Source organism: Pinus tabuliformis, chromosome 4_2 (genome assembly GCF_031772625.1).
Source record: "Pinus tabuliformis cultivar Carrire ecotype Pingquan chromosome 4_2, CPIR1, whole genome shotgun sequence".
In the NCBI taxonomy this organism is placed as follows: domain Eukaryota; kingdom Viridiplantae; phylum Streptophyta; class Pinopsida; order Pinales; family Pinaceae; genus Pinus; species Pinus tabuliformis.
In genome coordinates this window covers 41541737-41613825 of record NC_142304.1, presented here as the reverse complement: position 1 = coordinate 41613825, position 72089 = coordinate 41541737, and positions in this window count along the sequence as shown.

Below are 72089 nucleotides of genomic sequence, written 5' to 3'. Positions count from 1 at the left end.
CTCTAGCATTTCTGCAACCATACGTTCAATTTCACTTTTTTGGACATATGGATATCTGTACGGCCTGATGTTTGGAGGAACACTTCCTGGAATCAGATGAATAGCATGATCATGATCACGCATAGGTGGGAGACCTTTGGGAGTCTCAAATACCTTGGAATGATTGTCCAGGACTTTTTGGAGATCTGGAGAAATAGATGATTCCAATGTGGAAACATCTAGCGAACATAATTGTGCAATTACACCTCTTTGCTCCTTTTTTAGAAGCTTTGTCATGCCATTAGAGCTGATTATCTTTCCTGGTTTCCCTGCAATACCCCTTAATTCAACTTCCTTTCCTTCCACAGAAAATTTCATGAAAAGTTCTTGAAAATTAAAAGCTATTGTACCCAAGGATTGTAGCCATTGGACTCCTAGTACAACATCAGCACCTCCCATTGGAATGGAAAGCATTGGGCTAGTCAATACATATTCTCCCATGGATAGCTTGATATTATGGCACTTTCCAGAACAATTTATTGTTCCTCCATTTGCAATCATCACTTGACACTCTGGTGCTGGATATAGGAAGCAATTCAATTCTTTTGCTACCCTACAATGAATAAAATTGTGGGTGCTTCCTGAATCAATCAACACTATTACCTTTTTCTTCTTGATTTGTCCTTCTATCTTGATGGTTTGAGGAGTGGTAATTCCCGCCAATGCATTACAAGATATGGTCGGATTTATTTGTTCTTCATCTAGGCTTTGTTCCTGGAATATATCTCTTCTTTTGACCTTTCTTGCTCCTTTTCTTCTTCCTCTTCACAATCTATGTAGAATAATTTCTTCTCAGCACACTTATGACCTTTTGTGTATTTGCTATCACAATTGTAACAAAGCCCTTTTGCTCTTTTTTCTTCCAATTGTTGTGGTGTCAACCTTGTAGGTTGTGGAAGACTATGGGCAACAACACTTCCGTCTTTATAGTTGTGAATGGTATGCTTCCTAGTTGCCATAATTTTGCTTTCCATTTTTCTTGCTAACCTGAATGCCTTCTCTAATGAATCAGGTTCCCAAAGGCGCACATCATGTTGGATATTATCCTTTAAAGACCCTATGAACACATCAATCCTATGCTCCTCTGGAATATCTTTTACCCTTATGTTCAATTTTTGGAACTCCTCAATGTGCTCCATTATTGAACCCTTTTGTTTGAGACTTATCAATTGGCTAAAAAAAGTGTTGCTTTTTGTATCCTCATAATGTGCTATCAATTCTTCCGTAAAAATTGCCCAAGTGATAAATTGTTTACGAGAACAAAGCCATTGATACCATACAAACTGATTTGGTTCCAAATATAAAGTTTCCATACGTACCTTTTGTGTGTTTTGCACATTATTGAGATCGAAGAATTGCTCCATCTGTAATATCCATGTGGTGGGATCCTTGCCATCAAACTTCCTCATATCGATTTTTGGAATGTGGTGATTCTTCGATCCAACATTAGCGTCTATTGAATCATGATTAACATTTCTTTTGTTCTCATCATGAGTTTCCTTTACTACCTTTTCACCATTAGTAAGTATTTCTTGTAGAAAATTAGTCAAATCTGTCTTCAAATCTGCCATGTCTGTCTTCAAATTTGTGTTCAAATCTATCTTCAAATTGTCCATCTTAGCTTCCATGCCATTCATCTTAGCTTCCACGCCATTTATCTTAGCATCTGTTAACTTTTGTGAGCGTGACATTTGTTGCACTTGTTCTTGTAATTTTGATATATCATGTAGCATTTCTTCCTCTTCTTCATGAGTCATGCTAGAGCTTTCAGGTTCCTTACTAGGTGTTTGCATTTTCTTTCCTCGGGGCATCAGTTACCGATAATAATGCTCTACTATTCCCTTTGAATTCCTTCAAAATAAATTTTCAAACCAAGCTTAAGCAAAAATTAAAAAAAATCTACACACCTTTTTTCACTTTGTAGCAGCTCGATATTGCCTCTGATGTATCTCTGTACTTTCCAATCATCTAGTTCTGAACTTGTGACCTGTAGTAGCTCTCTGTGTCCTCTTTCCAATGCCACAAGTCTGACCCAAATTGGATTCTCCAAGGAAGAGTTATGCGAAATCTCCCACAGTGACTTGATTATAGACTAGTTCAGTAGAGCTAACTTGTACGACGTGCCGCGAGTCACTGTTTCGACCTTTGGATCTAAAAACACCCACAAGAAACTACAGTCCGTCCTCTTTCTGTACCTTTTTACGAAATTTCAATCCGATCCTCAGAGAGAAAGTTATGACGATTTTCCCCAGGTCACTTGTTTTGAATGTAATTCAGGAGTCTGCAAAAAGACCAACTTCCTCAGATCATATCTCCGAAAATATCACGCGAAAAGCTCTGAAATTCGGACCCAAGGTTCAGCGTCAATTCTTCTCAAATGGGTTTTTTTTGCGACTTCTGAAACGTCACAGAAAAAAGTTATAGCGCAAATTCCACGATGACCTGTTTGGAGCAGCGAAACCCTAGAATCGAAAGCTCTGATACCAAATGTTATGAAACCAGCTCAAGAAAAGATAGAAAAGATAGATCAACGCCTTAGAATTCAGCCTCTTCGAGGGGGCAAACCTCCTTTACATTACATAAATGAACAATTCTTGGATGATACAAATGACAAAACCTCCTTTCTATATATAGGAGTCTAAGGAGTCACAATATAATCCAGCCGACCTAACAATAATAATATAAAGCCACAAAAATAACAATAGAGGGATTCTATGGGGCACAGAAATAATAATATGGGGGTAATAGGGGCACAACAATATAAATAAGGGGTATAACTACAATAGTAATGGGGTAATCACTAGTATTATAGGGACCCAACAGTCACACACTTATTAGAGAGGCCATAGGCAGGATTTTCCCCACAAACTGTGATAGGGGCCTTTCCTTCTTCACCAACAAAGCAGGTACACAAAGACAAAGATAAGATGGCAGAGATAGAGATTCATTATGAGGAGGAGGACCTCCATGAGACAGAGCAGGATTTTGACTTGGTTGACCTAGGTAAGAACGATGACAATGAGGACACTAGCATTGTCATCAAGGAAAAAAATGCACTCATCAGGGAGTTCCAGATCAACTTAGAGAGGTCAAAATATATTATTTCATATTATGAGCAAGAAAATAAGCAGCTTCAAGCCAAACATGATGTCATGGAGATTCAACTCATCAAGGAAAAAATGGAAGCAATGAAAGCCAAGGCATTACTGGATGATACCTATGACAGGTATGGTGAACCTGAAGAAGAGCAAGAACCAAAATCAGACCTAGGGCTAGAGGGCTGAAAAGAGCTCTAGAACTAGAGAAACAAAAGGAGGCTGAGCTTGCAAATGAGCTCACATGGAATGAGAAGTTTGCCATCTTGATTAATGAGAATCGAGAGCATTGGATTGATAACATCAATAAACATTTAGAGAAGCTAATAGACAAGGCTAATTAGCAAAATGACATTCATAGGAAGATGGAAAAACACTATGCCAACAGAGAAAGAAATGCAAGGGAAAAGCTCAAGGCTACAAAGGAAAATATTGAAGCCCTAACTCACCAAGAAGAGAGGAAGAAGATTGATATACTTGCAGAGGCTTCACTCCAAGCCTAGCCACACCAAAATCATCTACTTGACCAATTTTGAATTCTCGTGGCTCATTTTTGCAAATTTTGTCTTTTATGTGCTTTTTTAGGAAATTTTATATCAACAGCATGGTCAAACGCGCAATGCCCTAGGCTTTACACACTTTTTTAGGGAAATTTTTGAGAAAATGGAGACCACCACTGGATGCATAATGACAAATACATCTAAGAAAACCATGTTTCCAACCTTAGTTTGCAAAACTAGCAGGTGAAAAGGGAAAAAAAAAAAGCAAAAAATCATGTTCCTGCCTCATTTTTGGCCTAGGCATTTGACACAAACTAGTGTTGGGAGAATCAACTTTTGGAGGCCCAAATCAGGCCCATTTTGGAAAATAAAGGCATATTTGGAAACTAGAGAGGACACACTTTCCAATGAGCTATCCTGGTCTCAATTTGGACACCAGGAACGCAGTCAAAAGTAGCATTCAAGATGGAGGGTGCACATGAAATTATGAGGGCGCACATGACACTATGAGGGCGCACTTGATAGAAAGATGGTGCATTTGACCATTTGCCTGATTTTTCACTGTTTTTCTCCGGATTTGATTCTCATACTTGTAAATCAATTTTTTACTGATGTAATTGATGTTGTAAATGTAATTATGGTCTTTTACTATTACCTAGGGGTAAATACATTAGGTAAATAGACTTCATCAAGTCAAGTGAATCAGTTTCAATGTAATTAGGAAGGAGTCACTTAGAGCTCCCTAAACTCTAGGTATCAGTTCATAATTTTGTGGATCTCTTCCTCAACTCAGGGGTTCGACCCCTGAGGATGAGAGAATGTTGTTTTGATGTCTATATCTTCCCTTTCTTCACTCTTTTCAGAGGTTGGACTCAGTTGGATATTGTACTAGTGATCAGAGACACTATTGTATCAGATTTTGGCCAATTTCAATAGATGAGTTGCAACTATTTCTTTGGGATACATGTGATATGGATGTTTAGCATTGTTTCTTCTCTATTATCATTTGTATGAATGTTTTGTAAGTTCATATACCATCTCATGTCTGTTATATGGTAATTTTCAAGCTGATAGGAAAAACTCATGTTTGCTCATGCTTTGTTTTGGGAAAGTTATCATAATTTGTTCATTTTTCGTCAGTTTAGGAAGAATACATCTCCTATGCTCTTCCTAACTCCTCATCAGTCTTAAAGCATCTCACTAAATCACCTTTTAAGTATTAATCCTCCTTCCTACCTTGCCCCTTTGAATGTTTGCAATCATATCTGATTTTCCCTGACCTAGCCTCTTTGACATAATATCCTCATCCAACAATAACCCCATAAAATCAAATCAAAATAACCTCTGCACTTTATACCTAGTCTAAAACCCTAATCCATCCAACCCTCTTGCCTATGATTCTTTGGAGAGAGCCCTCTCTGGCCTGGTAGGCCTAGCTATCAAGTCAAAAGATTGGTCTATGGTTACCTCAAATTGACTCTTCCTCAGCCTTGGAGATCCAGAGGAGTGATAACAAGTACCAAGTCGAATTTTCCTCTAGAGAGAGATTTTCATTAGTGTTCTTGTGGAGAGAACTCGCATTTCTGCAGCTCCATTGTATTTTCTTGGAGGGATGTAATTGCATTGATGAAAATAATGAATATTGGTGTCATTTTTAGCTTCTAAATCTTGTTCTCTTCCATAGGTCTCTAAGTTTCCTTGGGTTTGGCCATCCCTGGAGCCTCAAAGCCCTTTTTTATAATTTTCTTTCCTTATTTTCACTTCTTATTCACATGTAGCTCTTGTTTTTATTTCTTTCTATTTCTGCATTTAGTATTAATGGTTTCTTATTGTAAGATTGAGTTAAATGGTTAATATAAGTTTTTTTGCAAGGTCACAAGCATCCTTTCATCCTTGGAAAAGCTTTCTTATTCCCAAATATAGATTTCTGTAACTCCTTTGTGGCAAGAACAATACATTTATGCTATTTGTTAGAGCATGCCAACGAGCTTAAATCGAGTTGTTTCCACTTGCATTAGATCACAAAAGCATTCTAGTTCATAACAAAAATCACCCCATTGAATTTGCACTTGATTAGGTTAGGCATTTTATAGATTTACTAGCTCACTAGTTCTCGAATTTCTAGATTTTCGACTAGTAAATTTCTGTTTTTTTAGCATGGGTTAACATAGGTCATTTTGAGTGATTCCTCTTGGAACGGGGACCTAAGACATCATAGTCAATAAAAAAAATTTGTCCCATCCAATTTGGATTTGATTTGCTTGGTCATTCGATGAATTATAATTTCGTATAGTAAATCAGTAACACCTTGTAGTAAAATAGGGGATCCTGTAGGAGAACTAGGGGATCCTGTAGGAGAACTAGTACATCTTGTAGGAAAACCTGTAGCGGTCTGTTTTGAGTTTGAATTGAGAAAAATCATCATTGAAACTGGGATTAGGCCTCTACTTGACCTCCATGCAATCAAGACCATTTTAACCCTCTTCTTCCATATCTTTCTCCCCTGCCAAAGAACAAGGAAAGATTAACATTTTCATTCATAAATAAAAAAGATAAAAAATGAGTTCTTTTATATTTACACATGCACACAACAATTAGTAATTTCTATATCAGATTTCATGCTTAGATTTGTTAAAACATCACATTTGAAAAATAGGGTTAAAATAGGGTTCTTTTGCAAGCAAAGTGTGTTAATAAGTAGATAGATGACTTCATGTTACTTTACAAGCATTTTTAAATTCCGTTTTTCATTCCTACAAATAGGCAACATTTCTTTTCTCTCAAGACAACAAAGGAAGAACACATTGTATGTTGCACATAAAGTGTCGATACCTCTTAAGTTTGTACAGACCCCGTGTTGATAATTAAATTCAGTAGCCTTGGGAGTTGCAACATTCTTGTTGCAATATTGAGGCTCATCACTTTTTGGCGTCGTTGATGGGGAGGTGTCAAAGTATGCATTGTTTTCTTCCCTAGTTGATTCATTTCTTTTTACTTATTTCAAAAAAAAAAAAATTCATTAGGCATATTTCATTTCAAAATAGAAAAGTGCATTGCATTAGTGTTTTCATTCAACCATAAAAACAAAAAAAAATCCCCAACACCAACCCACCCCCCTATTTGATCACGTGGTGTAGTAAGAGCCAGATCACCATTCACTTTTGCAGGTAGAAGAAAATGGAAAAGAATGTAGAAGAAATGGATGGAGATGATGACAATGAGGAAGATTCTCTCAGATTTCCCATTCAAGATACTGATGGTAGTGTGCACATGAAGAACATCTCTCCATATTTTCTTCCAAAATACCATGGTCTAAGGTTAGAGGATCTAGAAACCTTTCTCTTTGAATTTGAAATTGTTTGTAGATCTTATGGTTACTTATTAAAAACTCAAAAACTGAGATTGTTTCTGGCAACATTGAAGGATAGAGCTCTTAAATGGTTCATGATTTTAGGGACTAATTCAATAAGATCATAGAATGATATGCAAAAGATATTTCTAGAAAAATATAAAGATCATGATCTTAAGGAAGAAATATTTAGAATGAATCAAAGAGAAGATGAGAGACTTGAGGATCTAATAGAGAGGTTCATGTATAATGTTAAGAGGGCAAAACTACATCATTAAGGATCCGACACACTAAAAACCCTCTTACTTAGAACAATTGGAGATGAGTGGATTGATCTCCTTGATCTCATGAGTAAAGGTGATGTATACCAACTGTCATTTGAAGAAATTTGTGAAACATGCAAAAACATATCAAGAGGAAGGGAAAGAGTAAGTCAATCAACATCAAGATTGGTAAGTCAATCTAAATTTGGAAATTTGCTTGATAACTTTAAAACCGAAATTCTTAGCAATCTAAGTGAACAAGTAGAAATATTAAGAATACAAAATGAGCAAAAAAGAAGATGTTGATATTCGTGTTGTCCATGTAGAATCACATGATGTTAAATTCTACTCCTCATTACCAAGGTTGAAGGAATTTTAACAATAGGAAAATGGAGAAAGTCAATTGCCAATGCAGCTATGTTATGTAGCTCCAAGAGGACCATGGCAGCCTATTCAACCTAGTATGATGCAAGAACCTAATTCAAAATTTCTAGCTTATGCACATCCATCTGAAAGTAATTGGAACACACCCTCTCCTTGGCAACCTTGGCAATCTCAACCCCAAACTAATCTTGAAAACAAGGTTGGCAAGGAACTTATGGGAGTCATCCACAATATCCTCAATTTCCTCAATATCCTCCATACCCAACTCCATGTTATCCCTACCATTCACCTCCACCACATCCACAACCCAAACCACATCCATCACAAATATACACTCCCACTCAACTACCTGTACCACCATTTCCAAACCCACACAATGAAGTAGCTCAGCCCACTTACAGTGCTGAGGCACAAAACTTCCAAACATCTCCTCTTGACATCAATGGTATTCACCATAGCTCAGGAAGAGTATTGCAAAAAAGAGATTATCTTGATATCATTGAAGGACCACATCCAAAAGAAGAAGATTCAAATGAGAATACCACATAATCATGGGCTGCACTTGATGAAGAGAAGACATCAAAATCAGAGATTGAGAAAGCTCCCTCATGGTTACCATCAAATCCTCCATCTATTCATGAAAAAAATCGGCAAAAAAAGCAAGATTTGAAGGTCATGGAAGAAGAAGACATCCAAGATGATCCAAATAAGAAAGTGGACCAGGGGCATCACAACTATATTGAAATATGGTTCCAGATAGTCACTAAGTTGCAACAATACTCTCTTCTTAAATCGTGCTTGATATCATCAAAGTCAAAGCATTTGATCACTCAAATCCAGCTACATGTCAAAGCACACATTTCAAGCCTACATAGTATTTTGTCTGTCATCTTGATGTGCACATGGCTTCATTGGAAGTATTCTTATATTTGAAAGTGATTTTGTTTTTCAAGTAGGGTAGGGTAGAAAAAAAAATGAAAAATAAGAGAAAAAAACAAAAATCTCAGGTGAAAACCTCCTTTGAGGCACCTCACATTGACTCATTGATTGAAAACCTCCATAAGGCGGTCAATGGGTTGGGAAAAAAGAAAAAAAAAAGAAAAAAAAAAAGATCCTAGTTGACAATATCCTTTGAGGCGCCTAGGCAGACCTACTAGTTGAAAACCTCATTGAGGCGGCTAGTAGGCCTAGAGAGAGAAAAAAAAAAACGAAAATAAAAAATAAAAAATCATTGCTCCATGTATCTCTTTGATGAATGTAGGTGCTCTCCAACATCTACAAGGAACAAAAACAAGTTGGCACCAAAGAAAATAAAAACAAAAGGTCAAACTTAGTCAAACGAGGTCAAATTTTGACTTTCTTCTCCTTTGCTCAAATGTTCCAACAAGACCAAGGCCATGCCAATCCATCACCCTCATCTATTTGCACCATCCACTCATCATTTCCAAGCTTCTACCACTCATTTTCCTTGCTATCCCAAAATACTATAGGAAGGCTATGTTTTACTCCAGGAAACAAAAATACATAGAGCAGAAATTTGTTTTTGCCATAACTTGAAAACCATGCATCCATTTGCAAATATGCTTCAGGGGGAGATGTATATGGATGATGGTAACATGCTCAAGTAATTTCAGCAAATTCTAGTGCACATTTTTCGAGAAATCAGCATCCATCACCTACATCCATTTTTGCATTTTCTTGATATCCGTGCATCAATTTAAAAATCTGTTTGATGGGGAGATGCATATGGATGATGGTAACATACCCAAGCAATTTTAGCAAATTGCAGTGCACATTTTCCAAGAAATCGACCTCCATCACCTTCAAAAATGTTTTGTTTTTCTCGATATCCATGCATCCATTGACCAAATTGTTTTTATGGGGAGGTGCATAATGATGATGGGAACATGCTCAGAAAGTTTCAGGTCAATCCATTCTACCATTTGGGAGATATGGACAAAACAAGTATGCTACAAGAGGATGTCCTGAATTACTACAGGAGTTTCCTGTAGTACTACAAGAAGTTCTGAAAATCTACAAGAAGTCCAAGAAGAAGCTACAAGAGAAAATATGATGGAGAAATGGGTCAAAAGGTCAAGTATTCTTTAGGGAAGGTCGATATAGGTCCACTAACACCTGCACAACGACATCAACTCAACAACAACATGCATGTCTCTCCAACAACCATCACGTAGTTACATGTATGTAATATTTTTGACCTCTTCTCTTGAGCATATTATAGTTAGAAATTTGTTGTCAATGCATAAGAGATGAGGTTTTATAAGCTAAAGATGAGTCAACAGTCTCAACTGCCTTCAAATAGTTAATTGCAGCTCACTCCTTCACTCATGCAATGGTGAAAAGTCAAATTATGAAGGGTAATGATTTCAAGGAATGAGGACAACAGTTAAAAGAAGGAAGTTTTGCAAAGGCCAAGTCACCACAACACTCCAAATCCTCCATCCACTTCATATTCATTATCTATCCATCATTCATCATCCCATTTCATAATTTCAAGAACAAATACTATCTCACCCTCAAAATTTCTTAAAATAGCAAACATAGCATCCTCTCCATTTTCACAAACCTACATCATTTCTTATCAATCCCATACATTTAGAAGACTCTGGAGGAAGAATGCTGCTACAAGAAGCAAGAAAGAAAAAATTGTGCTAAAACCCAAAATGACAGTGCCTAAGGGAGACCTAATCAAAACAGAGAACTCCAAGGCCATTAGGCAACCATCTAGGCCACAAGAGATAATAAGAAGGCAACAAAAGGAAATGAGGCATCTACCATCAAAACAGTACTCAAATTGCAATGAAGAAAAGAGACTTTCCAAGAGGTCTCTAATCTCTTTCTATCTTTTTTCCAAGGCCTAAAAGATGTTATAGACATGAGAGAAAGGCATGAGAGTCAAGTTGAGGGCTTGTCCTAGGCTCAGACTATCAATTATGCTCAAAAAGGGTTTCCTGTAGGTCTCTTGTAGTTTTGACATGAATCACTACAGGATGTCCTAGTTCTCATCTAAAGGAATTTTGAAGGTTTTATAGGTGTCCAAATGGTGGAACAAGGTAGTAAAAGGTTGATAAGGATGTGGAAGACCTACTAAATGGAAAAATATTCAAGGATCCATCTTGAATAAGGGGAAGAAGGCAAGTTGATGGTCTCAATAAACAATGATTTTTCTATGTGCAAATAGAATTTTGGGCTTGTCCCTGTAGAACTTACAACCAAGATTCTTAAGAGAAAGGACTGAGGAATGCACAAGAGGGAGGCCACTAGGGCCATGAATGAGGCACAATGAGGTCACTAAGTTGCTCAGAGGATGATCAACACTTTCAGCAAGGGGTATGATGGGCCTCTAAATTAGACATAAATTAAGGCCCATGCCTCTAAATTAAATAGAAATTAAGGCCTATGACCATCCTTCAACACATTAAACCTCTATTTTTGTATTAGATAATGCATTTTTAACTTTAACATATTAATTAGGACGATTTATGAATAATTGCTTATTTGTGCCAAATATTATTTATTTTTGTGGAATATTATGAGAATATTGGGTAGATTATGAAGATTTGGAGGAGATAATTTAGGGACTTGCTCCCTACTACAGGAGGATCACTATTAAATAATAATTCAACAAATTATTATGGAATTATGGCACAGTTTGTGGAACTCCAATGATTGAGAAAATCTAGGAATGTGTTTCTTGCTATTTAATGTAAATTCCTAGTATTGGGAACCAGATCCACTAATCAAGGGATTTTGGTGGGGAAAGCTTCCTCCATTCACAGGGAATGATTCCTAATCATTTTTTATAAGTAACAAGTTGAATTTTCCTCTAGAGAGAGATTTTCATTAGTGTTCTTGTGGAGAGAACTCGTATTTTTGCAGCTCCATTGTATTTTCTTGCAGGGATGTAATTGTATTGATGAAAATAATGAAGATTGGTGTCATGTTCAGATTTTAAGTCTTGTTCTCCTCCATAGGTCTCTGAGCTTCCTTGGGCTTGGACATCCCAGGAGCCTCAGAGCCCTTTTGTATCATTTTATTTCCTTCTTTTCACTTCTTAACCACATGCATCTTTTATTTTTATTTCTACATTTAGTATTAATGATTTCTTGTTGTAGGATTGGGTTAAATGGTTAATGTAAGTTCTTTTGTAGGATCACAAGCATCCTTTCATCCTTGGAAAAGCTTTGGAAGGTCATAGTAATCATTGAGCTACTTGGATTAGCTTTCTTATTCCCAAATCTAGATTTTTATAACTCCTTTGTGGCAAAGAACAATAAATTTCTGCTATTTTTTAGAGAATACTAACGAGCTTCAATTGAGTTGGTTCCACTTGAATTAGATCAAAAAAACATTATAGTTCATAAAAAAAACTACCCCATTGCATTTTCACTTGATTAGGTTAGACATTTTATAGATTTACTAGCTCACTGGTTCTCGAATTTCTAGATTTTCGACTAGTAATTTTCTGTTATTTTTTTAGCATGGGATAACATAGGTCATTTTGAGTGATTCCACTTGGAATGGGGACCTAAGACATCCTAGTCAATAAAATTTTTTATCCCATCCAATTTGGATTTGATTCTCTTGGTCATTCGATGAATTATAATTTCATATAGTAAATCAGTAACATCTTGTAGTAAAACAAGGGATCCTGTAGGAGAACTAGTACATCTTGTAGGAAAACCTGTAGTGGTTTGTTTTGAGTCAAAATTGAGAAAAATCATCATTGAAGATGGGATTAGGCCTCTAATTGACCTCCATGCCATCAAGACCATTTTAACCCTCTTCATCCATATCTTTCTCCCCTGCCAAAGAACAAGGAAAGATTAACATCTGCATTCATAAAGAAAAAAGATTAAAAAATGAGTTCTTTTATATTTACACATGCACACAGCAGTTAGTACTCTCTAGATCAGATTTCATGCTTATATTTGTTAAAGCATCACATGTGACAAATAGGTTAAAATAGGGTTCTTTTGCAAGAAAAGTGTGTTAATAAGTAGATAGAAGATTTCATGTTACTTTACAAGAATTTTTAAATTCAGTCTTTCATTCCTGCAAATAGGCAACATTTTTTTTCTCTCATGACAACAAACGAAGGACACATTGTATGTTGCACATATAGTGTCGATACCTCTTAAGTTTGTATGAACCCTGGGTTGATAATTAAAGTCGGTAGCCTTGGGAGTTGCAACATTCTTGTTGAAAAACTGAGGCTCGTCAACAACAACCTGTCAATTGCAATTGAATTTCATACCTTCATTTAATCATCAAAATATTCATGACCATAACACATATTCACATATGTCAAATAAAATTAGGGTTAAGATAACCTCCTGTATCCATGAAAAACATGCATTCATTTGAACCATCAATTTTCCAATTTGGCTCAAAGGAATTCTTCACCCAAATTCTTTTCCTTTTTACCACTTTACCTTTCTTCTATCATTAACACTATTAAATGATATTATTTCTATTGAAATATTCAACAAATCATTAGACTTTGCATTTCTTGTTTTTGTTGTTCACACATAGTCAATTTTTAGCCTGTATATATTTCCTTTATTCATGCTCACTACAACACTCATGAGCATCATTACAACATAGGTTCTAGTAATGTCCTTTCTTTCTCACTTTCCCAATGGTGTTCCATGTTGCTTGCAACCCATTAAGCAACCTCACTATGCCACCCAATCATTGAAACTATAGTCTTTGCTTCCATGCCATCCATATAGTCATAATGTTTTAAAGGATAAGTAGCTTATCTTTCTACTATGATGGTTTTTAACCAAAGGCATATAGGACCAACAACATCTTGTACTCCTTCTTTGTGTTATAAAGAATATAATTCATACATGTGTATCTTGACCATACCGTCTCAAGTATTGAGAGTCTTCCCATTTTGCACAATTATTGTGGCATCCTTCCACTGTCCATTTACTCCCATGGACTCAACCAACCCACTTGGATGTCATATTTCTACCCACTTAATCCATGGACCCAACTAGCCCACTTGGCTATCACATCATTCCTTTGTTCCTTCAACTTCCCCTTTATTCATGCACTGTGATTCATCTAGGTCTTATACTTCCTATTGGTTCCACTCAGATCTTCCCTAGAACTCCCCTACTTTTCTTCCACACCCAAAAAATTTCCCAAGACAACAAAATATAAGGCAAGGATAAGAAGAAAATGAAAATAAATCGAAGTTCATGACAAAAATACAAAAATCACAACAAAGTAACATGTCCATGCTTACAGTTAATAGTTAAAGCAAGTGAAAATAAAATAAGAAGCCAACAACAAGGTAGAAAATGTATAAACCATTCAATGCTTCCATATCAACACAATCCCATGGGTTTTGGTGTTTTCAATGGGTTTTCACCACCATATGTGTGTATAAATACTCAAACCGAGTCTTTTCCAACTTTTTCATAGAAACTTTAAAATTTTAGCACCCCTCCAATTTCTTCATGTAGGGGTCCTTCAATGCTTATCAGAGGGCCTTGGGGAATCCCCCCTTCTCCCCCCTCTCTTCTAGCATTATACATTGTTGGTTAAAGTTCCTGAGAGCTCACACAAACTAATCTTCTCTTGCTATACCAAATCTTTCCATGCATTTCCATATACATTTGGTTTTTAAGGACATCAATACAAAATAAATACTAGCTACTACACTATGAAGCTATGGAAAACATTTTGCCCTGTAGCCATTCACACATCTCAAGTTTCTATCAGTCACATATCCCAGGCCCAATATATAAATAAATATACATTTATGCAACATGTTTTCAAATACCAAGAGTATAAATATTACAAGATTTAAGAATCGTCCCCTTTACCATCATTATCAATTAAAGCCAGTTTCCTTACCAAGACTTGGATCATTAATTAAATTCAGCCTCTTTGATAAGGCCAACAAAAACAATTAAATTCAAACCCTATACCAAGGCTAGTAACAAAAAATAAATTTAACCTTTCTACCAAGGCCAACAACCATGACATCTGTAATCTTATATAGTCAATTAGAAAATGATATAACACTTCAACATTTGTGACTTTTTGTTTCACAATTATAAAATCATCATAGATAGACGTGTAATACACAATCTGCAATTAGTACATAGCCATTAATCATAGTGCTACAACCAACACTCACTTGCTCAAGCAAGGAATCATCATACATAAAAACTCTATAATTGAGTCACACAATATTATGTCCCAAAGGTCAAGCACAAACTTTTTCCCTTGAGCCCATCCAATCCAAGCATTGAACCTGGATGCCCTATATTTCCCTTGTAATTGAATCTTAATATTCTATCATACCTCTTTATAGTCCAAACCTTTATCTCCAGAGGTCTAGTGTTGAACCTTCTTTCTATTACCACTCGGTAGTGCTCCCATCCACCCCATTGACCATCATAAGTGTAGAAGAAGGCTTTACTATCATTGAATTGGTCTCCATAGTCTTATCATGGAAATGAGGTCTTAAAAATTCCTCATTTTTCAACTTCCTTGAGACTCAAAATAAACACCACCATCATGTTTGACTCATCATTAGTTTTCTAGTGATATAATTTTTAACGAAATTCAACTCCTGCATCTGAATATATGGCCTTTTAAACTCTACCATTAGTAGTTTTCCATGTAAGTGGGTACTTCCATGTGGAAACCGTCCACGTCACTTATCATGAGCACATCAACATAGTTAAACACGTTTAGGCCCACATGGCATGTGCCACATCATAGTCTCATCTCAGCCCCATCAAATTGGGCCTACAAACAACATGAAAATGATCCCTATTATACAAAACCTCAACCCTTAGCCTAACTCAACTTACCATGTGTTAACAATTATCAACAAGCAATAGTGGTACAAACATTTCACACCGCTCGACGGGAGGAGATTCCGATATATCTGTCTGTGAATCTCGCCCTCCACTCACATTAAACTACTTTGTTACAAGATTACCCCAAGGTCTATGACCCAGGGGTCCTGAGATGAAAAAATATTTGCCACCTTGTAGAGACATTCCATCTCTCATTCCCATAATATCTTCCACTTGATAGAGAGACAATAATATTTACGTCTTGTGATGGAATATCTCTTCATCAACCACCACCCATCTTGCATCGCCTCACCCCTCTTGCAACTGTGCATGCCATGAACCTTGTTAAATTCCAAGGGCTCTAGGCCCCAAGATGACATCAAATTGATGTCTCTCACCGTGATCTACTTCCACCCCTTAGACTTTATATATTAAGGAAACTTATTTTTATCTCGGGGTACGATTGGAATCTACCATTTTCACACATGCACACACACACATATAATGGAGGAGCTTTCCTCTGTCGATGCATAGACATGATCTGTCCTAATCTCACTTGTGTGTGTGTGTGTGTGTGTGTTAAAATTGGGAAGTTATGGGATGAATTTCCATTAGATCCCATAAGACCCAAATAACAAGCCTTTTGGCCTCCATAGAAAATATTATTTGGTAAAGCAAATTTTATATATTTAAAATTTAAATTTAAATTTGAAATCTGCCTCCTAATACCTAATGTTGACCTATCCCAAAGGAACTTATTCAGATGAAAAAATATTTATATAAACCTTATTGAGTTGATCTCCAAAGGCACCTCATCTAACTCAAATTTGGTTATGAGATTTGGCTATGTATCCTCTTTGAAATTATTCACAAGAGTTATGATCGATGGCATAGGTCTCTCGCATGGAAGGTCTCTTGATGACAACTCTCTCGCATGGCACAGGCTCTCACATCTTGTAAATGACACAACACTCTTGCATATCCTCTCACATGTCTAAAACACTTCATATCTCTGTATTGTGTTTGGTACATCTTATTGCAATGACTTTGCATAAAAATGATCTCATTGTCTCATTGTAATGGTGTCTTACTGCAATGGATATGGTCTTAATGGATATGATCTTTTTCTTATGACTTTCACAAGACTACAATAATCTCGAATGGATATTGATATTCTTCCTTATTATAATGAACTCATATATGGTATAGTAAAACTATTGTCCATGATCTTTCTCTGATGACTATGATTTCACATCTTTGGTTCTCATCTCGCATCCTCTGCATTATATATTCTTTGAATTAAATATGGCATCTTATGTATGGTTCCACTAAAGTTACTTGTATGTTGCTTCTTTAAGTAGATGTATAGTTCCTCTACAATTAAAATTATATATGGCACCTCATTTCCTCTATTGACATCTCAATTCTTCACTGCAAAAATTAGTTTTGAATCTCATATTATATTGTTCTCAACACTTTTATATATATTGGTCTAACACTATTGTATATATACTTATCTTGACACTCTTGTATATATTGGTTTTGATATTGTTGTTTATGTTGGTCTCAACACAACGATTGGCATGGCCTAGGTAACAATGGTTGGCATGGCCCAGGGTGACCTAGGTGACAACAGTTAGTATGGACCAGGGTGGCCTAGGCAATATCAGTTGGTGTGGCCCAGGGTGACCCGTGTAGCAACGGTTGGCATGGCCTAGGGTGGCCCAGGTAACAATGGTTGGAATGGCCCAGGGTGGCCCAAATAAAAATGGTTGGCATGACCTAGGGTGGTCCAGGTGACAATGATTGGCATGGCTCAGGGTGGCCTAGTGACAACAATTGTCATGGACCAGGGTGGCCCAGGTAACAACAATTGGCATGGCCCAGGTAACAATAGTTGTCACGGACCAGGTGACAACAATCGGTATGGACCATGGTGTCCTGTTTAATGATTTGGATCATATGAACTGGTTGATATATCTTATTATGGATGTACTTTGTATCTAAGTGGTGTTTTCCCTCAGTCTCTGACCAAATCCCGGTGTCTCTATTTGTGCATGATTTTCTTCTATTGTTCCTTTTTGTTCTGCTGAATTACTGATATTATTTTCTTTCTACATAATTGGTAATGATGTTAAGATGTTATGGGGTGAATGTGATATGTAAATGAAATACATTTATTTTAAGCAAAAAACAATCAGGGTCAGGCCATATGATCCATGGCCTAGAAGACAAGAAGAATCATCATAGGGGAGCTCTGACTACTACCCTAGATCAACCCAATCATCATCATAGGGGATCATCATACCTCCACCCTATATCCAATAATCAATTTTTTCATTTGAAGTAGAATCATCATCATTATCAAGTCATATCTCGTTTCGACTCATATCTGCCCATGTCCATTTGTTGAACAATCTCATATCTAAAGAATAAGAATCATTGCAAGGGAGCTCTGGTTACCATCCTGAATCAAATACCAAGAATATGCTCATCTAGAAGGCTTAAAAACTATTTCTTGGATATTAAGGCTAAGAAACCAAAACTTAGAGGAATCATCATCAGAGAACCTCTGCTACTATCCAGGAGAATCACCATCATGAAGCCTCTGTTATGACTCGGAAACATCAACATCAGGGAACCTCTACTATGACTTAGAATGATCATCATTGAGGATCCTTTACTACCACCTAGAATCATCATCATTAGGGAGCATCTTCTACCACGTAAAATCCACAAACAATATGAGGGATGCCACTCACCTTATTAGGTAAGAATCACACCTATCCTATTGTCGAGTGACAATAGGAGGGATACCATTTACCATAAATGGTAAGGATCATGGTTATCCTATTGTTTGTTGATTTTCCCAACTTGAACCTCAAGAGTGAGTGGTAGAACATTTTCATCTCTAGTTTGAGTGGGATTCCACTTACCATAAATGGTAAGGATGATGCATATCTCAAGAAACCAACACCCATTGGCCAGATGGGTGGGAAACTAGATTCCAACTGGGGTATACTCGGTAGGGGAGATAAACATTTAACATGAGTTAAGGATCATATTGTAGAAATAACTCAAAATTTTCAGCTGCTAATGAATTCATACTAAAAACAATAGACACAAATTTCTTCTACTCAATCTACAGAAAGGAAAACATACAACAGAAACACATGTAATCATTCAATCAAAATGAAAACAATATTTTTACTGGGGAACCCAACTGGGAAAAACCCCTTCTCTATTTGTATTATATCAGATGAGAATGTAGATATATTACAATGACAACTTCAATCCTTGAATCTCAACCTACACTACAATACTAATCTCTTCCTCCTGAGACTACTCTGGAAAATACTTAGCCAAAATAGTTCTCCAAATTCCTCCAATTTCCTTGCATAATTCCTTCTCCTAAAGAATAGGTATAACTCCTATTTTCTTGCACAATCCCAAGATAATTCCTCACCTGCTACATGGAAAACTATGTACACTCACTAGTATAAAATAATAAAGACAATTATGCTTTTTCCCTCCACTCAACTAGGAAATTCAAATTGCATGCATGACTAGGGATATTTTTAGTAAATTGACTAGTTAACTAAGAGATCAGTGAGTTAACAACAATTACAACTACTGAATTGAACTCCTATTGACTCTATTCATGACTAGAGCTCAGATAACTAAGTTTCACTAACTATAACTCCATTAGGTTGCTATATCTTAGCAATCAACTCATGCACAACTCTACTTCTTGCCCTCAAACTCGAATATACTAACTTAACTAAGTGACTTGGCCATGTCACTCCTGCTAACTGCAACTCAAGTCATCCTGCTGATGTGGAAATTCGAATTTCTCCATTTGACTAAGGCACAATTCAAATGAAGCCTGTTAGAGTCAGTATTTGCATACTGCCACCAATGATCAAATATGCTTTTATAGAGTGGTATTGGAGTGTCAAAGTCAAAATTTTTCATTTCAGTGAGTCTTCAAGTAAAAATTTGGTCACTGGGTATTAGGTCTAGGATTTGTTTTCACTCCTTCCAAAGTATTCCAAGTATTGGTTCATGTCACCATTCGGCTGAGTGTGCCATCATTCAAAGAGTTGTCATCATTATTTCAGGTTCCAATGGGTCATTTTACACCTTGTTTGTGCTTCAGATGTGCTTAGGTAAGGCTCATTTCCCTCTCCTAGGGTTTTGAAGGTAATTTTTCTTGGAGGTCAAATCATAAACAAAACTTGTATGTTGATGCTCATACACCTTCCCCTATCCTTAATATACCTTCTTAAACACTTCCCATCACTGATATCCCTCAAATTCATCATTTTCCCACAAACCCTAGCCTATTGCTACAATTTGACACTTTTCTAGGTTAGGCATGTGTTTTTCCCTTTTGGACCCCTTCCCCTCACTCAATCCTTGAAATTCAAATTTCTCCTACCTCCTAACATCCCTCCCTACTTCCCAAAAGTTTCTCAAGAATTTAGAATCCCCTTATCCACTTCATTTCCCTTCATTTCTACAGATCCCTGTTCCACATATCGGGATAGGTTTTATTCAAATGATGTTTCTAAGCATGAAAAGATGAATTTGAAAAAAGTGAGAGAGTGTTTTGTCCATCATATAACCAAGAATAAAAACCTCCTTCATTTTTTACATAGGTTTCATGGTTTTGGAGAAATGTCAAAAATACAGGTGTCACAGGAGGGTTGTTGCACTTCTGGAGTGACCTTTGGAAACTCAAGTTGTATCTTATTTGGAGTGTCCCAATGACTTTATTGATGAGTCAAATGATAACTAGACACAGAGAGATTTCCAATGAGTTATCATGAGATAAATTTTGAGTTTAGGAAGACCTCCAAAAGTTGAATTCAACAACATTCTGCATTTTGGCAGCCTCATTCTGCACATTTTGACCAGTCTTGGGAGGTTGAGCTTTTGATAGGGAAAATGAGCTCCAAATTAAAAAATTCAAAAATGTTCTGGAAAGTATACAGGACAAGATTTCCAACGAGCTATCCCATGCCTAATTTGGACACTGGGAAGTTAGCCAAAAGTTACCTTGAAGTGGCGTTGCACGTTCATGCCATAGCGCTGCCTGTATAGGCTAAGCGTTGTGTGTAAGGTGATTTTGACATTGTAAAAAACCACTGCGTTGTGCATACAGGATGGCAATGCACACCTGTAACAGGCACTACGCGTTGAGCCAACAAGGGTCAAAAATCCTCCAGCTACCTATAAACATCAAAAATCACCCTCTCTTCCCTCAAGCAAGTAAGTTTCCTCACTATACTTCATCATTGGTTTGCAATTGAAGTTTTTAAAGGTAATTACAATGGAAAAAGCGAAACCATAGATCCTTCCTGAATTATACCCTAGAAACCCTAACCCCCATTATTTCTCCCATCACCTATCACTAAAGCCCTGAACCCCTCCTTTATATCGCTCCATAAAATTTTATATTCCTTCGTCCTTCATCCCACCAGCCATACTTCAAAAAAGGACCCAAGCCCGTCTCCCTATTTTCATGATTCATGCCATCCCATTCATTTCCTAGCCCGCCAAATACCTCACAAGGTCATCTCCCATTCCATTATTCCTAATCACTCTTGATCACTCCCTTCATCCCTTTCTAGGAGTGCACAACCTCAAAATTTGCAAACATGGACAGAGAAGTGTCAGGCGGAAAGAGTCGATAGTGCGGACACAACCAACCTCCCTAGGAGCCTAAGACTCTCTAGTGACAAACAAGACAAACGAGAGCAATCCTTCTCTAAATATGCATTCACTATATAAGAAATCAAGTGTTTAGATCCTACCTGTAGTCCCACGCTGTTGTAGCAGTCCAGCCTCGCTGATCCAGATGAGCTCCTCCTTCACTTTGAAACCTGCATCCACTAACAATCAAACGATTAAATAGCACTTGATAATCTCATAGAATAAAACATATTTAACACATAGACCAAGGAGTACATGAAACAACTCATAAATAACAAGTTATTGAGAAGAATGGACTCATTTGCATTAATAGGAAACAAAAGGAACAATTACAACCTGAGCCTTGGTGTTGTGCAAGTCCCTCCCAGGGTCCATCAAGAGTTCTCCTTTACTTTGACAAAGCTCACCCACTTCCAAATAGAACAAGCAAAGATGGCAATCTCTCCTCACAAGCTTCTAAATGGGAGTCCTAATTCCAGCAGCATCTACCCTTAGAAATGTATAGCTTCCAACCTCTCCTCCTTCTGGCCCAATGCCTGTATTTATAGTGCTCAAGAGGAAGTTATTCAGGTCCACCATCAATGGGATAATCCCCTCTTTGGATGGGATAGCTCCCTCATTGATGGGATAAGTTCCTCTTTGGTAGGGGTACATGAACCATCTGGAGGCGCTCAATACACGTCGAACAACCTTCTAGAATGCTCTAGAAATGACCACAAGTAACTTTTTAAAGATGAAACTTGCGCATTTTGACCTTTACAGGGGGACGCACCTGCCCCTTTACATACAGAGCGTACAAGGACGCAGCTTTTGTGAACATTGGGTGCGTACCCGCAGGTAAGGTTGAGAGAACCTGCGTACCCAGAGATAAATACATTTATAAAGACTTTCTCTCTTTTTGGAGTTTGACATGGAGAGCAGAGGCATAAGACTTGCCCAGGAGGATAGCATGACTTTTGATAGAGCCATACTAACTGTAAATAGCCATGGTGACATTTTTTAGTGTAACAGATTGCCCCCTAAAGTGCGAAGCCTGTAATAGATTAGGGTTTTGTATTATCTAGGAAGGGTGAAGCGCTTTATCATTTCAAGGATTATCTCGTGGAGAGCCTGGTCAGAACCTGCAATTTTCAACACAAAATACATGTATAAGATTATATCATCACTGAGGTAGGAATTCCCATGCTCAGATCAAAACTTTAACTAACAGACTAACTACTCTGATACAGGAATGATCTTGCAGTACATCATAATCATAGAATTTTGTAGACACAGTATGGGCGCAGCCATCTGTTTATGATTAGTCTACTTAGATAATGAATACAAAACTCCTCGCAGCCTGGATGGTGGAAACTAGATCCAGGGTCTTCATTTCTGCTTCCCGAATTGGTACGATTCTAGCCATGCGAATAAATGAGTTGATGTCGAACATGGTAGAAACCACTTGATTACCAGTCGATGATGTAAACTGTTAACAAGTGTGAGAGAGACCACCAGTAATGTCAATGGTTCTCAAAGTACCCAGTACAATCCATGAGATGTGAATGAATGAGTTGATGTCGAACATTTCACGGAATCCTTCGATCGAAAGTCAATGATGTAAACTGACGTCAAAGGCGAGAAACCTGCCATTGATGCATGCAGACTTCAAGGTACTGACGATTTCTAAGTCATCTCTCTAGATAATGTGCTGATGTCGATAGAAAGCGACCCGTTGCAGGCAAGCCCACAACACGAAATCATTGTTCAAGTTGTAGAAATGTTGCTGTAAGGACTGACTCAGGGATGGTCAAATGGATGACAAGTATTTTGCAGATGAAAGTTTTGTTTGCAGACCTCTTGAACACATAACGACACGACAGATGGCTTGGTTATAAACGACTCAAAGTTAATCCCCGGAACCCGGCTGAAGACTTTCAATGTGGTTTGATCAACTGTGAGGTAAAGGATTTCCCAACCCAGGTGAATGAAAAGTGTCGTGTCCAAGAGTGGTAATAAAGTTTCTTCTGAGACAAAAGATAACAAATAGGCTCATTCTTCTCTCTTTTCCCCCACCATTTCTGGCAAGTACCTCTTTATTTTTAACAAGCTTGAGGAGGATAACATGTGCTTGATTATAAGCTCATCCTTCGGATGAGTCCAACCTAGTTTTGATTCGAACCCTAGGAAGGAGTGGTTCGTTCCTATTTGTAATTGAACAGGTCCTTTACTGTGAAATGTTTAACGAGTCCAGTATAGGAGAAACTCGGCGTTTTTCAATTTTAGAGAGTCTGAAAAACTTAAGAAGACTCCAAGTTGAACTTTTTCGTAGATTTGTGTCCCTCAAGCCCGAAAAAGTATAAAATAATACCTGGGGGAACCGCTTGATCTTGTGACCAAGGAGTACTTTCATAATTAGTGCCATTGACCTGAAAAGTAAAAAGCGATCAAGGACACGTCGTTTTATTTCCAGTATCGAGTTTGAAACGACAAAAACCCGGCAACCTTTTCTTGTTTTTACGGTCAGAAAAGGGCTATAAGGGGACCGTCTTTTAATTCTGTTTTAACGAGTGTAAAAGAAACGCTCGGCAATCTTTTCATATTTTAGGAGTCAGAAAAGGGCTTAAAAGATGACTCTGATATTTTGGTTCGTGAAAAATGACAATTTTCCCTCTAAATCCCTTTGTCCTGCACAAAAACGACACATTACTCATACCTGTTTAAGATAGGCAAAAATACATTGAAAAATATCCTTCCATGGTAAAAAATAAACAAACCTAGCATTCATTCATCCAAAAAACCTATAAAAAGACTTTTTACCATGTCATTTTTACCATTTTACTGTTTGAGGTTTAGAAAAGGGCTTTTGGCAAGAAACTTCCCGTGGTCGTTGCGGAGAATCCGACCGTCAGAATCGAACGCCGTCTCTTCCAGGTATTTCACAACATCCTCCTCTTCAATTTCATCCGATTAAAATTTTGTTTTAGGTTTTAGTTTTGGTTTTTGGGGGGTTTTAGGTTTTAAAATCCGCTCTGCGGGGTACGCAGGTGCCCTAAGGGTGACCTGCGTCCCCCGACTTTTTCCTACACAGGAAAAAGGTCGGGGTACGCAGCCCACCTTCAGGCCAGCTGCGTCCCGACGCTCTGTGTCCTAAACGCGGGGTGCGTCCCCCGCGAAGGGCGGAATTTGAAACCCCAAACCCCAAAAATAACCATTTGAATTTTCCCAAATCAATTCTAACCTTTATTTCTTGGTGTGTAGGGCACTCACCATGTTGGATTGGAGAGAAAGAGAGCACGAGGACGTTGATTTAGCCGCAATTAATCATCAACCTTCCATTGATGCCCTAAAAACATGCGGACTATATAAATACTGGGCCATACCTGGCATGAGGGCTCAGGTGAGATTCTTGGAGTGGCTGGTTGAGAGATGGAGCATTCATGAGCAATGCTTTTACATCGGAGGGCACCAGCTCGAGATAGAGCCCTCTGACATATACTTTCTCACTGGCTTGCCAAATAGGGGCGAGCAACTCAATCTAGCCGGGACTAGGCCGGGTGGCCAATCCCTTGCTAGTCTCCGGGCAGACTGGTGCATACCCAATCAACAGCATGCGAAAGGCGTAGAAATCAAATACATCTCTCAGCGTGAACTCAAGGTTATAGCTTTCACGGTTACCAGAATTTGCGGTGCAGCCGCTTTACATATTGCCACCGGGTCCCAAATGCGGATGGCGATTGACTGTTTCCGAGGCACCATCTTCAACTGGTGTGATGCTGTGTCGGCCAATATGAAGGGCCAACTGACTAGGGCAAAGAACGGACAACTGAAGACCTTTGGATATGGGCCTCTAGTTGTGAGCTTTGCCTTAGAGAGAGTTCCGATGCTGATCCCTCAGCAACTCACTGTTGATATCTTGGGTCCTCGGGAGCCAAAGCTGATACGATGGGTTACGGTGATGGCCCGGCATCCTGACGAGGGCGCGGCAGTTGTTCGATTCCCTGATGGTTATTTTCACTGGTTAGAGGACCAGGTCTTTGCTATTCAGGACTTTCCGTATGCCGGAGTAGATTTTCGAGGTGATCCGGACATGGTTCTTCCACAGGGAGAACAATGGGACGACAGAGGTACTTTATTTTTCACAAGTTTTAAATTATATATTTTTTTGTTTTTTATATATATCGTCTCAAAACTGACAGTAAAAATGTTCAAAATGCAGATGTTGGTCCACAGCGCCCAGCCAACCTCCGGCCTTTTGAGAGAAGAGTACCAACTGTACCAGCACCACCCCCACAGGATGCGGCCGCAGAGACCTTAGCCGAGCTGGAACAGGATCTAGAGCGTCTGACGGCGGATATACCAGAGACCGCCATAGATGACATTCCCATTCGACTTCAGCGCTATGTGGTCGCAGTCCCAGGACCTTTTAGGAGGTTCTTGTGTAGGGTAGCGCGGGCAGTGGTTTCGTATAGAGAGCACCACCAGTGATTGGCTAGTCACTTTTGTAGACACATATGACATTTTTGGCTTTTTGTACTTATCATTTTTGCCGATCATAAGGTGTTTTTCAACCTATGATCGAAGACGATGTATATTTTTTGACACACTCCTACCTATATATATATCATTATTACCGGCTTATCTTGTTTAACATATGTGATGAAATGTTTTTAAATTTACTTGCATGATTATCGTAAATGTCTGTCCAACATTCGAGAAGCAATTGCATCTGCTAATGTATTTAAAGACCTTGGAATATGCTGATATTCAATGTAATCAAATTCACGTTCCAAGAGACGCACTCTCAAAAATAACCTTAATAACACAGGATTTCTAATGGCATATACTCTATTAAGCTGTAATACAACAAGTTCAGAATCTAACCTCACTATCAAACGTCGAATTCCAAATGAAATAGATTCAGACAATAATTCAACCACTGCACTGTATTCTGCAATGTTGTTCGTCGTTTGACCGAGGCTTACCCCATGCATAGAAACTAACTCGTCAGAGGGTGAATAGATAACCCAAGCTGCGGAAGAGATATTCTGTGTACTACGACAAGCACCATCAGCAAATCCAATGTATGTTTGGAGAGGCGTCGACATCTGCAATATCAAGAGTAAAACCAAGATAAGCCAGAATAACGACGAAAAACACACCTTCTAAGCTAAGCACACTGACTAAACTAACAAACATACTAGCTAGAAAGAAAACCTAACCTAACTAAAAATTCTCCATACCCACCATTTAAGCATAATACCTCTTTAGGTAAAGTCCATTTCTGGGTTTACCCAAAGAGTCCCCATCAAAATCTACCAGCTCATAAGCCCCTTTTGCTAGCTTTCGCTTTACAATGTAGGGTCCATGCCACATAGGAACGAATTTTCCAGCACCTAGCTTATCGTTAGCTTGATCATATAATAGCACTTGGTCTCCCTCCGAAAAACTTCGAGGGGTCACATTTCTATCATACTGAGCTTTCATTCGCTTCGCGTGAGTCTCGATTGCTAATGTAGCGTCACGTCGAGTCTCATCTAATTTAGCTAAGTATAATAAACGCTTCTCCTCTTCGGAAGTAGCTGGAAGTAATTCGACAGCCATTTGAAGTGATGGGATTTCGCATTCAATGGGTAACACAGCTTCCAAGCCATAAACTAGCTGGAAAGGAGTGAACCCTGTTGAAGTTTTCACTGAGGTTCGGTATGCCCATAGCGCTGAAAATAACATGTTATGCCAGTTCGACCGATGAATACCGATGGTTCGTCGGATCATGATAACCAGAACTTTGTTGATAGACTCAACCAAACCGTTGGCTTGCGGATAATAAGGAGTAGAGCTATTGTGGCGCAAACCAAGCTGGCTTGTAAGCTCAGTCATCATGATGTTTCGAAAATGGCTCCCATGGTCAGTAATGATTGCTTGTGGGACACCAAACCTAGTTATAATGTGATTGAATACGAAAACTGCAGCTGTTTTGCCGCTTGCGTCGAATGTAGGCATCGCCTCGGCCCATTTAGTAAAATAATCAACCGCGAGGATGATATACGCATGCCCCCCGGCCGAGTGAGGGTTACAAGTAATAAAATCGATACCCCATTTGGCGAATGGACCAACGGCAATTATAGGGTGGAGAGGAGCAGGTGGTGCGCGCATCTTGCGATCAAACACTTGACAGTTGTGGCACTTCCGGACTGCAATGATACAATCTTTAAACATGAACGGCCAGAAATAGCCAGCGCGCAACACCTTCTGAGCTGTGGCATACCCAGACATATGACCGCCACATGCTCCAGAGTGACAATCATTCAAAACCCTCTCAGCCTCTTCGTGAGTTAAACAACGTCGAAAAACTAAGTCTGCCCCCCGGCGATAAAGTGTATCTCCAATAATCTTGTATTGCTGGGATTGAAACCGAATTTTTCGACGTTCCGACTTTGAAGCTTCAGGCCGAAAGGTTTGGGTTTGGAGATAGATGATTATATCTCCGTACCACGGATCTAAAGTACTGATAAGAAACAAAGATTCATCCGCAATGGACTCCTCTGCCACAGTTTCTGTGTCAGCACGCGGGAAATCACACATCAATTCCGCAAAAACTAAGGATTTCTTAGACTTGGACTTCTCAAACTCCAAGTCGAACTCTTGTAGGATAACGATCCATTTAGAGTACTTGCCCCCTAGCAGTTGTTTTGTCAAAATATAAATCATAGGGTTGCAATCTGAAATAACTGTAGTTTTACGGAGAAGAATGTAGTGACGGAAACGCTGGACAGCTTGGACGGCTGCCAGGGCCAATTTCTCCACATGCGAATATTTTAGCTCAGTGGGATTTAATGTCCTACTAAGATAATAAATCACATGTTCCGCTCCGAGTTCATCTTCTTGAACTAACACCATTCCAATGGTGGAATGCGAAGCTGCGAGGTATAAGAAGTAGTCCTGGTTGTAGTTGGGAGGATGCAACAACGGTGCATGGGTCAACGCGTGTTTAAGTGCATCAAAAGATTGTTGGGCAATCTCATCCCAAAAGAATTGAGCGTTCTGTTTCAACAACCGTGTAAAACCTTTAGTGACCTCGGCGTAGTTTGGAATGAATCGGCGTAAAAAGTTCGCTTTCCCTTGCAAACTTTGGAGTTGGCGCAAACTCGAAGGAGGAGGCAATTTGATGATAGCTTCGACCTTCGAGGGATCGACGCGAATGCCGGCTTTTGAAACAACAAATCCCAGCAATCGACCCGTCTCTATACAGAACACACACTTGTGGGGATTCAACCGAATTTGATAATGCCTACACCTCATAAAGATTGCTCGTAAGTGGACAAGGTGATCAGCTCGATGTAAAGAATGAGAAGGCAAATCATCGAGGTACGGTTGCACAATGTGCTTGATGTCATGAAATGCGTAAGACATCGCCCGTTGAAAAGTGGCCCCGGCATTCTTAAGTCCAAAAGGTAATTTGCAATAAGCAAACGTCCCCCATGGACAAATGAATGCCATTTTTGGTTGGTCGGCAGGTAGAATATTGATTTGATTATAGCCCGAAAAACCATCCATGAAGGAAAACATCTCACTTCCGGCACAATCATCAATAATTTGATCGATATAAGGCGTAGGATAGTTGTCTTTTGGACAAGCTCGATTTATATCCCTATAGTCGATACAGATTCTTATTGTTCCTTGTTTCTTGTTGACCGGAACAATATTCGATACCCAATCCGTTAACGGGATTGGATAAATGAAACCTGCTTTCAACAGCTTTTCGACTTCTGCTTTAATCGCAGCCGCTTTCCGAGGGTGGATTTGACGCAACCGTTGCCGGACGGGTTTAGCATCCGGGTAGGTCTTTATTTCATGAACAACAATGGCAGGGTCGATTCCTGGCATTTCCTCGTAAGACCAGGCAAACACATCGCGGAATTCTTGGAATAGGGCCTTGTAAGTTTGGATTTCATCTTCTGTACGTGAGGCACCTATATGAATGTTTTCCTCAATTCCGGGCTTCACTGAAATATCAATGGGAATAGTACGAGAAATATTCCCTAAATTCAACTCTGAATCAGAATGTTTCGTTGGATTCTGAGCGTCTTTGACATATTCAGCGGTAAAGATAGATGAAAAATCATTTTCAAAAGCATCATCCTTAGGTAAAAACGAAGATCTGTGATGAAGATCTTCCCATGGTAGATCGTCTACACTTAGGATTTCGCGAAGTTGCTCGTCAGATGACACGACTTCGGGAAACGCTATCCGTTCTAAGGTTGATGTGAAAAGTGATTCTTCACTGACCACATTCATTTGGTCGATTTGGGTTGAACACGAGTCGGTAAAAGACATGACAGCTTCATAAGCAATTTCATATGGACTCAAAGGCATAGCATCACCGAATGAGTCTATCTCAGATTCAGATGGGACAATCCAAGGATCATCATAAATAATGTTGTCTGATGTAATCATATGAATTGATGCAAATGAAGGGTCTGCGTTGATTGGAGGGAAAGGAAAAGTTCCCAGTAAACCGGAATCTTTAACTAAACCTACGCCAACGTCCCTATAAGGGATTGTCGTCTTACCGACATGCTGGATACTCTCTGAAGAGGCTGGGTCGGATGAAAAGTATGACAGCTGATCAATGGTCACGATCTTACCGTTATGTGGAAACTTAATTACTCTGAAGACCGATGAAACGACCGCTGTCATAGCATATGACCAACTTCGACCCAAAAGAAGGTTGTAGTCTAGAGGGGCATCAACCACCTCCACATCCAGACTAACGGTTTTACCTTCTACCCCTATAGGCAATTCCTGTAGAATACCAAACGGACGGAACCCACGGCCATCAAAGGCCTTAAGGATGGTCGGGGATTGGTTCAACGAAGGAGAACCAAGCGATCTCCAACATTGAATCGACATAATACACGTAGAAGCTCCCTCATCAATCACAGTCCGATGAATAGGCCTGTTTTTGACTATCACTGGAATTTGGAAAGCCATTTGATGGGGTAGACGCGGTGTACTATTTTCTAGATCGAAGATTATCAGGTTCGGGTCCTGAACATCAACAGCTCCGATAGCCGACAAAAATAATTTTCGTTGTGCTGGGCATGATTGCAGCACTTCTAAAGCCGACATTGCTGAGGGTGAAACAGCTAAATCCTCAACAATGTTGTAATTCTGGGCTGCTCTCGCATGTGGATTGAAAGCAGACCTTCGAAGTACACCCTTGGCGGGCGGTTTGATTACTAGGTCCGGGTTAGGTTTCTCGATCTGTAGTGGATCGGAACCGGGAGCTGAGGTTGATGGAATAGAATGAGAAGATTCTGCTTCCTTACCATCAACAGGAGCCTTACTACCATAATCTTGCGATCGAGTCGCAATCCTCACATGAGACATCATCAAAATGGGTTCTTCACTGGCAGTCGAGGAAGAACCTATCATCTTACTTTCCTGCTTTGGAAATGGATCTTTTAACACAGCAGGAGTAGGAGAACCTTTGACTATTTTCACAACCTCGGCCCGATGAGGGCAATCTCTCGTAAAATGATCCTCTTCACAAATAAGACAAGGATATCGAGGTTTGCGCTTTTCGTCATTGGTTTCCGACTTTTCCGTTTTCTCCTTCGGAGCCTTGTCTGCTTTAGCCTTCTTCTTTCCTTTCTTCTTTCCACCGTTTTTTGATTTGGCCGTAGATGACTCTACAGCGTGAATATCGGCGGAAAGTTCAGGAGAAGACTCTCCTGTCGGGGAATCAGGCAAAGTGATTATAGGAGTAGTTGAAGCCTTGGAAGACTTCTTCTTGCTCTTTGTATTCACGATACCAATCATACCATCAGCGGCATGAGATCCCGAAGGAGCAGCAGCGATTTGATTCGACTTTGGAAGATCTGGAATCTTCTCGTGTAACGTACCCGACTGAGTATAAACTAAGTCAAGGTATTGCGCCTGAGCAATGACTTGCTCCTCAGTAACTACTCCGGCCTTAGCTACATCTTCAGTAATCTTCGGTAATAATGATTTAACAAACCATTCAGCTAAGATTTGGTCCGGGATAAAAACTTTCACTAGCCTTCTTCGACGTCTCCACTCATGAATGTGATCAGAAATATACGTGGACGTCGATTGTTTTAGTGAAGTTAATAACTCCGTGCCGTTATCGTATCTGACCGGCAACTGAAAGTGAGTTAAGAACGAGGTAGCTAACTGGCTGAAATTGTAAAAAGAGGCCCGTGGTAACTCAATGTACCACTTGGCCGCGAGACCAATGAGTGTACGCTGGAAAAGACGTAAGCGGATCGAATCATCCGAGATAGAATTTGAAGCACACCAGAGGTGGTAAGTCATCACATGATTGGACGGATCCTCTCCAGACTTACCTTCGAACTTGGGTATATCACTGGGCAACTTATTTGGCATTGGCGGCCAGAACGGAAGATATTGAATTGGATCGTTCGTTAGGCGCGTCAAGTCTGGTAAATCCAAAGTTGCGATAAACGGTAACTGCCGGTTAGGATCTCTAAAACTCTGGGTCACAAGACCAGTCCCAGGAGGAGGATATCCAGGATAACTAGGAACAAGAGTCGCATTGGGGATATTATATCCTCCTGGAAAACCAAGATTAACCGGACCGTACTGGGGTTGTTGAGGTTGTTGATAAGTGTACCCAGGATACGGTTGATACTGGTAAACCGGCTGTTGGACAGCTTGCCCATGTTGGTACTGTCCCTGGTACGGTTGTTGAACAAATTGAGGTTGAGTAGTGACAACTGTACTTATACCAGGCTGACCTGTAGGCATCTGGACCGTGGTTTGAATCGTAGATCCAGACAACGGTAAAGATGTCTGAGGAGTGGTTGCAGAGACAGTAGAAACTGGAGCTGTCGATACTCCAGAAGTAAGTGCGGCAGATGTAGCGGTAGTTGCAGCAGCCGTTTGAGATGGAGTACTAGGTGCAATTGGCGGCTGAGTAACTACCGAAGTTACAGAAGTTTGAACATTTGACTGGACAGGTTGCGGTTGCTGGGGTGGACCAGAAACTACGGGTTGTCCAGCTTGAGGTACCAACTGCATACTTGGCTGCAACACCTGTTGACCCTGTGATGGATCCCACACTAACATTCCGGGGTATTGACCCGTAACAGGTTGAGGATACTGAGATCCATAACCGGATTGAGGATAGGATTGATAATTGTAAGGTGCAGTTCCCATACCTTGAACATATGACTGACCTTGAGGTGGTTGATAACCTTGACCCGAGTATTGACCTTGAGGTTGATAACCTTGAGGTAAATACGGGTACTGGGGTTGACCTTGACCTTGAGGTTGATACCCTTGAGGTTGATACCCTTGGGGTTGATACCCTTGAGGTTGCCATCCTTGAGGTTGATATTGATACTGAGGTTGACCCTGGGGTACATATTGAGGCTGGGGTTGACCTTGAGGCATGTATTGCACCATAGGTACATACTGACCTTGAGGTTGCCCCCCAGACACAATTTGTGTACCTTGAGGTTGCCCCCCAGGCGTTAACTGAGGCTGCCCCCCAGGCGGTAATTGGCCACCTTGAGGTTGGGAAACGGGAACTGAACCTGACATCATGTAAATGTCTCCTACACCCAATGGTATATTACCATTGTTTCCAGCTAATAACCCATGATCAATGGGTTGAGGAGATGCCCCCGCAAAGGTACCAGAAAGTGATTGATACCCGGTGGGAACAGAAGGACCGCCGTGTAAGAAAGATTCAGGAGTTTGAGTAAACACGGACGACTGACCAGACATATTTACAGGAGTATAAATACCTCCAGGTGGAAAAGGAGTACGAGGTGTAGAAAAACCTACCCCTGAGTTGTCTAAATAATTGGTTAACGAAAGGTACCAAGTAGTACTTCTAGGAGGACTGTAAAAGATAGATTCACGCTCCCTGAGATCAATAGTAAGTTGATCTTCAAGGTTAGAGACGCCTATTTCTTCCTCTGGAGCAAGTTCTTCGATAGCAATCAAACCAGTAGGAAGATTTTCGGTGATAACTCGTTCTACTCTTGGTGAATCTGGAACACTAGAAGTCGGAGTAACAGGTTCAGATATTTCAGGTTCTTCGCCTGTATCACTAGCAGACGAAAAACTACCAACAAGCTCAGAAACTGTAACAGCTTCGGGATTATAACCTGTCTCTAGGCCTTGGTAATCTGAATGGACTACCAAGGAAGATTCTCCTTCTTCAGGTGAACCTACTCTACTGCCGCTAGGAGGAGTTACAAGGACCTTTAAACCTTCTAGATTACTGGGGTCGTCTCGAGGAGGTTCACCCAAGTCTACGGGATCTTCTCAACAATTCGGCCACAGAAACAACTTCAGGAGACTGGCCCCGAAGTCTACGGGACTGTCTCGGTAATTCCGCCACAGTTAAAAACTTTTAACTACTACACACGAAAACAAAGTAAAATCTCAAATCAAACCACCTAAAGTCTCTAAAGAACCAAACAAATTTGAATCACACGCCTAAAGAATCTAGGGCGTCAAACCAAGCACAAACAGTAGCCTTCCAGACCGAAAACGCTAGTTGGAGATGAAACCCAACATCGCCGGATTCAGTACAGAAGTGGCGGGTGGAACAGTTACCCCGGCAACCTGCTTAATGAATAGACCGGCACAAGTTCCTCCACTTTAACCGTCTCGAGTGAAGTGAACCCCCCGGAAAATCCAAGTGAGTCTAGCCGACGTCTGCTCCAGGTACAGTGGGATCTTCCCTCCACCGTCACCTCGGTAGAATCCTAAAGATAATGGTCACTAAGGTTACCAACCGCAACAAATGCACCTGGGGGAACAGTCTACACTCCGACAGCACGCAAGGGCAGAGTATCAAGCTCAATCCCCTTGCCGGTTCCTTGACAATAATCCAAGGTTTACCGACAAGTGACCCCTGGCTCCTCGACAATGGTTAATCCGAGGTTTACCGTTTGTAATACGTGCGTGTCTGGCGTCGTTCCCAACGAGGGGGGATTGATCCCCTCACTGGTTCGGACACGAGCTCGTGCTTCTCCTTTAAGAGGAGCTTTCCCATAGTACAAATGAGACAATTGGATTTATTCTATCACAAGATAAGCTACTTGTTTGGTTTTGTTGTCTTGGAGAGTTAATTACTCACCTACTCCAAGACACTAGCCTGATCTAAATTGGTGTTTCAGAGCCCTAGTAAATAAAAGTTACTACGTTGATTTTACTTTAAGCGTTAATTTTATGGTTTTTCTTAAAGACAAAAGGTAGCGGAAGTGAAACCAATGGTGTGTAGACTCGACTCAAACCACTACAAAAATGCACCTAAGATGATTTACGCTATTTTTTCTTTTCAATGAAATTCCTAACTAAGAGAGTTGAGAGATGCAAATTTTATAGAAAACAACTTTCTTAGTAAAGACAATCAAAGAAACAATTCTCTTTATCTTTTCAAGCATACAAACATGACCACTCCTTACGTGCACGAAAAACTCTTTTTCTTTCAAAATCTCTCAAAGCTACTTGAAACAAAACTTTTCAAAGGAGATGTTTTTGTTTTTCTCTTATTTAATAAAGCATATAAATCTATTTTAACGAAAATCAATCTCAAAAATTATAAAATGTATGAAAACTTGACTCACAAGCAAATCAAAAAGAAATTTACTCTAAGCAAACCTAACGAGGCAAAAGCCTACAAGAATGATTCTAGGTTGTTTTACTTGACCAAAATCAAGTCAAGGACCAGCTAATGCAGAATCAAAAGACCAGTCAAAACAAAACTCAAATATTTTTGTTCTTTTTGTAAAATGGAATTCAATACTTAATCAACAAGTACTTCGAAATTTGCCAAAAAGACCACTCAAAGGTAAGTTGCTCTCACAGGTAGACTTTATGACAGGTCTGACTTCTAAGAATGCTGACAAAACCAGAGAGATCTAAGGCTTGACAACTTCTACCGCCAAAGTCACTACAAGACCTACTCAAAAATCAAACCCTAGGGCTTAAACTTCTATGAAATCCACTAAAACACTCAATGCTATCGAAACAAGTTCAGGTGAAGATCTTTGACAAGAGACTAATGGATCTGGGCAGTAAAAACTAAGAAAAAGCAAAATCTAAGAGAAAAAATGCAAAAAATGGAATTTTCTTAAATTTTAGCAGGGGACGCAGGCAACCAGTTAAGCCAGGTGCGGGCCCGCTCTGTGCACACAGCAACAGTGCGTTCAGGGACGCACTGTGCAATACTCAGAGGGTGCGTCCTACTGGAAAATTCAAGAAAAACTAAATTCAATCTAACCCTAAGCTAACCCACCCAAAAACAAAGTCACAGAGCCAAAAACCAGAAAAGCAATGACTTTTCTCAGATCAAAGTTGCATACAAAGGAAAAGACTTTCACATCAATGGATTCCCCAGTGGAGTCGCCAATTTGTCAGGCGGAAAGAGTCGATAGTGCGGACACAACCAACCTCCCTAGGAGCCTAAGACTCTCTAGTGACAAACAAGACAAACGAGAGCAATCCTTCTCTAAATATGCATTCACTATATAAGAAATCAAGTGTTTAGATCCTACCTGTAGTCCCACGCTGTTGTAGCAGTCCAGCCTCGCTGATCCAGATGAGCTCCTCCTTCACTTTGAAACCTGCATCCACTAACAATCAAACGAATAAATAGCACTTGATAATCTCATAGAATAAAACATATTTAACACATAGACCAAGGAGTACATGAAACAACTCATAAATAACAAGTTATTGAGAAGAATGGACTCATTTGCATTAATAGGAAACAAAAGGAACAATTACAACCTGAGCCTTGGTGTTGTGCAAGTCCCTCCCAGGGTCCATCAAGATTTCTCCTTTACTTTGACAAAGCTCACCCACTTCCAAATAGAACAAGCAAAGATGGCAATCTCTCCTCACAAGCTTCTAAATGGGAGTCCTAATTCCAGCAGCATCTACCCTTAGAAATGTATAGCTTCCAACCTCTCCTCCTTCTGGCCCAATGCCTGTATTTATAGTGCTCAAGAGGAAGTTATTCAGGTCCACCATCAATGGGATAATCCCCTCTTTGGATGGGATAGCTCCCTCATTGATGGGATAAGTTCCTCTTTGGTAGGGGTACATGAACCATCTGGAGGCGCTCAATACACGTCGAACAACCTTCTAGAATGCTCTAGAAATGACCACAAGTAACTTTTTAAAGATGAAACTTGTGCATTTTGACCTTTACAGGGGGACGCACCTGCCCCTTTACATACAGAGCGTACAAGGACGCAGCTTTTGTGAACATTGGGTGCGTACCCGCAGGTAAGGTTGAGAGAACCTGCGTACCCAGAGATAAATACATTTATAAAGACTTTCTCTCTTTTTGGAGTTTGACATGGAGAGCAGAGGCATAAGACTTGCCTAGGAGGATAGCATGACTTTTGATAGAGCCATACTAACTGTAAATAGCCATGGTGACATTTTTTAGTGTAACAAGAAGACATAGACTATGACGAGGAGGAAAACACTGGTAGTGACAGTTCAACAGATAGACCTAGGCATCAGAGAAAACCACACAAGGGAGGCAGAATTATCAGGGAAGAGCCATCAAACCTCAAAGAGTTGCAGGCCTCTCATTTGGTTGTCACTTGTTTCAGGCATCTAGGGTGCCATGAGTTTTGTGAGCAGGTAGAGAGAGTTCAACACCACCTTGAGCTCACCAGGCTTTTTGTAGCCAATCTTCGGGACAACAAGTTGACTCTTGTTGGGGTGACATTTACAGTTTCACCCTCCATTATTGCGGATGCAACTAGGATTCCAAATGTAGGGGAGAAGTGGTACAAGGCATAGGACCTAGATGAACACTATTATGAGCCTTACATCAAACCCAGGTATAGAAATGAAGCAAAAAGGCTTTTTCCTTTCAGGTTCTTTGAAGACAAGTTTGCCCCCATGATGAAAATCATCATGAAATATTTCACTTGTGAGGGCAGATTTTCCAGAATAGACACCTATCACATCAGGCTTCTCATGCATTTTACCAGGGTGAGGATGTTAAACCTCCCTTATTTCTTTTTCAGGAATATTGAGAAGATGGCCCACTTTGTGTAGAAAAAGCCATACCCTCAGCAGATGAGTAGTCTTTATCATTATTACCTGATCAAGATGATTGTGCTTCATCATCTTAACTTCCTCAACATCTCTTGGGAGACATTTATTGCTTATGACATCTTCAGGGGTCCTCAACTTCCTCCATCAGTGCCTCAGGAATCAGGAGGACCTTCTAGCAATGCTTAGGTGAAGACAGATGAGAAAGCCAAAGATACTAGAGCTACTGAGGTACCAAGGACCTACATGACATACCAGAGGGGCACAAGAAGATTGTTTATAGCTGATAGGCAAGTGTTTGCTCCACAGGATGTGGAATGGGCTTTGCCTTCTCCATCAACACAACAGGTACAGGTGCATCAACTGCACAAAGGGAAAGAAACTATGCAGGTGGAAGGTCTTGATGATGAGGAGGAAAGATACTTTGATTTGACGGATCATGATGAGCCAAAACAACATTATATTCATCATGGCATAGAGACAATTGACTTAGAGGCTCAGGATGAAGCAACAATAGAGAACATCATCATACAAGAGAAAGAGGCTCAAATCCAAGCATTGATGGATAATTTAGAGAGAGCCAAGTATGTCATCACATATATGGAACAAGAGAACAAGTAGCTGAGTGATAAGTAGGTCCTCATGGAGCTGGAACTTCTCAAGATAAAAAGACAAGGTGACAAGGGTAAGTCAGCAATGCAAGAGGAAGAGGCACCGGTCACTTTGACTCCAATTGAGAAGGAAATTGAGGGTGATAGAGAGATTTGGCTTGAAAGAGTCAATTTTCACTTAGAGAAGTTGTTGCAAAAGGCCAATAGGGACAACCAAATCATCGGGAACATGGCCTACCACTACAGGACCTAGGACACAATTTGCAACATGAGGGTCAAACATATGAAAGCAAGGCTAAGTCTGGCTCTAAAAGGTAAAAAAGAGGAGGATAGGCTTAGGTTGCTTGCTGAAGCTTCCTTGGATCATCAAGATACTTGATGATGGTGCTGCTCACCAATTTTGGTAAAGTTTGGAGGAGTTTTTTTTTTTTTTTTTTTTTTTTTTTTTTTTTTTTTGGCAAATTTTGAAAATTCTAAACACAAAAAATCTGGCTCAATGCGTAGTGCCACTGGCACTGCGCTTTTCCTAGGGGAACCCAATGGAAAAATGGTTTGCATTTTTGGATTTAGAGTGATAATTACATGCACCCTATATATTTTCTAAGTTTTTGGGGTAGAACTGGTCCACCAAAATATCACAAAACACCCTAAAAATGACCTTTCTGTCACTTTTTGGACACACAGAAGCAGTCTTGGGAGAATCAACTTTTGCGGGATCAAATGAGCTTCAAATGAAGATATTTCAGGTGTTTTGGAAATTATACTTGAAGATATTCCAATGATCTATCATGAGCTCAATTTGGATGCTGGGAAGGCCTCCAAAAGGGACCTAAAAGTGGCACTACGCGTTGGACCAGTGGCATTGCGCATAGGACAAATTTTGCATAGGATGGCCATTGTTCTGTGTTTTGACTGTTTTCATGGATTTTCTCTCATGAAGGATGTTTTACTGATGTAAATGATGACTTGGCTTGTAAATATGATGGATAATTAGTAGTAGAGGGTAGATTCATTAGATTAAAAGTCAATTTGAGCACAAATGAATCAGTTTTCTCACTTTTAGAGGCAAGTTGTTAGGATTCCTAAATTTCCGTTTCTTGTTCAGTTTTGGTTAGATTAGGTCCTCATCTTAGGGATTCAACCCCTGAGGATGGGAGGAGGTTGAAACAATGCCTATATCTTCTTATTATTTCTCATTGTAAAGGGTTGGACTCAGCTGGATGCTTATGCCTTGATTGTACATCATTTTGTAGCAGTTTAGCAGGAGATTAATAAAAATTGCAGCTATTTCTTTGGGATCCATGTGGTATGAAGTTTAGTTCAGTTTCTTCTCTTGTGATCATATGTTATAATGTTTTGTGTACTTCATTAATCATTTCATTGCTTCTAAGTGAATGTTTTCAAGTTGATAGGTAGAATTCATAACATCATTGCTCTGCTTTGGGGAAATATTCACCATTATATGTTTTCTATAGTCTAGGAAGGATCCATGGTAATCACATGCTCTTCCTAGCTTCTCACCAGTCTTAAAAAACCTCACCCATTAAGCCCTAGAGTGCTAAACCTTATGCCTACCTTGCCCCATTGAAAACCCTGCAATTTTGGGCTAATTCCCTAGACCTGACTGTCTGGCTCCTCCTGATCCAGCAAAACCCCTTCAAAATCAAATCAAACCTTGTGCTACTATACCTAGCCTAAAATCCTTTTCCTGATCCAGTCATTTTGGCTGAGATCCTTACAGAGAGATCCCTCTCCCGGCCTAGTAGAGCTAGCTACTTGGCTAAGTGTGGTTTGTGGTTACCCTGGCATTGCCTTCCTTCAGCCTGAGGTTTAATCCAGGTGATAACATAGTGGCAGCCATACTGTCCCGAATGAGCAACAAGTTTTGTATTCCATGGGAAAGATCATCAAATTTCAGATTTGATTGTTGATGGTGAACAATGGTCAGATGCATGCGAAGGCTGAGATCATTCACCTGGCGACTCCAGTGTCGAAAAATACCAAGGTTTAGAATTTTTATGACAACTCCACTCTTCAAGACCCAGTATCCTGGAGAATTTCTTGGTGAATTCATTTTTATCAAAATGGATTCACTTGCTCGAAGGTATGCTTCCATGAGCCGAGATCACATTCCAGGTTTCCCAAATAAAATTCCTAAGGTAGATTGGCAAAGGAATTTTCCTATGTTTAAAGATGATGATAGAAATGATGCTGCTTTACATCTAGTTAGATTTCACATGCATACTTGCAAGTTGAAGGTTGATTTTCTTGAAGACTGCTTGATGAAGATATTCATGGCCACTCTAGAAGGTGAAGCTTGATCTTGGTATGAAAGTTTTTGGTGAGTGCCAGTATTGCTGAAAGAATGCTGCAACTCTTGGGCGGCCAACTTTACTTTTATCAACCCGGTAGTTCGTAAAAAACTTGGAAGCATCAATGTTGTATGCACAAGTATTAGTTCTCACTGTAGGTTGTCACTTGGTCAGCCAGCACAAGATCAATAGGAGATCAAGTCAACTTCTATAGATTTCAGAAGAAGCTCTATGTATGATGAAAGAAAAGAAAGATTACTCTATAGATGCTATTCTAACTACAGAAGAGAGAAAGACTGGAATGTAAAGCAAAACCTAGTAAACCCAAATTAGCAAGCTGTTATAGACATTTTTGTGCCTTAAAGCTCTAAGAATGAAATGTCCATAATCCAAGGGATCCAAAGTCCCTAAAAGTGTTGTTCCTGCCCCTAAAGGAACAAGTTCAACCAATGACAGCTTCTCCCAGAAGTTCCCCACCAGAAACTGCTCAAAACTAGTCAAATCAGGATCAATTCAGAAGCTCCACTAGCTGCCTGCGTTGCAAAGCACCCAAATACACTGTCTAGGTGTGTTGCAACGCACTTGAATGCACTACCCAGGTGCGTTGAGCGGGAAATGACAAGTGGCAGAGTCATTCAACGAGGTGGAGAGACAATGGAAGCTTCCAGAATCTTCTCCAATGACACTTGCCTCACTGAATTCGACCGGTGATGAGTAAGAGGCTCTCAGTCTCCAAGTGGAAGCAAGAACTGACAGAGAGAAGCCACAAGTCAAAACATAAGCTGACTCATCCTCTCTGCTTACATCTATATATGGATCCCTCATCCCAGAGATCCAGAGGCTGGAATTTTGTACTTTGCAGAGAATTGTTGTTGGTTTGAGATTGAGATTAGTACATTGGGTGATTTATGCTTTGTTGGAGGTGAGGAAGGGATTCCTTTGCTGGGAGGTAGATGCTGGATCGGGACTCACTTGGTTGTATCTCCTCTTGGACTTTCTTATCATATCAATAAAACTATTTGAGTTTCTTCTACATGCTTGTATATCAGTGATGTTTTGTTATATTTGCATGTTTAGCTTAATCTAATCCTGAGATTTTTATGAATGTAAATCTATATCTTCGTGTAGTTTCTCTCTTCTGTGATCTTGCAGGAATTCGGTGAAGCTGGGCCGGTAAGGGAGCAGGGAGCTGAGAGCTATTGAAGAGAGGAGCGATTGGATCAACAAACTAGCGCAAGACACAGGTTAGTTTATCCTTCCTCTTCGTTTACATTTCATAAAGAAGAATACTCAAGTAGTTTTCCTTGTTTGTTGCTAAGGCACTGTCACACCTTAGAGTGGGATAGGGGCGTTCTGAATAGATACTTTTCCCAACAACATAAGCTAATTCTACTTTTCACAAAAACACTATGGAAACCATGAAAGAAATGCCATTACCTACTCAAGGAAGTAAACAACATCTAACCATACTATGTCTGGAAGTAAATAAGAAAAAAAACATATTTTTGGATTTTTATGTGTTTTTAAGTGAATTTAACATGCATATAATTTATTGTGTGTGAGTGTGTTAGCGAATAGGTGGTGTTAGAGGGATGTTTTGGAGCTTGGGATGATGTAGGATGGTGTGGATGGGTCCATGGAGGTCTTAGGTGGCCTTCTGGAGGCTTTTCCCACACTCGGCCTTCAAAAGAAAGCTTACAGGAAAAACTACAGGAGGACATAGAAAAACTACAGGAGGAAAACAGGGAAACTACAGGAGGCCTACAGGAGGAGGTCGAGAGAAATTTTCAATGTTTTGAGAGTGCGAGAGTGGGTGGAAAAGGTGGATGAAGGTTGGAATGAGGTGTTAGGGGGCCTAAGGTCTACCATGGATCAACAGGAGAGAGAAATATGATTGGGTTTGCTCAAGGAGAGAGGAAGAAGTTCTATGAAAAATGAAGGAAAGTAGGGCAGAATTAAGGTGAGATTTGGGAGACCTATAGGGCATGGATCAGATGGAGGGTGTGATTTTTGGTAGGTTGGCCTACTTATGGAAGAGATCTGCTACATAGAAACCAAGAAAATCAAGCAACCATTGAAATGAATGCATTCTAGGAAAAAAACAGAGTTTTGCATAAAAATGGCCTAAACTATGATGCATAGAAGGAAATGTTGGGAAATGCTGCAAGGAAAAAAAGTCTGAAAGAGAAATATTGTAAATCAGGAAGTGAACATGATAAAGAAGATCTACAGCAAAGAAAAACTGGACTATCAACCTACTAGAGAGCTGCAAACACTAGAAGTCCTAGGAATGAGGAAAATTTGTGTTTTTGGGGAAGAAAGAGAGTCTTTGCCTCAAATCATGGTCCCTGAGGGAGGAAGAGAGGCCAAGGCACTATTTCTAGCCTTTTGAATCTTCTCTAATCACTGCTTAACTTGCTACAGAAATCATGAATGGAAGCAAACTACTAAATCACCAAAAGCAACCTATTCTTAACCATAAAAGAAATACATCTAACAACAACCAATCTACAAACTGAAGTAAAACATACAAAAGAAAATAAAGAGGAGATTGGTTTCTTGGATTGGGCCCTAACCCAAGAGCTTCAGCCCCCTGAGATAACTCAGTGCTAGCTCAAAAAGGATTCCATCTTCATTATAAAAAAATAGCAAGATTACATAAAACTGTCATGAAATAGTAAGCTCGAAATTTGAGCAGAGTTTACATAAGCCAAAAATTTGACCCTAGTGAGGCCCTAGGCCTCTCTACTTATACATATGAAGCTAATAACAACTTCCTTAAAATCAAGGAGGCTTGGCTCCCAAAAATCAATATAACTCTCAATCATCTTCCACTTGCTCGGCTACCTTCTAGTGCATGATTCAGCTACTTGTACTCTGAGCTGAATGAAGGGGAATTCGAAGTGAGGAGCAATAAATGAGGGGGATTCCCTCCTATAAGTCCTCTCGTCTATCTACTTCGAGTTATTGCTACAATTTGGCCACTATATCCTTGACTTTGACCTCGAAATCCATCAATAATCTGCATTAAATACATGTTAGACCACATGGCATAATAACTAACTCAACTCACCCTATAAGCATAAATATAATTAGAAAATCATACAATAAGCTATGAGAATGGTTGCTTTGACTAGGTTAGGAGGTAAAATGAGCCTATATAATTACCCATTTATGAGGCTCATCATCATCCCCCTACTAAAGGTGTTGCTCATCCTCTGAGCAACCTAGTCAATCTCTTCATATTTTATGGCCCTAGTGGCCTCCCTAGCATTCTAGGCTTCTGATATGGTCTACTCATGTTCTCCATAAAATCCTGCCTTTCTATGTATGTCATTCCACTGCTCCTTCTCTTCTTCTTCCCTTCTGTCTTCTAGCATGCCTAATAGGAGTGGAGGACTCAGTTTGAGACCAATCCAGTTGACCTTCAGCCTTTGCATGGAATGCTTGTAAATTGGCACTCTTTTCAATGCCTCCCTCAGCCTCATTGGGGAATGGTATTATTTGATCTGCAAGCTGTGTGGTAGGGTGTTCCATCTTCTCATGCATGCATGCACATAGTCATCCCCAAGTAGCCTTTGCATATCTTCAAAGTGAGCAATGGCTTGTGCCTGATTGGCTAGATATTTAGGGGTAATCTGAGGGTCATTAGCAAGCAGGTTGTGTGTATTGATGAGTGCCATAGGATCTGATGGATCAGCTCTTATCATTAATAGCTAATTCTTCTCTATTATCATCAATCTTTTCATTTCTGTTGCCCTCAATTCTTCATGGTTCATCCATGATGTCATGGCCATTAAATGCAGACAGCCTAGCTTGGCATTGGGGTCCCACACATTTAGGTCTGTGAGGGCCATGTTATGTAGATATAACTCTGCCATCTTTACTTTGTCCTCGGAGGTTCTTTGGTCACACAAATCCATGAAATCCTGTAATCTTGGAAAGGAATTGTGCCTCTTTGTGCCAAAGTATTTATTTATATTGATTTGATAATATTGATTCACCCCCCCCCCTCTCAATATTATTTTCAACAATTGGTATCAAAGCAGGTCCTTTGGTAGAAGCTTGATCGCTTGAAGGAGATCCCTAGAACAATGGGAAAGAAGCTTAAGAAGAAAGTGCCTAAGAAGAAGAAGACATCTTAGAAGAGCTATGACAGTGGCAGAATCGATTGGGGAATATGTGGAAGAATCACTTTAGATTCAGAATCACTTCAGAATGAATATGAACAAGCAAAAAAACTATCAGGTATGAATTTGTTATCCTCTGGTGATACATTTATCCATCCATTTGAAGATGATGAAAGTGATAGAGAAACAACTGAATTTTCTCTTATGGGTGAGCAAGAAAGATATCAAATAGAGGTAGAACTTAAAAGGCTTATAGACAAAATTAGAGATCAACAAGATCTATTGAACAAAATGGAATGTGCCTTCAAAGAAGAAGCTACCAAACTAAAAGCTCAACTAGAGGAAGGAAACAAGGTAAGGAAGTTATTCAAGGACAAGGAAGATCAATTTCAAAAGTTGCAGGATGAAGTGACATCATTAAGAAATGAAGTCAATGAAAGGAGCACAACAATCAAGAAACTCAGAGATAGATCCAGTTACTATGAAAGTCTTGAAGCTACGATCCTCTCGCTAAAAGAAGATCTTGAAGAATCAAATAAGAAGAATAAAGAACTACTCCAAGCTCTTGAAAAACAAGAAAACGAAGTTCTTGAACTAAGACATCAATTGGAAGAAGGAAGAAAAGCTGAAGAAAACATGAAGAAGAAGTATCATGAAGAGGAGGAGCAACATCAGGTTGAGGTAAATATTCTAAAAGATAACTTAGAAGAAAATGATAAGCTCTTACGATTTCAGGATAGTACTAAGATCTTGGATGATATTCTTAGTAGTCAAAGGTCTCCTAATATTAAAATTGGTCTTGGTTTATATGAATTTGTTGAAGATGAATCTAGCTCACGAGGAGAGGAAAGGAACTCTAATGAGAAATCTAAAATAATCAACAAGGAGATGAGAGGACAACCCCATCAACGGTGAAGGAAAGAAATTCTTCAAAGAAAATCTTTTACTCTAATGAATAATGTTGAATGTTATGTATGTCATAATCTTGGACATGTTTTAGCTAAATGCAGAAGAAGAATGGTTCAATACCATCACACAGAAAGATCATCACGTTCCAGGTACTTTAAGGGATATTGCTTTGCTTGCAATATTTTTGGTCACAGAGCTATTGATTGCTACAGAAGGAATATGAAACATGTAAGATGTTATGCATGTAACAATCTTGGACATACAACAAAGGAATGCAAGAACAAAGTACGGGCACCATACCAAAAGGAGAAAACGTCATCACACTTGAGGATATGGAAGAAGAAGGAAGTACAGTCAAAAAGATGTGGCACAACACAATATACAGACATAATAGACTCAGAGGGAGCTGAAAGTGTAAAACTTCAGTGTCCTAAATCTCATATGCAAGTTTCATAAAGAGAAGTCACGTATATACACGAGTTAGTTACTTCACAGTCGCATATATTTTAGTTTGAGGAAAAGCAGTAGGGACAGGCTCAAAAAGAAAAGAAGGTCTGATATGATTCAGTCCATTATTTGCTCTGTTTGATAATGGTTACAATCTGCTGATGATGTGTGGAAATGTCTTGACACTTGTAAGATGTTTAAAAGTGTTTTGATCCTAAATTAATGATGATGATGCCTTGATACTTCTTGCTGATATATGCATGATCAGATCTGACAGTAAGCAAGATGGCACAGGTTCAGGGGGAGCATATGCTTTTAATAATGCATTGTTGGCATTATGGTTAGTAGTCCTTGGTGATGATGCTTATATGGCTAAATGATATATCTTGCTATGATATGGTTATGAGTTGTCCATGACAAAATCTCATATGATTCTTGGGGTTACATAGTTGATGTTCAGATCATATTTGTGGTTGATTCTCTGATGATGCATATATGGTGCTTACATGGTGATCTTCATAAGGATAAGGAGAAGTACAAAGCTTGAATACACAAATTCATTACTTGATGATGAGTCACTCATATGCTACTGTCGTCATATGCATAAAGATCATATGATAAAGTTATGATGCAAGATTCCTATAGTCCTTGGCACTCATGTGGATGAGGATTGTTGCTGTTGATAATATCAACAAGTCTCGACAAATGATCTTGAGCTCAAGATACATAGTGCTGGATACATGGATGATTACTCAAAGTTTCATTGTTGGAGACATGATGATGATGAGTTCTTACCTATATGATGATAGGTTGATACTTACATATGTTGATTGATGCAGATGTTCCCAAGTGATGATACTTGGATCATGCAGATCTTGATGTTGATGAGATGGCTATGGTATTTTTCACATATGATATAATGTGAATGATTCTGTATTTCATATGTAGAATTCTGTTCAAAAGGATGAGTTGATGCAAACATACCTTGTTATAGGTTGATGACTTATACACTAATGAACATATACAGGTTGCTGGTCTAGATGCTGTTGACAGATGCTTATGGAGCAGATCATACATTGTGTATGATAGTTGCTGATGACTATCATGATCTTATTTAGATGTTTGTTATCTATTATAAATGTCATGTAAAGGTCATATCAAGACTCATGATGTAGTAGTTTGTCTCTATCTATTGTAGTCATTTGATGAATCCCTTTTGGTCATATGATGTAATTTGTACCCCCACTATGCATGGGAAGGATGATGTAATATTTCAGTCATGTACAAACATTTGGCATTTGGCATATCGCCACTTGGTTGGGTGGATGAGTCAATATTGGTATATCCCCACTAGGTTGGGAGATGGATGTATGTATGAGTCTTTGGTGATAGGAAGGTCATTTATGATAGAGTCATGTTCTTCTTGTAGAACATATTTTTGCAGACCTTGCTTACAGTCAGGGGGAGCATGAACAACGCACTTCAGCAGAGCGGAGATTTCAGCATGTACTCAGAGGGAGCATGGACAGATTGGTACACCTTGGCATATACAAAGGGGGAGCTCATTCAGAGATTTCAGCAGGTACTCAGGGGGAGTATGGACAACAAAATGTTTATCAAGGAAAGAGAATATCTGGGTTCGCCCTTTGCCCTTGATGTCAAAGGGGGAGAGTGATTTGGTGTTGTTGCCATCAATTCCAAAGGGGGCAATTGTTAGCATTATGATGCATGTGTTGTACTTGATGGCAACCCACTTGTAGAAGAACAACTCACTTATATATATAACTAGATGAATCTACATAAGAGATATCAGATGTGACAGAATACATGGGATGTAGGACAGCTCAAAGGAATCAATTTAGATGTAATGAACAATGACAACTCATTAAGATGATAGTTCTCAGTATGGCAAGTTAGCCTTGCCATCAAGTCCAAAGGGGGAGATTGGTGGAGTTATGATACAAGTGTTGTCCTTGATGGAAACTCACACAGATGACAAATCATAGTGCAGCAGGTCACTAGCAAAGAATTGATGATCAGACTACAAAGAATGAAGAAAGAAAAGTAAATACGCAGGTTCACTATATACCAAGTCACATACATACATAGGTTCATTATATACCAAGTCGTGTACACACGCAAGTTCACTATATACCAAGTCGCGTATATACGCAAGTTCGCTATATACCAAGTAGTGTATACACACAGGATCACTATATACAAAGGCGCGTATATCATACACATGCACTTTCATGCAAGGAAAGGTGCGTACATGTCGAAAAACTAAGTTTTAGGTCCGTGGTATTTGGTCCATGGTATTGCATTCGAAGTGTTGAACCCAGGTATTGGGTCCTTAATATTGGTTCTAAATGGTTTTGGACCATGGTCTTGAGTAAGGCCTAAGACTATATAAGGAGAAGAAGATCATTATGCAAAGGATTAAGAAAATCTTGAATATCTGATGAAGTATGAGATCCTGTATGCAGGTTATGGGTTCATGATGCCTTGCTTGATTTGAGCTAAGGAGGAATCTCAGCGATTGATGGAGAACAAGATCTAAGGATAGATCAGGATCTAATGGCTTGGAATGAATCATCTCTATACGGTTTGATCTTGTTAAGTCTAGATGTGTATACTGACACATGTAATGTTCTGTAAATATTATGATCTGGGTATAACTTAAGTTTGGAATAGCTGCAAATCATGAATGAATATTTACAGATGTATACACTGGTTGACTATGATAAAAATGTGTACATACACAGGTTAGATACATCTAAGTAGAGTATACCATTTGAGCTATGATGTTTGAAGTTACAAGTGGTTCTAGTTGTTGATGAGTTTTGATGACTGTTTACTGGTGTCAGTATTCTGCATATTCAATTTGGTTGATTGTGTTTAGCTTCAGTGTTGATGGATGAGATCTAATAGTGGATCAGGATCATAATGACTTATATTTATGTGATCTGATGGACTAGATCTAGTTGCTAACACACATATTATCCTTGTATATGTAATAATCTGGGTATGTCTTAAGTCAGGAAGTGCAGCAAGTTATAAGTAAGTAATGAATGACATATACGCTGGTTCTCTTTGTTGAAGTTGCGTATACACGCTGGTTCGGCTCTTCCAAGTAGCGTATGCATTCTGATGCATGATTTTTGATGATATAGTTAGATCTAAATGTTGTTGCAGAGTTATGTGTTCTGGTCTGTGTTCTAGTGACTGTAGTTTGTTGACAGGGTTTCAATGATTCAGTATTGGGTGATTCAAAGATTGATGATGCTAGTATTGATTGATTGTGTGACTCAATGATATTGATGGGTCCAGTATGAAAATTGGATGAAACATGGCCTTCATATTATGGTGTTGTGCTTCAAGTGTATCCAGTCTGAAAATTTATGAAACGTGGTACCTGGAGGAAGAAAGAGAAGGTTGCAGCCTTCTATAGGTTGGCACCTATGTACTAGTACATCAGCTAGTACAAGAGCTAAGGGGGTGGTAGCTCCCTTCCAGTAGAAGCTGGAAAACGAGTGAAGGTTGGAGCATTCAGTAGGCCGGCACCTAGGTACTAGTAAAAGGATTGGCTAGTACAAGAGCTAAGGGGGTTGCAACTCCCTTCCAGGAGAAGATGGAGAACGAGAGAAGGTTGTAGTCTTCTGCAGGTAGAAACATGTGTACTGGTATAAGACTGCACTAGTATAGAAATATTGTGAAAAGAAGTTTCTTATTAAAAGAAGATAGAGACAAATTGTAGCAGGTGGTTTTCACCCACATTGGGTTTCCACCTTACATCTCGGTGTTCATGTGTGTTGCTTATGTGTGATGATTTGTTTTGTTTTACTAATCCTGTTTACTATTCATATGGTTAATAATGTTCTGATGCACTCATTAAGGATCAACTAACTGAATCATAAGTTTACTGGATATATGTTTGTTGCATTACACACAGTTGTGTATACACGTGGTTTGCCTTAACTGAAGTAGCGTATATGAATCTTAATATGAAATGAAAAAGTTATATTGATTTGATAATACTGATTCAACCCCCCCTCTCAGTATTATTTCCAACACATCCCCATGGCTTGGGAAATTTTTCCAGAGAAGATGACATCAAAACTCTAACTGATGACATTAGCCCATCTAGCAATGAGGAGGAGGAGTAGAAAGAGGAAATTGAGAAGGAAATTCATGAGGAGACACAAAATATTCAAACAGAGGAGAGACAAGAAATAGAGGAGGAGCATAAAGAAGAGGAGGAACTTGAAAAATCCACTGTTGTACCTAAGGCAGAAAAGGAAACAACCTCAAAAACAGAGAAGAAGAAGGGGACAAAGGCTAAGAAGAAAAATCCCAAGAAAGCTCAGAAAAAGACTGCCACAGGAAAGGTAGGGACTCAGCAAGAAAAGGAGAAGATACCACCAGAGATAGTAGAGACAGGAGCAAAAACAACAGACACGAGAAAGATTGCAGAAGATGAAGGAAAAGAACAACAAGAAGAAACATCCCCTGAAACATTGGCAAGGGAAGTAGTAGTTGTGCTTGCTGCATTAAGCACTCCAACAAACAAAAGGGAAAAAGAAAAATACAAACATCTATATATTTCAAAGCCAGGAGGAGCACCAGGATTAAGGTGGGCAAGCCCCGGCCATCATAAAAAGAACCCATAATCATTAAGGATGCACCTACTAAGAAAAAGGAGGAATCCCCCTCCAAAATCTCTATCACCTGCAAGAGAGGGAGTCCCAAAACCTCCACCTAGAAGGAAAGAATCAAATTGATGGACTCCAAAGCACTCCTACAGGAAGCTCAAACCTCTCTACAGGAGACACTGGCCAAGCTGAAAGAAACTGAGAAATTAAAGAGAAGGCAGCAGAGCATTCACAAGAGGAAGGAAACAAAAACGAAATACCTGAGCCAAGCCCTCAACCTAATTTAGGTTCCTATTACAATATTCTAGAAGGTGGGAAGATCATCCCACAAAAATTCATTGTGCCTCTTTTCTTTGAATTACAAAAAAGAAAGGGTCAGAACCCACACCTGGATGCAGATTGCTAAATATAAAGGAGTTGAAGATATAGGGCACATGGAAGATAAGTTTAGAGAATTGAGAAGGGATTTGGGCCTGGTGAGGCACATAGAGAGCATTAAAAGAGCCCAACTATACGAAGAAAATGAACTGTTGAAAAAGCAGTTATAGGAACAGGAAACTCGAGGGGGAAACAAGTTGCCAATTTTGGAAGGGCAGCAACAGTAAGAAGGTCCCTCTGCAGATAATGAAGCAACAGTAAGAAGAAAAGCCATAGACTGATGTTGAAATGATGATAAAACAACAGCAAGAAAAAGAATCTCAGGCAGTAGCTGAAGTGTTGATTTTGAAACAGCAGTTGTAGGAAAAGGAAGCCTAGATGGCCTGCATGGCCAGCTGGGTAATGGAGGCCTTGTAGTGCAGACAACCAGCTAGATCCTATGCACTATATCTCAAAGACCAATGGCTCCAATTCCAGATTAAAACATTGGCCCAGAGGGGCACAATCCCATTCCAAAATTATGATCAGTTTATGCATTTATGTGATAATAGTTCAACCGAGGATAAAGCCAAATTAGTAGAATTTTACCTCCATAATATGGCACTACCAGACATGAACTTATGGGATCCAAATGCTGCACTGGGAGACCTACAGCTCATGGCTATGGCTTCTTGGTTGAGCCATGAAGAAAAGAGGGTAGTGGAAATTTAGAAGATCATGACAAAAGAGCTAAGTGAGTCCCTCATGATAAGGGCAGAACCAGCAGAACCATTAGCTCTCATTTATTCCCACCAATACCTAGTGGCCAATCCTCAAATTCTTCCTGACTATGTAGACAAGCAAGCGCAGGCCATTGCCCATTTTGAAGATATGGAGAGATTATTTGGTGATGACTGCCTTCATGCTTGCATGAGAAGGTGGAATACACTGTCACATAGCCTAAAGATCAGGGAGTATCACTCCCCAACTAGAATGAGGGAAGCTATGATGAGAGTGCCCCTATATAAACAATCAATGCAAAACTTGAAGGCCAACTGGATTGGTCTTAAGTTCAGTCCTCCACTACTATTAGGACTATTGGAAGGGGTTAAGGAGGAGGAAGAACAGAAACAATGGGAGGAAGTGGACAGAAAAACAGGTTTTCATGACAAAGAAGAGGACATCACCTCAGAGGCTTGGGATGTCAGGGAAGCTGTTAAAGCTATTAAAGATGAAGAACTGGATTAGTTGCTCAAAGGATGAGCAACCCATTCAACAGGGGGGTGATGATGAGCCCTAGAAATGGGTAACTATATGGGCTCATTCTGCCTATTATTTTCATTTAATCCACCATTCTCAATAGTTTTGTGCATGTTTTTGAATACATTTATGCCAAAAGAGTGAATGGGGATAGTCACTTTGCCACATAGTCTAATGAGTGTTTATTGCAGATTTTTGGACATTTTTGGGACAAGTACCAGGCATTTATGAGAATATTGGCAGCCAAACTCGAGGAAATAGGGTTGAGGATTTATAGGAGGGGTGTATCCCTCATTAATGACCCCTTCCTCAAGTTCTCCATCAGCAGCTCGGAGTACAAAGGCCCATAATGATGATCCAAAGGGGCAGCCGAGCAAGTCTAGTAGAGTTGCTGTTATTTTCAGTTTAGGCAGTCGAGTTCCTTAAGTTTAGGAGGATTGTTGGGAGTCCCAACTTGTGTAAACAAGAAGGCTTCAAGTCTCAATAGGTTAGCCATTTTTCATAGTCTATTTTCACACTTTGTGCAGCCTTGTACTCAGCTCATTTTTGAGCTCTTTTTGCAGACAGTTTTGTGATGTAACTATTATTTTTTTTATCAATGAAGATGAATCCAGTTTTGAACCAGCATTGATCTTTCCTAGAGGGCTAAAGCTCTTGGGTTAGGGTCCAACCCAAGTTTCCGAGTACCTCCTTTTTGTGTTTATATGATTTTTTCTTACATTCATAAGTTGATTTCTATTGTTTAGGTTAAATCTTGCTTTGGTAAAATATGTTGCTTTTGATGGTTAAAATAGTTGTTCTTGCTTCAAGTTGCTTAAGTAGTTTGTTGTAGTAACAGAGAAAGATCCAAAAAGGCTACCAGAAGGTCTTGATCTCCTTTCTCCCTCCTTAGGACCATGATTTGAGGTCAAGGCACTACTGTTGCCACCAAAAACATAGTCTTTGTTCTTCCAATGCAATTTCTAGTGTGACATTTTTAGTTGAAGAAGTTGATATTAGTTTGGATTCACATTATTAGACCATTTCATGTTTATTTACCATGGCTTTCTCGCATAACTTTCTGTTCATAAATTTTTGTTTTGTAGTTATATGTTTTTAGGTCAGATTTTAGGTCAAAATAAACAAACTCTGTTTTTTTGGTTTTTGCTTGGGTCAGTTTTGAGAAGTAAGTGTGCAACTCACTTGTAGAACACTCCAGCTTATCATTCCTCCATAGCATAGCCTGTACCAGTCCATATTTCAAATATTTCCCCACTCTTTCGCCATATTTTGCCAATCTGCCCTAATTCTTGCATTTTTCCATAAAGTTGCTTTCTTGACCTTTGAACAAATCCAACCATCTCCTTCATTCTTGATCTTCATTAACAGAGTCCTAGACCCTTCAACACCTTCATCCATCCTTCATTCCCCTTTTCCCATCATTTTTCCACCTTCAAAACTAGAAAAACCACTTTCGGCCTCCTCCTGTAGATCCTCCTGTAGAACCTCCTATAGATCCCCTGCAGCCTCCTGTAGAAGTTCATGCGAGTGACTTTTCGAAGTCTGATCACAATGGAAGTCTCCAGAAGGGTACTAGGGACTTCTTGGGACCTCTGCACACCTTCCTCTCCATCTGCAAAAGCCAACTCCATCTTCCTTTTCCACCAAACCTCTGCACAGTCACAACTAGTCAAATCACAAGCATAATAATTCCACATAAAAATACTCAAAAGTACAAAAAGATGATTTCTTCTCATTTCTCTTTAGAAGTAGCTTAAATAAATGAAATTTACCTTTTCAGTAGTGTTGTTGGGAAAAGTATCCAATACGGAATGACCCTATCCCACTCTAAGGGTGATAGTACCTCAGCAACAATCAAAGCAAAGCTATTTAAGATTACTTCTTTATGAGATGAGAGAGAGAAGAGAAAATGGATCCACTAACCGTTATCTTCCGCTAATGGTTGATCCCATCTTCCCTCTTTGCTGCTTGCTCCTAGCTCCTTGCTCTTTCATCGGCCCAGCTACACAAAGATCCTGTAAAAGCACAAAGAAAGGAAACTACAAGAAGCATACATCCATAACTGATTCAAGGATTACCATAAATCAAATATACAAGCATCAATTCGCCATAGAGACACATGCATATAGAAGAACCTCAAATACTTTATTAATGGAAGAAGTAAAGTTCTGAGAGTGTTACAACCATAATAGGCCCAATCCAGCAACACCTCCCAGCAGAAAGAAATCTCCTCTTCACCTCCTTCAAAGCAATCACCCAATAGTTCTATACACAAACCAACAACACTTCCTTACTTGCACAAAATTCCAGCCTCCTTAGACCTCATGAGAGAGCTCTATATATAGGAGATTTGGAGAAAGGATGAGTCAGCTTGAGGCTGGCATGAAGCTGACTAGTGTCCTCTCCCACTTTAGTTATACTTCAGTTCTTGAGTCCACTTGGAGTTTCTTGCTTCCACTTGGAGATCTAGATCCTCTTACTCATCACAAGGCGAATTCCCTGATCCAAGTGTCAGTTTGGAAGCTTCCTGGGCATTTGACACCTTGCAGAATGACTGTGCCACTTGGCCAATCTCGCCCAGCGCAAGTAGCCTTCATTAGATTTGACATTCAGCGCAGGTACAGAGTGGAGCAGTTGACATTCAGCGCAGATGCTCAGTGGAGCAGCTGACATGATCTAGAAACAGCTTGTTTTTTAGTGTTTTCAGGTGGAGAACTGATTTTCAGTGTTGTGGTTTGCTGACCTTGTTCCTCTAGGGGTAGGAACAACATGTTTAGGGACTTTGGATCCCTCAGATTATCGACATTTCATGCTTCATGCTGTAAGGCACAAAAATGTCTATAACAAGTAGTCAATGACATCCATTTCAGTAGTTTCCATCTCTCTTTGCAAAAGTAGGGTTAGTGGGTAAATTAGGGTTTGCTAGGGTTTGCGTTTCATTTCAGTTTTCCTTCTCTTTCTGCAAGTAGAATAGCCCCTGTAGAGTTAGCTTTCTTCAATCACAGTAAAGATTCTTCTGAGAACTCATAGAAGTTGGCTTAAGCTCCTAATGAACTTGTGACAGCTGATCAAGTGACAGCATGCAGTAAGAGCTAGTACTTGTGCATACAACACCATTGCTTCCAAGTTTGTTATGAACTACCGGGTTGATAAAAGTAAAGAAGGAAGCCCCAGGAGTTGTAGCATTATTGCTGCAATACTGGAGCTCACCAGCAGGAGTGAGGAATTGTACTGAGAGCTGGATAGCTTGTGAGCTAAAGCTTTGTGTAATCCTGAGATATTTCCACTTGTGCGATAATATAGATAATGGGGTTTTTAGCTGAGGCTTTCCCCAGAGTATTCTTTTGTGTTTTATGTGTGATTGAATCTTCTTCTCTATTATATGTGTACTATTTGATCTTCCTCAAAATTGATTAAGCTTCCGCACATTTGATTGTAGACGTAGATTAAGTATTTTGCTTTAGTACATTGCATAATCAATTTAATCTACAGTGAGAATTTCTACATGGTATCAGAGCAAAGGTGATCAAAGTGGAGAACAATATACAAAGAAGGGAGAAGTTCAAAGTTTGAAGTTCTTGATTATAAGTACATAACTGATTTCTTATCACATCTCAAAGTTCACCAATGGTGTTTTATGGCTTGAGACTTGAGTATGCCCTGGATGGCAGCTCGAATTACATAGCCTGGAAGGATCGCATGGAAGGGGTATTAGAGGAAAATGGTTTGAAGGACTTCATTGATCAAGAAGTCCCCAAGCCGGAAACAACTAATGCCTAAGAATTGGCGGAATAGAAGAAATTTGTGGCAAGAGCGAGGAGGATTCTTCTGGAGGGAGTTCAAGACCATATTGTCTTGAGTCTCCATGGGAAGGAGACTCCGTTTTCAATGTGGAAGACATTGAAGGATCTATATCAGAACAGCAGTGACTAGAGGAAGCTGGTACTGAAGGAGAAGCTTTAGAAAATCAAGTGTGAAAAGTGTGACACAATCTCTACATATCTGAACAAGCTCACCACCTACAGAGATGAGGTTGGAAGTGTAGGAATCACGATAGATGATGATGATATGGTGAGTCATGCTCTCCTCTATCTTCCTAAGAGCTGGCATAGCTACCAAGACTCTATGAATGGAAGAGAGAAATTGCGAGATTGGGATCGACTGTGGTCAGATCTGATGCAGGAGGAGATCAGGAGAAGCACCAGAGATGGTTCTTCATCTAAGCATGACGATGAAGAAAATATATCCTTAGCTAGTAAGGCAAAGAAAGGGAAGGAGAAGGATTCTTATCCCAAATCGAGTTCTTCCCATGGTGGGAAGAAGATTGAAAAATCTAAAATGAGATGCTTTAATTGTCATGAGGTGGGCCATTATGCAACTAATTGTCCATTGAAGAAATCCAAGAAATCCAAGATGGGATCCTCGAAAGGATCTGAAGGTGAGGCATTGGCCTCTCAGTTCGAATTGGATTTTACACTCATCGTATGCACGGTTTCATTGATAATGGGTTGTGGTTGGTTTCTTGACAGTGGAGCCTCATTCCACATGACCGGCGATAAGAGTTTGTTCAGTACCATGGAGGAGAAAGACCTCCTGATGTGCATAGAGATGGGTAATGATGAAAGGTATAGTGTTTAAGGAGTGGGCATGGTTGCTTTTAAGAGGGAGCATGGAGCTTTCATTACCTTGACAGATATGAAGTATGTGCCTGGACTGAAGAAGAACTTGGTATCGATCGCGATGTTGGAGGACAAAGGCTATGATGTTTTCTTCAGTAAGGGAAAGGTTTTCTTTAGACACATCACCATGAGACAGGTGAATCAGATATGTTCACGAGTCAAGAACGTGTATGCTCTTGAGGTTCAAGATGCATGCAAAGCCTTGAGGAGCAAGACAAATGTTGGAGACTTGGTGGTTGAGAGGGAGAGTAAATTACCTCTCAATATGCAGCCCCAAAAGAAGTCTTAGACAATTGTGGAGGAGCCACAATTGGAGATGCTGAGAGAAGATCAAGTGGAGGCATCCATTCATGCAGAGACCTCCAGTAGGAAGAAATTTTGAGCCAAGAGGGCAGAAGGATCACATGTAGCCATACCTCCAAGTGTGAGGTGGGGCAATGTGAAGTGATAGTCCCAAGAAGGCTGAAATGGGGCGAGGATCGTCGAGGTACCTAGAATCTTTGGTTAGACCTTGCTATAGGAGCCAGGGTGAGTAGTAGTAGGACTGGCTAAGTGGGTAGAGACAAATAAGGATGGAGCAGTAGAGGGAGCTTCAACATAAAGGGTGTTTCTAGCCCAATAGGGAGGTAAGTTGGGAGATCAGTTACTTACTTCTCAGTAACTGAATTGTAGTGCAACAGTGGGAAGCACAATGCAACATGATGAGAGGAGGTGTAGTGCAGATGCAGTGCTAGGAGATAGGACCAGCAACGGCACGAATGCAACATGAGGAATCAATGTGATTGATGCAGTCTGAGATCAAAGTGACAGAGGCTAGAGTAGTCAGATACTGATGAGCACAAAGATGCAAAGTTTTCAGTCAGCAGAGGCAACAACAATAAGAGACTTTGATGACAGAGGCATCATTCTGATTCAGGTTGGACATTTCTTGTTTCTAACGTTGTTGGAGCAACAAAGAGAAGTGTTGCATGCAGAACATTCCAAAGGTTTAGGTTTGAGTTTGAGTTGAATGCCTTTCTTGTTGAGAGGAAGTGTTGAAAATAGCAACAAGAAATGCTAAAAATAGTAATGCTATAAATAACATTGCTATATATATCATTTCAGGATATATTCCAATTTTAATTTGTCCTTGAATTAAAATTGAGAATTAAAATTCGAATTTAGTCTCATCACCTGTTTGAAAAATAATTAATTAATTCATTTTGAGTTACTTATTTGGTGAAATTCAAACATGAATTCTTTGTGAAGACATGTAACAGTTATCCCTCTGATTGAGAAAGTTATCCCTTAATTAAGGAGATAAGGATGAGTTGTATTTGAGTTGTAATTAGTTAGCTCAGTTAACTGAGTTAAGTCTAGTTAAATTAGTTCCAAACAGTTTGTGGAAATAATTATGAGTTCAATTAGTTAATGCATGAATGCATGCAACTCGTGTTCTCCAGATAACTGGATATTCTCTCATAAATAACCAATGCATGTTAGTTTAGACAAAGACCCAATTGAGATTAAAGGCAGGGACAATGTACTATCAGTTGCTAGAATATTCCCATGTGAATATCTCTTGCATGCAGAAGGAATTCATTCCTTGAGGATTGCGTAGTTACTACAGAGGTCAGAGCAGTGTGTGAGGTGAGAATCACACAGGTGGTAGCTGTTGGACCGAGGAGAAACTGCACAAGGAAATAGGAGGCTTGGAGTACAGAAGAGCAGGCATATGTGTTGTCTATTCTGTCTATGAGTAGGAGTGAGGGATTATACTGAGAGTTCAATAGCTTGTGAGCTAAAGCCTTGTGTAATCCTGATAAATTTCCACTTGTATGATAATACAGATAGTGGGGATTTTAGCTAAGGCTTTCCCCAGAGTATTTTTCTGTGTTTTATGTGTGATTGAATCTTCTTCTCTGTTATATGTGTTATATTTGATCTTGCTTAAAATCAATTAAGCTTCCGCAAGTTTGATTGTAGAAGTAGATTAAGTATTTTGCTTTAGTACATTGCATAAATAGTTTAATCTACAGTGAGAATTTCTACATGGTATCAGAGCAAAGGTGATCAAAGTGGAGAACAATATACAAAGAAGGAAGAAGTTTGAAGTTTGAAGTTCTTGATTGTAGGTACAGAATCGATTTCTTATCACATCTCAAAGTTCACCAATGGCGTTCAATGGCTTGAGACTCAAGTATGCCCTGGATGGCAGCTTGAATTACATAGCCTGGAAGGATTGCATGGAAGCCGTATTAGGGGACAATAGTTTGAAGGACTTCATTGATCAAGAAGTCCCTAAGCCAGCAGTAGCTAATGCCCAAGAATTGGCGAAATGGAAGAAATGTGTGGCGAGAGTGAGGAGGATTCTTCCGGAGGGAGTTCAAGACCATATTGTCTCGAGTCTCCATGGGAAGGAGACTCCGTGTTCAATGTGGAAGACATTGAAGGATCTATATCATAATAGCAGTGACTAGAGGAAGCTGGCACTGAAGGACAAGCTTCGGAAAATCAAATGTGAAAAGTGCGACATGATCTCTATATATCTGAACAAGCTCACCATCTGCAGAGATGAGCTTGGAAGTGTAGGATTCATGACACCTGATGATGATATGGTGGGTCATGCTCTCCTCAATATTCCTAAGAGCTGGCATAGCTACCAGGACTCTGTGAATGGAAGAGAGAAATTGCGAGATTGGGATCAACTGCAGTTGGATCTGATGCAGGAGGAGATCAGGGGAAGCACTAGAGATGGTTCTTCATCTAAGCATGATGATTAAGAAAATCTAGCCTTAGCCAGTAAGGCAAGGAAAGGGAAGGAGAAGGATTCTCATTCCAAATCAAGTTTTTCCCATGGTGGGAAGAAGATTGACAAATCTAAGGTGAGATTCTTTAATTGTCATGAGGTGGGCCATTATGCAACTAATTTTCCATTGAAGAAATCCAAGAAGGGATCCTCGGAAGGATCTGAAGGTGAGGCATTGATCTCTTAGTTTGAATTGGATTTTACCCTCATCACATGCATGGTTTCATCGATAATGGGTTGTGGTTGGTTTCTTAACAGTGGAGCCTCATTCCACATGACCGACGATAAGAGTTTGTTCAGTACCTTGGAGGAGAAAGACCTCTAGATGTGCATAGAGATGGGTAAGGATGAAAGGTATAGTGTTTTAGGAGTGGGCACAGTTGCTTTCCAAAGGGAGCATAGAGCTCTCATTACCTTGACAGATGTGAAGTACGTGCCTGGACTGAAGAAGAACTTGGTATCGATTGCGATGTTGGAGGACAACAGCTATGATGTTTTCTTCAGTAAGGGAAAGGTTTTCCTTAGACACATCACCTTGAGATAGGTGAAGCAGATCAGTTCACGAGTCAAGAACCTGTATGCTCTTGAGGTTCAAGATGCATGCAAAGCTTTGAGGAGCAAGGTAAATGTTGGAGACTTGGTGGTTGAGAGGGAGAGTAAATTACTTCTCAATATGTAGCCCCAAAAGAAGTCTCAAACAATTGTGGAGGAGCCACAATTTGAAATGTTGAGAGGTCCAGACCAAGTGGAGGCATTCACTCACACAGAGACCTTCAGTAGGGGGAAATTTCAAGCCAAGTGGATAGAAGGATCACATGCAGCCATACCTCCAGGTGTGAGGTGGGGCAATGTGAAGTGGTAGTCCCAGGAAGGCTGAAATGGGGGCAGGATCTCTGAGGTACCCAGCCTCTTTGATTAGACCTTGCTACGGGATCCCCGACAAGTAGTAGCAAGACTAGCTAAGTGGGTACAGACAAGTGCAGATGGAGTGACAGAGGGAGCTTCAACATAAGAGGGTGTTTCTAGCCCAATAGGGAGGTCAGTTGGGATATCAGTTACTTACTTCTCAGTGACTGAGTTTCAGTGCAATAGTGGGTAGCACGACGCAACATGATGAGAGGAGGTGCAGTGTGGATGCAGTGTTGGGAGATAGGACCAGCAACAACATGGATGCAACATGAGGAATCAATGTGATTGATGCAGTCTGAGATCAAAGTGATAGAGGCTAGAGTAGTCAGATACTCAAGGGAACAAAGATGCAAAGTTTTCAGTCGGCAGTGGTAATAAAAATAACGGACTTTGATGATAGAGGCATCATTTTGATTCAGGTTGGATATTTTTTGTTTCTAAAGTTGTTGGAGCAACAACACTTGAGAGAAGTGTTGCATGCAAAACATTCCAAAGGTTCAGGATCGAGTTCGAGTTGAATGCCTTTCCTGTTGAGAGGAAATGTTGAAAATAACAGGAAGAAATGCTAAAAATAGTAATGCTATAAATAGCATTGCTATAGATAGCATTTCAGGATATATTCCAATTTTAATTTGTCCTTGAATTAAAATTAAGAATTAAAATTCGAATTTAGTCTCACCATCTGTTTGAAAAATAATTAATTAATTCATCTTTCAGAGTTAATTATTTGGTGAAAATTAAACATGAAGCATTTGTGAAGACATGCAACAATTATCCCTTTGATTAAGGAAGTTATCCCTTAATTAAGGAGATAAGGATTAATTGTATTGGAGTTGTAATTAATTAGCTCAGTTAAATGAGTTAAGTCCAGTTAAATTAGTTTCAAATAGTTTGTGGAACTAATTTTGAGTTCAGTTAGTTAATGCATGCATGCATGCAACTAGTGTTCTCCAGATAACTGAATATTCTCTCATAAATAACCAATGCATGTCAGTTCAGAAAAAGACCCAATTGAGATTAAAGGAAGAGACAGTGTACTATCAGTTGCTAGAATATTCCCATGTGAATATCTCTTGCATGCAGAAGGAATTCATTCCTTGAGGATTGTGCAGTTACTATAGAGGTGGCAGCTGGAGGACCTGAGAATCACAGAGGTGGCAGCTGGAGGACCCAGGACAAACTGCGCAAGGAAATAGGAGGCTTGGAGGATAGAGGAGCAAAAATATGTGTTGTTTATTCTGTCTATGAGAAGGAGTGAGGGATTATACTGAGAGCTAGATAGCTTGTCAGCTAAACCTTTTTGTAATCCTGAGACATGTCCACTTGTATGATAATACAGATAACGGGGTTTTTTGCTGAGGCTTTCCCCAGAGTATTCTTCTATGTTTTATGCGACATTGAATCTTCTTCTCTGTTATATGTGTTCTATTTGATCTTTCTCAAAATCGATTAATCTTTCACAATTTTGATTGTAGAAGTAGATTAAGTATTTTTCTTTAGTACATTGCATAATCAGTTTAATCTACAGTGAGAATTTCTAAATGGTATCAGAGCAAAGGTGATTAAAGTGGAGAATAGTATACAAAGAAGGGAGGAGTTCAAAGTTCAAAGTTCTTTATTGTAGGTACAGAATTGATTTCTTATCACATTTCAAAGTTCACCAATGGCGTTCAATGGCTTGAGACTCGAGTATGCCCTCGATCACATCTCGAATTACATAGTCTGGAAGGATCGCATGGAAGTGCTATTAGAGGACAACGGTTTGAAGGACTTCATTGATCAAGAAGTCCCCAAGCTAGTAGCAGCTAATGCCCAAGAATTGGTAGAATGGAAGAAATGTGTGGCAAGAGCAAGGATGATTCTTCTAGAGGGAGTTCGAGACCATATTGTCTTGAGTCTCCATGGGAAGGAGACTTCATTTTCAATGTGGAAGACATTGAAGGATTTATATCATAATAACAGTGACTTCATTTTATCAAAACAACAACGACCAGAGAAAGTGGCGCTGAAGGACAAGCTTCGGAAAATCAAGTGTGAAAAGTGTGACATGATCTCTACATATCTGAACAAGCTCACCATCTGCAGAGATGAGCTTGGAAGTGTAGGAATCACAACAGCTAATGATGATATATGAGTCTTTCTCTCCTTGGTCTTCCTAAGAGCTAGCATAGCTACTAGGACCCAGTGAATGGAAGAGAGAAAATGCCAGATTAGGATCAACTGCGGTTGGATCTGATGCAGGAGGAGATCAGGAGAAGCACTAGAGATTGTTCTTCATCTAAGCATGATGATGAAGAAAATCTAGCCTTAGCTAGTAAGGCAAGGAAAGGGAAGGAGAAGGATTCTCATTCCAAATCAAGTTCTTCCCATGGTGGGAAGAAGATTGACAAATCTAAGGTGAGATGCTTTAATTGTCATGAGGTGGGCCATTATGCAACTAATTGTCCATTGAAGAAATCCAATAAGGGATCCTCGAAAGGATCTGAAGGTGAGGCATTTGCCTCTCAGTTCGAATTGGATTTTACCCTCATTGCATGCATGGTTTCATCGATGATGGGTTGTGGTTGGTTTCTTGACAGTGGAGCCTCATTCCACATGACCGACGATAAGAGTTTTTTCAGTACCATGGAGGAGAAAGACCTCTAGATGTGCATAAAGATGGGTAATGATGAAAGGTATAGTGTTTCAGGAGTGGGCACGGTTGCTTTTAAGAGGGAGCATGGAGCTCTCAATACCTTGACAGATTTGAAGCATGTGCCTGGACTGAAGAAGAACTTGGTATCGATTGCGATGTTGGAGGACAAAGGCTATGATGTTTTCTTCAGTAAGGGAAAGGTTTTCCCTAGACACATCACCACGATATAGGTGAAGTAGATCAGTTCATGAGTCAAGAACATGTATGCTCTTGAGGTTCAATATGCATGCAAAGCCTTGAGGAGCAAGGAAAATGTTGGAGACTTGGTGGTTGAGAGGGAGAGTAAATTACCTCTCAATATGCAGCCCCAGAAGAAGTCTTAGACAACTATGGAGGAGCCACAATTGGAGATGCTGAGAGGAAACTGAGTGGATGCATCCACTCATGCAGAGACCTCCAATAGGGGGAAAATTCGAGCCAAGTGAGTAGAAGGATCACATGGAGCCATACCTCCAGGTGTGAGGTGGGGCAATGTGAAGTGACAGTCCCAAAAAGGCTGAAATGGGGCATGATCCTTAAGGTACCCTGCCTCTTTGATTAGACCTTGCTATGGGAGCCCCTACGAGTAGTAGCAGGAATAGCTGAGTGGGTAGAGGCAAATGCAGATGGAGCAGTAGAGCGAGCTTTAGCATCAAAGGGTGTTTCTAGCCCAATAGGGAGGTCAGTTAGGAGATCAGATACTTACTTCTCAGATAGGACTAGCATCAGCACGGATGCAGCAGGAGGAATCAGTGTGATTGATGCAGTCTGAGATAAAAGTGACAGAGGCTAGAGTAGTCAGATACTGAAGAGCACAAAGGTGCATATTTTTCAGTCAACAGAGGCAATAGCAGTCATGAACTTTGATGATAGAGGCATCATTGTGATTCAGGTTGGATATTTTTTGTTTCTGAAGTTGCTGGAGCAACAACACTTGAGAGAAGTGTTGCATGCAGAAAATTCCAAAGGTTCGGGATTGGGTTTGAGTTGAATTCCTTTCTTGTTGAGAGGGAGTGTTGAAAATAGCAACAAGAAATGCTAAAAATAGAAATTCTATAAATAGCATTGCTATAGATAGCATTTCAGGGTATATTCCAATTTTAATTTGTCCTTGAATTAAAATTGAGAATTAAAATTTTAATTTTTTCTCACCAGTTGTTTGAATAATAATTAATTAATTCATCTTGAGTTAATTAGTTGGTGAAAATCAAACATAAAGTATTTGTGAAGACATGCAACAGTTATCCCTTTGATTGAGGAAGTTATCCCTTAATTAAGGAGATAAGGATGAGTTGTATTAGATTTGTAATTATTTAGCTCAATTAATTGGGTCGTCCAGTTAAATTACTTCCATATAGTTTGTGGAACTAATTGTGAGTTCAGTCAGTTAATGCATGCATGCATGCAACTAGTGTTCTCTAGATAACTGAATATTCTCTCATAAATAACCAATGCATGTTAGTTCATACAAAGACCTAGTTGAGATTAAAGGTAGGGAAAGTGTACTATCAGTTGCTAGAATATTCCCATGTGAATATCTCTTACATGTAGAAGGAATTCATTCCTTGAGGATTGCGCAGTTACGACAGAGGTCAGAGGAGTGTGTGAGGTGAGAATCACATAGGTGGTAGCTAGAGGACCCAGGAGAAACTGCGCAAGGAAATAGGAGGCTTGGAGGGTAGAGGAGCAGGCATATGTGTTGTCTATTCTATCTATGATCAGGAGTGAGGGATTGTACTGAGATATGGATAGCTTGTGAGCTAAAGCTTTGTGTAATCTTGAGATATTTCTACTTGTATGATAATACAGATAGCAAGGTTTTAGTTGAGGCTTTCCCCAGAGTATTCTTCTGTGTTTTATGTGAGATTGAATCTTCTTCTCTATTATATGTGTTCTATTTTATCTTTCTCAAAATTGATTAAGCTTCTGCAAGTTTGATTGTAGAAGTAGATTAAGTATTTTGCTTTAGTACATTGCATAATCAGTTTAATCTACAGTAATAATTTCTACAGGTTCCTTATCACTCGAGAAGGGTTATGCGAGGCTCACCTTATAGAATCTTTTCAAGGGTTACAATATTATTCTTTCAGGTCTCCAAGTATGTTAAAAACTATGTTCTAGATTCTACAAGGCTACAACACTTTGAGAGATTAGTTAACAAATCCATTCGGCTATGCCACTCCTAGCTTTCTTAGTTTATTTCCTGTGAGGGTTTGTACTAAAAGGCCTTTAAGGCTATAAATTTTGAGTTAGAACACAGAGTCATTATCTCCATTAACAGAATTTCTAGGTATGCGGCTAGTCTTGCCTTTTGTGGAAGCAATTCTATGGACTTGTTATGATTTTTTTGGAATTTGCTAGTACTGAAAGCTCCTTACCGAATAGAAGTTTTTATTATGAAGGGTTTCTGTGTAATTTTGTTTTGTATAGCTACATTATTTGTGGAGAAGAGGAGGGTCGTTATACCCTCGTTTGGTCTCCATATTTCTTTCAGAGTTACAAGCTTATTAGTTAGTTTGGTTCTATTTCCATAATGCCTTTCTTTAAAGAAGTACTAGTTGCATTTCCCTTAAATTCGCTTCAGTAACTTATATGTTCTACTCTATAATGTTTATTATTTGGTCTCTAGAAATACCTAGGTTTTGGCTAGTGTTTTATCATAGTCTTGAATCATTATTCATATGCTTGCAGTTAGTCTTGGAAGGTACTTTCCTTATTGACCCTTATTTAATCTGTGGTTTCGATTTTTAGATTTTTCCTTTGAACTGTGGTAATTATGTTAACGTTTTAGTTTTTGTATCCTATCATACTTCTAGTTTTCCTTTCCTTTTCATTTAGGATAAAATTCCTTATTAAATATGCATAATGTGCATAAATATGTTTGGCCTTAAATTCAATTTTCTTTTTCTTTATAGGTTCCTCCTCACAACATAGATCTAGAGTGATATGAATTTACTTGATTATTCTGTAATAATATATTGTTCATATTAGAACCGTTAATACTAATGTTTGATAGGTTTTAGGTTTAATCTAGAAATTCCTTTCTCAGATTTATATTTTCCTCTTAAAGGTATTTGCATTGTAATTACTAAAGATTTATTCCTCAAAGAAATCCATTATTCATTTTCTACAGAATTGCAGAGTTTTTCCTTTAGATATATTAGTTGTTGTACATACTAGAGCACAAATTATAAATTTTTGTTACAAGCCAACATGCTTAATTAATCTAATACATTAACCTTCTTCAAACAATATTCATAGCCTTAATTCAACATCATAATTAACTTACAGGAAGCTATAAGTACTTATCTGGCTCCAGATGTAACCATTGTCAACTGTTTGGAATCAAATCAACTAAAGTTGTCAAATTTCCTCCCAACCATGAGACTCGCCTTCAAGCCCAAGTCTCCCCCCGTGTTGTTACTCACATACAAGATATTTTTTGTAAGACTATCAGTCTTATTAGTCACATCTATCTGATCTTAACCAGACTAATCTTTTGGATCCGTCTGACTTATCAGCACAAAAACCTCTCATTTTCTTTTCCTTCCTTCATCTCATGTACCAATACCCTCTTGATTTCATTTCCTCAAGAATAAATATTCAAGGAAGTAGTTAGGGATAGGCAAATACCTATCCTAACTACCTGACATGTGAGAACTATATGATTGTCATCATAAAGACATTTACCTTATGTGAAACTTTAATCAAAGTAATAAATTTATAAACTTAAATAGTAATGTTCAGTTTGTTTACTACAATAATCAAATATTTACAATTACTGGGGACATCACATCTCCCCCCTAAGATTAAAAATTGTCTTGATGTTTCTCTGCTGTGAATAGATCCGGATAAGTCTTCGTCATAACATGTTCGTCCTCCCAAGTGGCCTCCTCTAGCCCAAAGTGCTGCCATTGCACTTTAACATGGGTGATAGCTCATCTTCATCATAACATGTTCGTCCTCCCAAGTGGCCTCCTCTAGCCCAAAGTGCTGCCATTGCACTTTAACTTGGGTGATAACTCATCTCTATGACACTACTTCTCTTCGATCGAGTATATCTAGGGATTCGACCAAGAACTCGTCTTCTGGTTCGACCTGTATATTTTGCCAATTGATTATGTGGTTAGTGTTGGAAATAGCAACAAGAAATGTTAAAAATAGCATTGCTATAAATAACATTCATAGAAAATTTTAGGGGCGAATGTTCACCCTTTGGGGAAATGAAGGGGTTTTAAATTTTTAGTGCGCGAATATTTTGTATCATAGTACATTTTTACAAATCACCTCAAATATCCCACCTTATTTTAAGGGAGAGGGTAAAAAAGGTAAATTTAGCCCTTGAAATTAGGAGTTACAACCTTCCATTCGCCCATTTTCAAGAATAGGTTTTATTTAAGTGAATCCTATGGGCCAAAGGCCCAAATACCATATTTATAAAAGAGGTATCGTAAATTAATAAAAATATAAATAAATGAGAGGTATGGTAAATAAATAAAACATTTTTATATTTACTCCATAAGTCACCTTATATACATGCAAGGGTGTAAACAAATAAAAATATAAGTAAAGTGGAGGCATGGTAAATAAATAAAACATCTTTTTATACTTATTCAAAAAGTATGGTAAATAAATAAAAATATAAATAAACTAGACGCATGGTAAATAAATAAAACCTTTTTTTATATTTAGTCCATAACCCTCGTTCTATTTATGAAGGCTCAAGAAAGAGGTTTTATTTAAGTGAATCCTATGGGCCAAATACCATATTTGTAAAAGAGGTATGGTAAATTAATAAAAATATAAATAAACGAGAGGTATGGTAAACAAATAAAACATTTTTTTATATTTACTCCATAAGTCACCTTATATTTATGAACACTCAAAAAATGCATTATATTTAGGTGAAACCTATGGGCAAAATACTATGGACAAATACCATGGACTATATTGTTATTAATACCATGCAAAAAAACATTATTAACCCTAATATTAGTATTAATAAAAATAAAAATGGCACATGGTATTGACCCATGGTATTCACCAAAATGGCACATGGTATTGACCCATGGTATTCACCTGGAATGTAGCCTATTTAAATGGGGGAATTAAACCAGCATAGATCCATCTTTACTCTGGATCTACTAACCCTCGAGAGGTATCAAATATCGTGATATAAAAACTAGCATAGAGTGAAAAAATATCGTGATATGAAAACTAGCATAGAGTGAAAAAATATTTGATCCGATCAAGAGTAAAAATGGATGTTATAATTTAATGTATGTTAAACATTTTAACTTGGTTAAAATAAAAAATAAAATAAAAATAAACTATTAATTTTATTAATTTTTATAAATTACTAATAGTAATTTTTAAGCTCCAGGTTTATGATAACCCATGGTAATGACCCATGGTAATACCATGGTATTCATGTGAGCATAGACTATTTAAAGGGGAAATTCTATCATCTTAGATCCATCTTAATTTTGGGTCTACCAAGTTCTCAGAGGGATAAATAGATTTCATCCCCCTAAGAGTGGTAGATGTGGAGTTAAGATGGATATAGGTTGGTTTTTATGATAATGAAGATATTAAAAAGACTTAGGAAATTATATTGTAAAAACATCTTAAGGTGAATGGTTAAAGCATAGAAATTGGACAAGTATATTTGTATACTTCTGTTTTAAACTGAAACAAATCCAGGGCTAAAAGGAATGGATTGATTGCACTAGTCATCCTTCTATAACTTTCCAACATACGTTGGAGTAAACAGATTGTAATTTGGGTAATTTTTCTAATTGCAAACAGGAACATACTTATGTATTGGCAGGGTGGTTACGAGGTCCCTAGAAGTGATGAATTTGAATTTTTCTTGGTTTTATATATAGTATTAGGTTTTTTCTCATGCTTTCTGTGAATGGCACGGGTGAATTTTATCCTACACCCACTAGGTTATCGATATGTAATTTCCATAATTTTGATTTCAAAAGATATTTTAAAGAAATGCAATGATTTCATTTGTGTATTCAATAAACACAAGATTTTATAATTGAGTAAAATATTCGCCATGCCTGGTGAGAGATTCGCCAAAAAATTATATATACATATCATATTATTGATAAAATCGCCTTCCATTTTTCCTATATACCATGGAGATTCGCCCATTTATTATACATGTAAACTTAGGGGGGGTTCTTAAAATTTTCCTTGATAACGTTTCAGGTACCAGTGTTGGACATAGCAACAAGGAATGAAACATGGAAGTGCTAAAAGTAGCATTGCTATAAATAGCATTTCAGGATAGATTCCAATTTTTATTAGTCCCTGAACTAAAATAGAGAACTAAAATTCAAATTTGATCTTAGTAGCTATTTGTAAAATAATTAATTAATTCATCTTGAGTTAATTAGTTGTAGAAAATCAAACATGAAGTCTATGTGAGGACATGCAACGGTTATCCCATTGATTGAGGAATTTATCCCTTAGTTAAATAGATAAGGATGAGTTGTAATTAGTTAGCTCAGTTAACTGAGTTAAGTCTAGTTATATTAGTTCTAACAGTTTGTAGAATTAATTGTGAGTTCAATTAGTTAATGCTTGCATGCATGTAACTGCTGCTCTCCAAATAACTGAATATTCTCTCATAAATAACTCATGCATGTCAGTTCGGTCAGCGACCCAGTTGAGATCAGAGGAAGGGACAGTGTAATATCAGTTGGAGGATTTTTCCTATATAGGAAACTCATCCATGTAGAAGGAATTATCTCCTTCAGGATTGTGCAGTTATTTTAGAGGTCAGAGCAGTGTGTGAGGGATTATTACACATAGGTGGTAGCTTGAGGACCTAGGAGAAACTACGCAAGGAAATAGGAGGCTTGGAGGACTAAAAGAAGGCATATGTGTTGTCTATTCTGTCTATGAGCAGCAGTGAGGGATTGTATTGAGAGTTAGATAGCTTGAGAGCTAAAGCTTTGTCTAATCCTGAGATATTTCCACTTGTATGATAATATAGAGATCGGGGTTTTTTAGTTGAGGCTTTCCCCAGAGTATTCTTCTATGTTCATGTGTGATTGATTCCTCATTCTCAGTTATATGTGTTCTATTTGATCTAGCTCATATTCGATTAAGCTTCCGCAAGCTTTTTGTAGAAGTAGATCTTGTATTTTACTTTAGTATATTGCATAATCTGCTGATCTACAGTGGGAATTTCTACATGGTATCAGAGCAAAGGTGATCAAAGCGAAGAACAGTATACAAGAAAGGAGAAGTTCGAAGGTTGAGGTTCTTGAATATAGAAAATGAGTTCTTATCACATCTCAATTTCACCAATGGCGTTCAACAGTTTAAGACTCAAGTATGCCCTTGATGGAAGCTCGAATTACATATCCTGGAAGGATCGCATGGAAGCACTATTAAAGGATAATGGTCTAAAGGACTTCATTGATAAAGAAGTCCCTAAGCCGACAGCGGCTAATGCTACAGAATTGGCGGAATGGAAGGAATGTGTGGCCAGAGTGAGGACAATCCTCCTGGAGGGAGTTCGAGACCACATTGTCTCGAGCCTCCATGGGAAGGAGACACAACTTTCAATGTGGAAAAAATTGAAAGATCTATATCAGAACAGTGGCGATCAGAGGTTAAAAGACAAGCTTTGGAAAATCAAGTGTGAAAAGGGCAACACGATCTCTACATATCTGAAAAAGCTCACCACCTGCAGGGATGAGCTTGGAAGTGTGGGGATCACAACAGTCGATGATGACATGGTGAGTCTTGCACTCCTCAATCTTCCTAAGAGTTGGCGTAGCTACCAAGACTTAGTTAATGGAAGAGAGAAACTGCCAGATTAGGAATGACTTTGGTCGGATTTGATGTAGGAGGAGATAAGAAGAAGCACTAGAGATGGTTCTTCATCCAAGGAGGATGAAGAAAACTGTGCCTTAGTGAGTAACGCAAAGAAAGGGAAGGAGAAGGATTCTCATCCCAAATCGAGTTCTTCCTATGGTGGGAAGAAGTTTGACAAATTGAAAGTGCGATGCTTTCGTTGTATGAGGTGGGCCATTTTGCTACAAATTGTCCACTGAAGAAATCCAATATGGGACCCAAGGAAGGATCAGAAGGTGAGGCATTGGCTTCACAGTTCGAGTTGGATTTCACCCTCTTCACATGTATGGTTTCATCCATGGTGGGATGTGGTTGGTTTCTTGACAGTGGAGCTTCATTCCACATGACCGATGATAAGAGTTTGTTCAGTACCTTGGAGGAGAAAGATCTCCAAATACTCATAGCGATGGGTAATGACGAAAAGTATAGTGTCTTAGGAGTAGGCACAATTGTTTTTCAAAGGGAACATGGAGCTCACATTACCCTAACTGATGTAAAGTATGTACCGGGTCTGAAGAAGAATCTTGTGTCCGTCGCTATGCTAGAAGATGAAGGCTATGATGTAGTCTTTAGTGAGGGAAAGGTTTTCCTTAGACACGCCACCATGAGATAGGTGAAGCAGATTGGTTCACGAGTCAAGAACCTGTATGCTCTTGAGGTTCAAGATGCATGCAAAGCCTTGAGGAGCAAGGAAAATATAGGAGACTTGGTGGTTGAGAGGGAGAGTACATTACCTCTCAACATGCAGCACCAGAAGAAGTCTCAGACAATTGTGGAGGAGCCACAATTGGTGAAGCATCTTCAGGAGGTTGTGGAGTAGCCACAACTAGAGAAGTTGAGAGGAGACCGAGTGGAGGCATCCATTCATGTAGAGACCTCCAATAAGGGGAAATTTTGAGCCAAGTGGGTAGAGGGATCACATGCATCCACACCTTTAGGTCGGAGGTGGGGCAATGTGGAGCGAGAGTCCCAAGAAGGCTGAAATAGGGGCAGGACCTTTGAGGTACCTAGCCTCTTTGATTAGACCTTGCCACTGGAGCCCCGACGAGGAGTAGCAGCACTGGCTGAGTGGGTAGAGACAGATGTGGATGGGGTGACAGAGGGAGCTTTAGCACCAGAGTGTGTTTCTAGCCCAATAGGGAGGTCAGTTGGAAGATCAGTTACTTACTTCTTTGTAACTCAGTTTCATTGCAGTAGTGGGAAACACGATGCAACAT